General features: G+C 39.2%; 1 long non-coding RNA gene across 2 annotated transcripts; it reads right to left on the bottom strand.

The window, feature by feature from the left end:
* Nucleotides 1–46,104: 46,104 nt before the first annotated feature.
* Nucleotides 46,105–54,030, bottom strand: LOC110597652 (uncharacterized). Of its 2 annotated transcripts, XR_013439474.1 has the most exons (4): nt 51,679–54,030; nt 49,852–49,967; nt 49,209–49,304; nt 46,105–47,878 (listed from the first exon to the last, which is right to left on the bottom strand). It is a non-coding gene; the product is annotated as an uncharacterized LOC110597652 (long non-coding RNA). The 2 variants fall into 2 exon arrangements; XR_013439473.1 differs by having other exon boundaries at nt 49,852–54,026.
* Between the last annotated feature and the right edge of the window lie 18,059 nt (nt 54,031–72,089).

Raw genomic sequence — 72,089 nt, 5'->3', positions numbered from 1 at the left:
ATAACTCAGTGATGGAACACCTGCCTAGCATGCATGAGGCCCTGGGTTCCAACCACAGCCCTGAATAAAAAATGTACATATGTATAAGGTAAAGACAAACTTAAATATAGATATATTTTTTTGCTATTTCTGAGGATCAAACCCAAGACCTTGTGCATGGGAGGCAAGCACTCTACCAACTGAGCTATATCCCCAGACCTAATAAAAAATATTTTAATTAAATGTTTTAAGTGATTCATATAAACACAGAAATTGTACATATCCATAGGTTAGCATGTGATGTTTTGATTTCTGTATAAATGTGTTAAACAATCAATCTCATCAAACATTTATCATGAAAACATTCAAACACCTTTCCTCTATTGTTTTGAGATATATATCACTCTCTGTAGTTACCCTACTGTTTAATAACACACCAGAACTTCTTACTCCTACCTAACTGCAACTTAATACCCATTGATCAACCCAGTTCATCATTAAATGACAACTTTTAATATAAAATATTTTGTAGTGAAATGCCTTATAATTATTTAGCACTTTATCCTTGCATAACCAGGTAATACAACATGAACAAGTTCATGTGATTATTATGTACGGAAACTGGGCCCTAATTGAAAGTTTCTAAAGCTGGAAATAATCAGTTTTTTTTTTTTTCATGAGAATGAGTTCAATGAAGGATGAACTGGGACAGACTCATTTTCAGAAATAGGTAACTCTGGCTTTGAACCCCCATGCCCCATGCTGAGGAAAACCAGTGAGAACTTGGGTGAGGCACTGAAGTTCTCATAGCTTCAGTATCCAGCCTGAGAGGACCAGTCTGTACTCATTTACATTTTCCATGAAGAAAAGATTGGCAAGGAAAGAGGACTTCTTTCTATTTTACAATGGCAGTCAGTCCTTATTTGTCTGGAATCTCAAGAAACAAGACGATCAAGTTATATAGCATCATTTGGCAATGCTGAGATAGAACAAATGATTGTGGAGTAGGTTTGGAATAACAGATGCTGGCCCATGAGCTGGGTTGGCTCATAACCTGTCATGATGCCTTGGGTAACTTCTCTAAGCTTTGATGATCCACATGGTCATTCAGCCTCTACCTTTCTATTGTCTCTTGCAGAAAATGATCCTAGCAGCCCTATCAATGCTGTGCATAACCAGGGAGACTGGTTCTTTTTCTTGGCAGCACCAGTTTTCAAATAGAAGATTGCCACCAAAATAAGAAAATGAAGTTCATTATCTGGCTCACTAGGAAGTTCCTATGCAGTCTTGCATTTGGAATCTCAGAATCTTTACATACGTGAGTTGTCAATATTGTCATGCTATTGTTTCAGTAGTGAGCAGCATGTAGTTCATGGTTAAACATAAACTAAATTTACATTTAGGTGACTCTTAAGAAATCAAGAGCAATTTAATAAAATAAATGTGAGCAAAAAAAATGATTATGAAAGTGGGGGAAATTAGAAATGGCTTTAAGAAAATGTTCATTTATGTAATTAAACTCAGGATCTTATTTAAAATGGAAAGATGTTTAAAGATCTTTATGGTTTGAATGTCGGTGTCTCACCAAAATTCATGTTGAAAATTCCCAATGCAATTAAGAGGTGCATCCTTTGGGGAAGAGATTTTGTCATGAGGGTTCGCTCCTTGAATGGGATTAGTGCCCTTACAAAAGAGCTTCACATCACTGCCTGGCCCTTTTCTCTATCTGCTATGTGGACACACAGCATTGAACACCTCTGGAGAAAGGGCATGTGAGCTCTCACCAGACACTGAATCCTTCAACACCTTAATTTGATACCACTCAGGCTTGAGAATTGAGAGAAATAAATTTCTATTGTTTATAAGTTACCTAATCTGTGGTATGTTGTATAGCATCAAGAATTAAGAGAGATTGATTTAGAAAGTGAGAGAAAAAATTCTCTCATAAACAACATTTTCTTGGTTATGAAAACAGATTCCTTATTGAAAAATGTGACAAAAGTGAAAAAAATATAAAGAATAAAATATTCACAGAACATCATTGACATGTTGTAGCATAAACTCAGTTTTTCATCCTACACTGCTATACTCATGGAGATTCCTTAAGAAATTGAAAATATATTGTAAGTATTATTTAACTTGATTTTTGTCATTTAACGTATGTGAGTATCTCTCCAAAAAATATTATTTGATAATCTAGAGAAAGGGACCTTTTGAAATGTAGTCTCTTCTTCCTCTACATTAAATTTAAAATCTGTTTTCCCTGTTTATAAAGGAGTGAGCATTAATAGGTCAAATTCTAGAAGATGTAGAAGATTAATTTTCAAATAGCATCATTCAGTAATTAGAGCATTTCTTAAAGTATCAAAGAAATTATAATTTTTAGTTTTGCTTTCTTCTGCTTAGTTATTTCCAAGTGTTTTAGGAAATAAGAAATAACACTGTTAAGTCTCTATGTTAGAAATATGTTTCTATGACCAATAAATTGATTGGTACTGTAAGTCATACCTCATGGTGTCACAAGACACTCTCTTATCCACTACATGTACATGTACAGAAATGTATTTGAATCATATAAAATAATACTTTTGATTGACTTTCTGGCTTCTCTTTTTTGGTCAGCCCAGCTGGGCATGCTGTTCATGGGTGAAGGCACTCTTCTCCACAAGATTCCACTGTGCTATGATAAAAAAGAGGCTTGGGCTGGGAATGTGGCTCAAGCGGTAATGTGCTTGCCTGGCATGCGAGGGGCGCTGGGTTCGATCCTCAGCATCACATAAAGATAAAATAAAGATACTGTGTCTGCCAAAAACTGAAAAATAAATATCAAAAAATCCTCTCTCTAAAAAAAAAAAAAAAAGAGGTTTTAGTCTACTGAGCTGGTTAGCAAATGTACATTTTCAAGAGCAGCATGGTAATTCTAAGGCATTTTTCAGGTTTAAATCAATGAATGTATCACAATGTGGCTGGATAATTTTCTCTGTGTAGTCCAGGATGACTGGAATGCAGGCAGAAGTCCATGTAAGAGGTTCACAAGAAAGCATGAAAGGCCCTTCCCACAAATTCTCTCCCTTGGTAACAGTATTACCAGGCACTGTGCTAGGCATTTAAACTTATTCTCTCTAACCCTTTGAACAACTATTCTATGTAGATAGTATTAGCCCCATTTGGTGGATAAGAAAATGAAAACTAGGGACCTGGGAAATCTAATCAAAATACATGTCATCCAAAGAGCAGTAACAATTTGCTGTCTATTCTTCTGGAGTGTTCAAACAGCACCCAAAGATGAAGGAGTCCCTTGCTTAAAGTAACAGAAGAGAGAATGGCACTCTGGAAAGGAGACTCTCTGGTCTTCATGGACAACTTCCATTTAATTGGACTCCAGAATAGACGTGCAATGGAAGGCTTCCGTCCCCACTGGTGCGATGCCTTGGCCTTCACGTGTTAGCTAGTACCTCAGTATTTCACGGCAGTTCAATTGGGTATTCTCTATCTGCTCTGCCCACCCTAAAATTCTAGAAACTCTAAAACATCCCCCCAATATATTTGTCACCAAAAGAAATCTGTTAGCTCTCTGTGTCTGTGACAAAATACCTGAGAAAACCAACTTATAGGAAGAAATATTTATTTGGGCTCATGGTTTTCAGGGCTTCAGTCAATGGCCAATTGCCTTTTTGCCTCTGGGCCTTTGGTGAGGCAGCACATTATGGTAGAAGCGTGTGGTGGAAGAAAACCTTTTTACCACAGGGTGGCCAGGAAACAAACAGGCAGAGGAAAAGCCTGGTGTCCCAGTATCTTCTCCAAGGGCACACTCCTCTGGTGACCTAATTTCCTCCTGGTAGCCTCACCTCCTAAAGGTTCCACAACCTCCTAAGAGTGACAAAACCTTGTAACCAAGCCCTTTGGGTGGGTGGGGGGTATTCCACATTCAAATGATAACAAAGCCTGATGGTCATCTTAACTCCTGGGAGAACTTCATGAATGTGCCACATGCTATTCCAAACACTGGGCTGTCTCTGGAGAAAGCACCATTATACCTCAGCTCATAAGAAAGAAGCAATGTTGTTGAGTCCAATGTTCATTACTCAGGAGAGGAGTTGGTATTATTTCTGAGGTCATATTATTTGTTACAGTATTTCCAGTTCCATTTCACTTGGTTCCACAATCCAAGATAGCAACCCAAAGCCCATTGATTTTGCAAATTTATACACCATGTTCAGAGGGGAGAGAGAGAGAGCAAGAAAAAAAAAAAAAGACTGTTTTATTGCTCAAATGCATGACACAACCTGAAAGATACTCTCCAGAGCTATGAGAGTATAATATTGTTCTTCATTAAGAGTTCCAGACTGCTGATTTTAGTGATTCAAGAATTCCTCTTGAGTTCTTTTCTGTAAACAAGGAAGTAGAAAGGGAGAAATAGAACATAAACTGTAAAGTTTATATGCTTTTCAAATGCTTTTGGTTTTTTTTCACTAACAAAATACTATCTGAATATGTTTTGAACATGAAATATTTATTCACTTTTGAGGTTGAACAATAAACTATTTACAACTATAGTACAACAAAAACCTAACATTAAGAAAATGAAGAATCATCCTAGACTCTTAAACAAATATTGCCACATGAGCATACATATCTTTCACTCACTCCCCCAGCGCAACAAATGCTAGAAAAGGATTTTGTTTCCTCCTACAGAAGCCTATCAGGACAATAAGAATGGATGATAACATTAAAGCAGTAAGACATTTGGATCTGGAAGACTGGTAACTAAAATAGCCCATCTCAAAAGACTGAATCATAAGCCAAGCGTCAGGAAAGCTATGAACCAGTATGTGTTCCATGAAAGATACTGTTTTAATCAGCTTTTACGCTACTGTGACCAAAAGACCTGACAAGAACAATTAGAGGAGAAAACGTTTATTTGGGGATTCATGGTTTCAGAGGTCTCAGTCCATAGACAGCAGGCTCCATCCTGCTGGGGCCCAGGTGAGGCTGAACAACATGGAAGAAGAGTGTGGTGAAGGAAAGCAGTTCACATGATGATCAGAAAGCAGAGAGAGAAAGACTAAGCTCAGCTCATAAACCATATACCCCAAAGGCACCGCCCCAGGGACCCACCTCCTCCAGACACATCCGACTTACCTTCAGTGACCGCTCAGTTAATCCTTCTCAGGGGATTAATTCACTGATTGGGTTACGGTTCTCACAGCCCACTCGCTTTACCTGTTTGCCTTCTTGCTTTGCCTCTCGAATGAACTTTTCGGGGATACCTAATATCTAAAGCATAACACTCTCCAAGTGTACAGACATGGGTGACCCCAGGATGTAAAGGGGATGGTGGATGGGACACTAAAATAAAGAAAATTGATTTAAAACTCTATGATTTAATCTAATTTCCAGATCTTCTCCCTACTTTACTTACATAGACAAGACACATTACAACTTCTTTCTAGAAAGAAATGACTGGAAGGGTCACAGCCCCAACAATTTTCTAGTTTATGGGAAGAGAATGCTCAGAGGATGCAGGTCCAAGGTTTTAAGGCCCAAGCATGGAAGCAGCATACATCACCTCTGTTCCCACTCCATTGTTCACATGGACATATCTACTTGCAAAAGACCCCTGGGAAACAGAGTTCCCTGCTCTATGTGGGCAGCCAAATAACTAACTTGTTTGCCATCAAAGGGGAGATGAACTTTGATCACACTTTGAGACCAATACCAGAAACCATAAATTCTAACAGTGAACTCAAGAATATGACACCAATAAAGGGAACCAGTTGCTCCTTGGATATGCAAATCCACAGCAGAGATTAGGGTGAACACAGTGGATATCATGACAAACTAAGCCCCCTCATCCCCAGTTACCCACAAGATCATCTTAAATACCACCTTGGAAAGGAACAGAAGGAAAGAAGAAAAACCAGAAGACTGTGCATTGTCCCAATAGAGAGAGAATTTCCCAGTTTAACACCCAAAGGTCTATAATGCAATCAAAGAGAGATTGAAAGTTCAAGCCCCACCACCAATGGCCTTACCACCCCTCCCCCAATGGCCTTACCACTCCACCCTTTGATAACTTGGAGCCTTATGAAGACATCAGATCAGGTGCTTGGAAAAAGAAGGTCTGCATTTCCTGGGCACATCTATGGTCAGGATGTATCAAAACCAACCTCCATTGGTGACATCTAGTACGCTTCCAATTTACTGTTGTTTTAAATGATGCCAGGATGGATATCTGCCTGCTTGTGTGTCTGTGTATGTGTTTCAGGGCACTGGTCAGATTTTTACCTGTGGATAACATCCCACTAATGAAACCTCTACACTAAAGAAATGTACTTTGTAAGGCGTAGGATGTTCCTTGCTGATCTCCTCCAGTAGGGCTGCACTGATTTATAATTCTACTACAGTGAACTAGAGAACCAAACCCTCCACAGGCTGAGTATCTGAAACCTCTTATATATTTCCTGGAAATTTCTTATGCTAACATTGTCCAGAAGATAAGTTTTATTTCTGTTACTCGTTGTACATAGGGAACAAGTGTCTGAAGTAAGCTAATGAGTGGGGGATTGTTTAGATCAATAGTAAGTAATAATTCATTTCTAATCACTTCGTAAGAAGTCCTGTTAGGTGCAGTAGAGGAAATACAAAACTGAGACCCAGAAACACTACACTTAACGACTTCTGGCTGCAGAATAGCTGTGTGACATTGACAGATCACTTAACCTCTCTGGGCTTCAAGTTCTTTGTTCTTACAAAAACAGTAGAGTTAAATTTATTAAGTGCTTTTGCCATAAGTATCAGAAACCTTAATGTGTTTCATAATTTTCATTGGCGACAAATATACTACCCTCAAGATTGAGCCATGCGTGATTAAGACAAGCAAAAACTCAAGAGAAGAAATGTTTCATTTTCTTCTGTCACCAAAATAATCTCACTAAAAATCACATTATTAATGATTCCTATACGCAAGATAGCAACGACTGGCTTAAATTCAGATGGATGGCTGAAGCTAATGTAAAATTTTCAGCATCATTTCACTTAAATTCAAAATTCAAATTCAACAAACATTTATTGTGCCAGAAGCTATTCCATGTGGAGCATATAAAACAATGACCCTGCCCTAGAGAAGCTGACAGCACGGGTAAGTCATTTTCTCACAGTAAGTTTTCAATATGGAAGTGTTTCTACTTAAAATAATGGGATATAATTGTAAGAGCAAAAAATGCTAAAATTAAATTACAGAATTCCCAAGCAAGTCCTCTTGAAATCAAGGTTCATTTGTAGGAGCTACTTGCACACTTTTTAAAATATTTAATATATTTTTGTATCATAATAAATCTTAAGGGATTTAAAGTGGATGTGTGCTCTGTGGGTGCGTCTGTATAAAATACACAAAAAGATCTTATTATGAACTATACCAATTTTAGTATAGGTCATGTTAACATTAACTATTTATACATTTTTAATGCTTGAGTCAAATTTTCAAAATTAACAGAAATACGACTGACATCAGAACAGCAACATGTTATAAAATATAATTACTTAATTCTTAAAATTAACTCCCTGTAATTAACTAATACAGTCATAATTAAGCAATATGTAATTAAGTAAGTTATAGTCCCTGCCACTTAGTCATTTAATCATTAAAGTAGAGCGTATTTTTATAAACAAATGAAATAAATATGAAATCTATTAATTCAATATGTGGTTGGAACTAAGAATAAACATTATGAATAGAAATTATCTATTTCCACAAGCTGTGTAATTAGGAAACAGCGTTTATGATGAAGTGCATAGTATTATATGGAACCCTTGTGATCCGGGTTCCTTGGTTTGAAGGCTGGCTTTGCCACTTCTAGCTGTGATGTGCAACTTAACCTCTCCAAGTCAATCCCTTCATTGGTAAAATAAGGATAACAGCAGCCACTTCAGCAGGTTGTTGTAAGAATTAAATATGATGACAGCATTCCCCATAACCCTCGATACCTGGAGAACTCTAAGCACAATTGTTACCCAGTCAATTGGGGAAGTGAATCATTTGATATTAAAATCCTGTGCTATCCTTTAACGAGTCTAGTTCATCTCTGATTGGCAAGGAAACATAATGACAGAAGTAGGAGTATTGTTGTTTTGGTAAACGTCTTAGAGTCCTCTCTTTTCACTAATTACCCCTCTCTGTCCAAAAGGATCAGGATGTGATTTTTCAAAGTTTCTGTCAATCCCCCTTGGCAACTACTTCAGCAAATTAGTTCTGATAGCTGTGAGCTCACACTTCCAAATAGAGAAGTTATATAGATGAGTCCTTCAAGGGGAGACAAAAAAAAAAAAAGACCAAAATTACTCTGGCTAATGTAAAGTGAAGAAAATCTGTTGGCAGAACATTAAGAATACAGGATGGTTTCAGGAAGCCGGAGAATGTGACTTTTATCCCTGTAGAAACAGAAGCAGATCTCTGGGGTGGTCATGGACACGTGAGGATGCCTTCCGGTAGAAATACTTGATCAGAGCCACCTCAAGGGAGGATGGAGTCCCACCTCTTGCCCCATCTGTTTGCAAGGCTTAGGACATGTGCCCACTCCTGTCTGCACAGGGGCAGAGAAAAGAGATTTCTGTCCCATTGGAACACCCACCGTGTTGTGAAGGACACACCTGATATCAATCTGAAAACTCTGCCCAGATGGGTGCTTTGAGAAGAGGAAACAGATTCTGAAGAGTCTCAGAACGTGAGTTCACAGTCAAATCCGAGTGCCATAGTTTAGATCTTTAGTATGACCCAAAAGTTCATGAGTTAGAGGTTTAGTTCCCAACCCATGGTGCTATTGGGAGGCAGTGGAACCTTTAAGATGTGGGGCCCAATGAGAGGTCCTTGGGTCTCTAGAGGTGTGTCCTTGAAAGGGATTGTGGAATCCTGGTCCCAGTCTCTCCCTCTTTCACTTCTGGCCACACGGTGAGCAATTCTGCTCTGCTGCCATGGTATTTCATCTCTCCCAAAGCAAAAGTCAACGGATGGTGGACTGGAACCTCAGAGACTATGAGCCAAAATAAGTCTTTTCTCTTTATAAGGTGATGACCTCAAGTATTTATTTAGTCAGGGAAGTTTAGATATAATTTCACAAATGTCACTGGGGAAAGTAGCAGTATAAGTTCTCTTTTGGAGACTTTTAGCAATCACAGTCCTTCTAGAATTCATCTGAGAAGAGGATCCCAAAATCCAGAAGATGATTATAAGCTAGTAAAACTATGTTAATTTTTTAGAATTAATTAATACCATGTCAATGAAATTGTATTATTTAGGAAGCACAGCATACCTTGGAATGTAACAAGGTACTTCTCACACTTTACACATCTTTAGAAAAAGTAGACACATTTACATGCAATCAATTACAAATATGACATTCTTTCTCCATCCATATTCCCCTCTCTAGCAGCTCTCTTGCCTTTTAACAATATACTATTATAATTGCAGCAAAAGTATTTTAAGTCATTCAAAAGAATGCATACCCTTAGGGTATGCTAAAAACATACACACACACACACACACACACACACACACACACACACATACATCCTATATTATAAAAGTATTTATAAAGTAGTTTCCTTTCAGGTTTAATTGGCAATGTTCAGGTGTTGCAAAGAGAGAGCCTAAGAATAGAAAATTCATTCTAATGAGGCTTGTCTCTGGAGCAGCAATCAAATAGGAATTCGGGGAATCTTCTGATATTAGTGTTAGAAGGACTAGTTTGTTTACATCTGTTAAGTTTACAGTGCTTAACTTTTCAATGCCAAGACTGTCAAATTTCCTGGAACTGTTTTATTCACTCAGTTTCCTTTGTCTGCAAAATGAAGCTATCACTGAAATATTTCCAAGGAAATCCCAATAGAGATCTTTATAGACAGAGAGGTAATTGCATAGATGGAATGAATTGACTCTAAGGCTTTGTACATGTAGAAAGGCAAATAATAGTCCAATGATACTGAAGTCAACATTTCTAGGGGATGAGAGGTAAAAACCACAGAGTAATGTTATGATGAACAGTGAAAAATAAAGCCAAGGAAGTTTTAGGGAGACAAAATTACTTAATTTATATCTTTCCAAAGAAAGATCCAAAAACTAAATATTTGCTAAATATTAGTCTACATGACACTAAAGTTTTTTCAAAGAGAGAAAAAGAAAACTATACTTTTTCTTCTCCATATCTTTTTATATACAGGAGTTTTAAATTTTGAATTATAATTGAATCATTATTTTATATTTATTTTTTAGTTGTAGGTGGATATTTATGTTTTTTATTTTTTTTAAGTAGTGCTGAGGATCTAACCCAGTGTCTCATGTGTGCTAGGTGAGCACTCTACCACTGAGCCACAACCCCAGCCCCAAACTGATCATTTTTATAATTAATTTTTTTAACACCTTTATGTTCTTTCAGAGAAATCTTTACTTGTTCTATGTTCTTAAAGGTGCTTTCCTTTTTGGCTGGGAAAGTACAATTTCGCTTTTATTTTAGGTCCATGATCTGTTGGAATTAAGGTTTGTATATGAGGTAAACTGTATGCCCCATTTTTTATTTGCCACATTTTTATGGGAAAAAAAAATGTTCTCTATGCCATTTAATTGTTTTGTGCCTTTGTTGAAAACTGACCATATATGTGTGGGTCTCTTTCTGGAATCTCTTTGTTTTGTAGGTTCATCTGTGTAGTCTTACCATGTGTAACCATTCTATTTCTATTTTCATAAACATTTTAGAATCAATACACCAATTTCTTTTTTAAAAAATCAGGGCCCATCTACCACATCAGCCATCAAAGATCTAAACCTAGACTTTCCCATTGGGGATAAATGAAATGTGTCTTGGTTAAGCCAGTTTCATTTTGAATCTCTTTTACTAAACACCAACATAAACCTAACTGATAGCATCTCTGATTAGCTCTATTGGGCCAGTTGACAAGTTGTGGACATCTGCCCTGGCCAGGTAAGTATGAGAAGGCAGCTCCAATGAAGCTACAGAACTGAATGTGGGGAAGAGAAAACCCAGGGGGGTGGGGGGTGGAAACAAACAGGAAAAATCAGGGCCACTGGAGTTCAAAGATATTAAAAGGAGGCAGGGTTGGGCTGGGGATATAGCTCAGTTGGTAGAGTGCTTCCCTCCGATGCATAAGGCCCTTGGTTCAATTCCCAGTACAAAAATAAAATAAAATAAAGGATGCAGGGTAGGTAAATTTACACATATCTATCATCTCACCAACATAGCCCCCAAACCAACCAGATTGGAGGTTTCATTTGCTTTGGTTTGTTTTGTGTTGAGTGCTGTTTTTAAAAAAAAAAAAAAAAAAAAAAAAAAAAAAAAAAAAAACTCATTTGGTTTAAAATGTGCTTCTAGCTATCTAGTTACTCTCAGACTCTGAAATACAAGCAATGACACCTGAATAAAAATATATGAAAGGGACAGAATCACACAATAATCTCAGAGATCTCAGAAGATGAAATGGTGAAAAGTTCAGGAAACATCTCAGCTTTCAGAGGAGCCGATCTTTTGAGCCTGAACTCTTCCACCTGTGAAATAAGGAGCTCTCAAAAGGTACTTTGTTTACTTTTTTGCTTGTTTTTATTATATTCCTACTAGTCAAACAACAAGGTTCAACAAAAATAGGAAGAAACACATTTTTGGATTAGGGTTACAAGACTGGGAACTATTGGAAACTTGATTTTAAAAAAGCAAAGGTTGATGGAATGACCTGTGTCAAATGTCTTCTGAAAAATCAGGTGAAGGTATGAAACATAGATGTGACAGATCTGCAAAGCCAGTTTCCCTGATGACTCCACATAAACATTGCAATTGGGATGTGATGTTGAAAGATGACTCAAGAGATCCAGTTGGCAGAAGAACTAAATTCCTTGGAAATGCCTTCCAGCCTGGGTGGAACTCTTTGCTCAGATCTGGTTGGCTGATCTTCACAGTGTGCGGCTATGGAATGAGTAAGAGAATCAGCCCTATCCTGTGAGTCTCACCGCCTCCCTGGAAGCTGTTTGGCTACATGTCAGAAGGATGCTTGGCACTGTGTTCTGAGGATTACCCCTATTCCCCATTTCTCCATCTGATTCCATCACATCACAGTCTGACTAATGCCTTCTAAAGTGCTAGAACCAGAAAGGACCTTAGAGATGGATAGGACATCAACCCCTTGTTTTCAGAGGAGAAAACTTGTATAGTAGGCTCTCTCGACATTTTTAAAGTAGAAGGTAATTTCCTTAATCTTGAGCAAGAAAATGTCTTGTTTTGTGTTTGTCTTTTTTCCTTGCCATGACTCCTTGTCCCTGTCACCCCCATTAGGCAGATGGAATCCAGGGTCTCCTGCAATGCTAAATAGATGCTCTACTATTGAGCTACATCTCCAGCTGCCCATGACTCTTTTTGTCTCATCTATTGAAATCATATATCCTAAACGCCTTTAAAAAAAAAAAAAAAAGAGAGGGAGAGTTTTTTAATTTTTTTTTTTTTTAGTTTTCGGCGGACACAACATCTTTGTTTGGATGTGGTGCTGAGAATCAAACCCATGCCGCACGCATGCCAGGCAAGCAGGCTACCGCTTGAGCCACATCCCCAGCCCCTATCCTAAACGCCTTTTTTACGTTTCAAACAACAGTATCTATTGACTCTAAACAAACTAAATTCGAAGACTATTGAAGAACTTTGAATTTTAAAGTGTATGAAGAACCATGATCTTACATTTGATTTAGAGCAATTAATCTAAAGCACTATCATCAACCAACGGTACTATTTTAATTTAGAGCCTGTTTATAGTGCTATATCAAACAGCACTCTGATGGAATTAAATAAACAAGAACCTTGACTTTAGATTTACAATTCCCTATAGGTTGCTTAGGTCAATAGAAATGTGTGTCCCTAGTTGTCATTCCCTGTCCTTTCTCCACCCCTCAGATGCAGGTGAATCCATGAGCCCCATGGTAACCATCTCAGATAGTCACAAGCCCAAGTAGGGGGGGGGCACCTGGACTAGGAGACCAGGACGGGGCTTATTTGAGAAATGAGTCAGCTTCATTCACTTTTGCTTCCTCTCTACCTTCACCTGGCCCCTATCAACAAGAGATGTAACATAGTGCCCTTATAGCCTGTCTTTTTTTTTTTAAACAAATTTAGTCATACTCCTAACTATTAACAAAAGAATAGGGTTTGTGGAATGCAATTCTGTATTTCATCTTCCTTTCCTTCCTGTTGTATTTATTCCTAATTTATTTTATTCAGCAACATACTTTTCATTTTTATTACTCCCTTTGAATCCTTTATGGAGCAAGGTAGAGTTTATATTGCATATTCTATTTTAATAGCCAATAGGATTAATGCGTATGCATATAAATGGAAGTAGCACAGAAAGAACATAAGCTTTGGAATCAAACCTTCCTTCTTTCAATCTGTTCTGCCTACTCAGTTCCCATGAGATCAAGGATGAGTATTTCACCTCTCAGAGATTCAGTTTCTTCACCCGTGAATTTGGAATGAGACTGTATCTACCTAGGACAAGGCTGTCATCACCTGAGACCAAGTAATCACCTGTGGTATATCATTAGCTATATTTATTTATGAAACAGATTATCTGCAAAGTGTTTAGGGATGATTCTGTCTTCTCAACAGTTTTGAGCATTTCTTCCAGGTTGAATCTCACGATATCAACACTTCACTGCTTCCCTGTTCTAATAGAAAAGTACAGACTATACTCATCCCTTAAAGTGTCACACTGATTCAGGGAGAGAAAGAAAAGAAGAGCAGAGGAGGAGGAGAGACCTCCTGAATGAATTCTTAGGAGGGTACCCAAGAATTGTCAAGCCAAGGTGAGCAGTGCAGTGATCAGCTCCCCACTTGCATGCTCACCAGCCAATCAACTGGGAACTTTTAAAAAAGTGCAAATCAGCATCTTGCTATGCAGCCCAGACACCTATGATCCAACAAACTCTCCAGGTGACTCTATGCACACACAAGTTTGGGAACCACTGCCAGATAGTTTTAATGCCAGAAGATGCCATTAGCCATTATCAGCTCATACAGACAATCAAGCCAATGACCACCGGCCAGATCTAGCCCCCAGTATTAGTCATTTGGAAGTATAAAATGACTTTTTATATATATTTTTTTTTTTGGTTCTGGGAATTGAACCCAGGGGCGTTTTGTCACTGAGCTATCTCCCCAGCCCTTTTTGTTTTTTTTTAATTTGAGACAGGGTCTCCCTGAAGGCCTCACTAAATTGCTAAAGTCGGCCTTGAAATTGCAATCTTCCTGCCTCAGACTCCATGTGCCACCATGCCTGGCATAAAGTGCTTTTTTAAATGGCAGCTTTTACATTTTGAAAAATTAAATATATCTAGATTATCCTATAAAACCAAAGACTATGGGAAAAAAATCTCTACTTCCACAGGGCCATATTTAACAGGAATAGAAAAGTAGTGTCTTTTTTAGAACAGGCCTGTATTCTTCAGTTTGCAGTGGTCCCCACCAGTACCCATTATACCACACCTGGTTCATTATCCATCTCTAATCCCTGTCAGACTGCTATGGGCATTTGGTTTAGCCAGTCCTGATCTAGTTCAACTCCTCCACCCCATTCAGTAAAGTCAACTTAGGATCAGAGAGTTTAAGCAAATTTAGTCAGCAAATTAGAAATGTAAAAATGTATTATATAAATGGTAGTTAGTATTACAATATTGTTTGTATAAAATGAGAACTAATTTGGACCAGAATGTCAGTTTTGTGATACTTTCTTTGCTATAGTTCTGCATCCCCCCGCCCCCACTTATCACTGTCCTTGATGTTTATTTTCATCCTCCCCTGTCAATCAGAATGTTATTTGGAAAAGGGAGACAGTGTGATTTGCTGAGTTTCAAAGGGGACAATCAAAACAACAAACAAACAATTTTACTTTCACTGTGACTAGATCTCATCTTGGTGTTACATAGCCAAGGCGTCTCATTTCTAACAAATATCAGAAATTATACTGGTTAATGGCATGCTTGTGTCTGTGAAAGAAGACATTTCTCAGGTGCTTGTACTACAGATATTTTAAGTTTTCCAGGTGGTTCCATTTTATGTAGCCAGGTTTGGAAAACAATGATTTGTACCACTCTGGTATAACCTAATTATCTATTCTCTGCCACCTCTCACAAATGACATAATCATCTCTCTCAATGTTTTCAAACTGATTGAATTATAAGAAAGTTCTTCCTCGTACTGAGTAGAGATCTACTACTGGCAGTACCTGTCTTCCTTTATTTCCTTTTGAAAGCCTTTTAGGATATTATATTCATCCCCACCCAATTGTCTCTCAATTGTTCTTTAAATGACTTCGTTTCCAAACTGCAGTCCATTATGGTCAGCATCCTCAGGATATAATAATGACATTTGTCCTTTATAAAAGCTGCATTCTGAGCCAAATATAGAACTGAGAACTTCGTTTGTATCTTCAAAAAGACTGAGAAGTGGATTGTTTTTTAAATTAATTAGGACTGAGGTAGTCATGCTAGTAATTCTATGGTGACCAAATCTAGGCACAACATTTTTTTTTAATCAGAAACCTCTGGACTAGACCACCATATTTCCAGGATTGAAGTTAAGAAACAAATCTTAGCTTAATTTGCTTTAGACCCAACTTTGTATCTGGTTTTCTTCCCTTTTTTTAATTCATACATTGTAATTATACTTAACAGTAGGACCAACCTCATATCTGACTGGCTGAAAGATGAATCTTGAAAGGTACCAAATAGCCTGTCAAGGATCAATGCTTGGTCTATCATATGTACCCACTATAAATGTGGGGTGTTGGTAGGTTAACTTGTCAAGCTATCAAACACAAGAGAAGAACTCTAACAGATTGTGATGCATCCGCTGAATATTCACTTGTGAGGAGACTTTGAGAGGAGCTGGGTGAGAAAACTCAAGATGAGTTTGAACTATGAAAACGTGGGCTGTACATGGAAATCTGAGAGAAAGAAAATGGGAAGTTCATGGATTTGGGTTAGGTTGGGTTTTTAATGGCACACAACAATTGTACAAATGTATAGAGAAGAGTGTGATTTATCAACAGTTGAATTCGATTTGAATGGTTTGGAGTGGTTTTTGTTAGTCCATCTTCTCCCTTCTCCTTGGACTCTTCATTCATATTCCATTTCCAAATAATAACAGAAAATTAAATTAGAAAGGAATTTTGGCCTATAATCCTAATACAAATCCCCCAAAATAAAGAATAAGAACTTCAAGGTTTGCTCAAGTAATGTTTGTCTTCTTTTTTGTAACTAATGGTACCCAGAGAGGGGACATTGCATTCTCCCTCCCATGAGCACTTGGGGTGGAGTGTGTCTTTATCAATATAGTTATATAGAGAAAAATATAATTATATGATATATAAATATATTATTTCTAGAAATCCAAGTTGTTAAATCTGTCCATACATAGTCATACATATAGATACATGTTTCTGCAAAGAAATCTGTGAAGATTTTTTTTTTTATGGTACTGTACCTTTTAGTACAATAGTTTTATTTTAAATGAATTTGTAAAATATGACTTTAACACTTTTTAAGAAAATTGAACCAAGTGTGTTCAACATTTACACTATATGGTAGGTACTGCCTGTATCAGCTTCTGTCAAAGGGCTAGCCATTTTACATAATGCTCAAAAGAAAATTAAGTCTGAAGTTCAATTTATGTTTTTATTTTTAAATGGCTGATACTAATTGATTCCATTTTCATTGAAAAGTAGTTTGATTATAAAACCTCAATAACAAAAACAAAATCAGCTTGTAACCATTTGATTTATTTCATGTTTTGCTACCCTGCCAATATTAAATTAATTTATCTCTTAATAAAAATAATTCCTAATGTTGAGAAAATACAGATAAGTAAAGAGAAGCTTTATTAAGATCATCAGTATTAAAAACTAAATCCCCTTTTCTCATTAAAGAAGATACAGTCAATTTAATTAATGCACATTAATCCCTGGTTAACATTAAATTCATCTAAAAATCTACACCCACATAGATTATTAACACCAAGACATAAGAAATGTTTTAAATGATTAATATATAGGAGAAACATTTCTAGAGATTCAAGTGATTATATCTTTAAGTATTCTATAGATGAACTAATCATTGGGGATAATTTCTTTAGTTTATTGAATACTTTTAATTTGGAGGAAAAAAAACTAGAAAAGTATCCTTTCTAGGAAACAAATTAGAAAATTTTACTATGATATTGATTTATAGTTGATATTTCCTTTTAATTAACTTGAAGTCATGACAGCCTGAAAGTTGAGCACCAAAATATCTTTAAGCTTATTGAAATTCTTATTTTAAGAGATGGCTATAATTTGTGAAAATTTCTGATTTTTTCCCCTTAATTTTCCTACAGAATGGAAATTTTAATAAAGAAATATATAGTTGGGGGCTGGGGATGTGGCTCAAGCGGTAGCGCGCTCGCCTAGCATGCGTGCGGCCCGGGTTCGATCCCCAGCAGCACCGCATACCAACAATGATGTTGTGTCCGCCGAGAATTAAGAAAAAATAAATAAATGTTAAAATTCTCTTTCTCTCTCTCTGTGCCCCCCTCTCTCTCACTCTCTCTTTAATAAAAAAAAAAAAAAAAAAAAAAGAAATATATAGTTTGTCCCTAGAATTTTTTAAATCATTCTAGAGTGTAAAGTGGTTTTATTTTAAAATATGTTTGTGCATGAACTTATTGTAATTGGATTTTTAGAACATACTGACCTCAAATTATAAGTATATGCCAGGTGGTATATATTTTTATTCTGGCTTTATTAATCTGTTTTCAGGTTATAGGTCACTTTACAAGAAAATACCATTATGTATTTTTGTACTAATTTCGAATCATATTCTCATTCCAATAAATGCAGATCAGCCTTATAAAAGTTTAACTTCAGTTCATGAGCTTATTTAGAGAAGGTTCAAATCTTCCACTGGGGCCACACGAGCCAAGCAAAACAACTGTCTTTCCAAAGTACACAAGCTTAAAGAACTTACCTTTCACATTAATAACAACAAGAAATAGTCTTGTATTTTATCCTGCTATTCAACTTAGTGATAAGCTCTAGAGCTAATTAATTTAATAGACTACAAAATGCCAATTTTCTTTATTTACCTTTTTTTTGTCTTGATAAACATTAATATGCTTGAATGGACACCTCTATTTTCCTTGGAGTTTTAAAGCTTCCTTTCATGTGTGTGAAAAATGGCTAAATATGTCAAGGTTTATCAAACAGAGCCTTGCTTTTTTGGCTGGTCCTTTTTGCCTTATCTAACAAACACATTACCCTCTCCATCAAAATATGGCAGAGCAAACACTGCAGTGGGCCTGCACACATAACCAGAGCTGCCTGTAAACAGTCTCAAGACTCTTTAAACTCAGCCAGAAAGCTGATTAGGTCCCAGATCTTTGGGCATTATCTTATTTTTGATAGTTGTGCTATGAAAAGGTAATAAAGAAAAAGCTGTCTAATAGAAAGGCAAGTTAAAGTGCCTGCTTACTTTGGGGCTGTACTTGAAAGGAAGGGGGAAGAAAAGAATTGTGTAAACTAGTTTAACTACTTGCTAAATCTCAAAAGGAGCAACGTTTAAAAACTGAATTCATATGTGAGTTAAAGGAGAACCATAATATTTCTTTAAATCTCAGCCATTCAAATTCAGGAAATAACAGGTCACAGTGGTTTATCTGTCTTTCTGGAAATAGTCTAATATCTTTGTTCAGTACCTTTTAGACTACTCTGAAACTATTATTGGCCAGAATAAGAGAAAGTCAAAGATCCATCCCAGGCCTCTAGAGCAATGGTGGAAAGACATAATTGGAAGGTTTGTATATTTCTGGAAAGTTACTTTTAGTCTCATCTAAAAGAGTGAATTAGGGGGAAAGTGAGACAATGTCTAACCCTGAAGCTGAATTTAAATGTCTAAAATCCATTTTTCATATCAAATAGAGAAGCAACTGATGATAATTAGAAGGAAATATCTTATCAGCTTGTGTAAGTCCATGGCTGGTTTGCAGGATCTTAACCTCACACAAAGTCTAGTTTCTCAGGATTTCACCCATTTTTTGGTGTACATGCAGAGTAGAAGCAAACTCTAATGATACCGAGCACCCTAGAAAGAGAAGAAGGGTGTGGTTCAAAGTTCAAGGTTAATAATCACACATGTCAGAAAATACCATCTCCTCTCTGGGCTTGTTTGCATCAGTTAATAGGAGGAGGGACAAAAAAATGAATGAAATTGTGTCATTTGCAGAAAAACAGATGGAATTGTAAGTATTATGTTAAAAAAAATAAGTCAGACTCAGAAAGTCAAAGGTCAAATGTTTTCCCTCACATATGGAAACTAAAGAGAAAAGGAGGGAATAGGAGAGGAGTTCTCATAAAAACAGAAGGGAGATCAGTAGGGCAAGGAAGAAGATTGAGGGAGGGAGAAAGAGAGGGCAAAGGGAGGTACTAGGGAATTAAATTGATTAAATTATGTAAGATGCATGTGCAAATAAGCCATAATGAACCCACTATTCTGTGGAATTATTTTGCACCAATAAATTTTTTTTAAATAAATGAAAACTATTCAGAAGAAATGAAAACTTATTCTACGATCTATCTTTAACAAAAACAAGTCTATGGTGGGTGACTTCAAGAAAAGGACAAGGTACTGTTAGCCACCTTTCAAACACCAGTTTCACTTTAGCTCTGATCTCAAGTCACTGTGGAAAGAGTCAGTAGACCAGCTCAAACACAATAAGAAAGATATTTCAGAGTCAAGGCAACAGTGTTATCATTTTTAATTGAAACTGGTTTTATCTTAATTCCTAAATTCAACATATAGGTCGGGAAATTTTTATTATTTCAATCCATTCATTTTCACATCAAGATTGTAATTTTTAGTAAACATTCTGACATATTATTAGGATGTATGCCTTTGTGTTAGACTTAAACTTCAGTAACCTCATAAAGTATAGTGTGTGGCTCATGTAAAATGCATATCCCAAAAGGGTGCTTTTAAGAAAGAATTTTAAAATATCACTAACATGTGAGGCATCATTAACAGAGGATGTTAAGATGTGCCATGAGGGCCTTGAGTCCTTAGCATTGGGCAAATGTGATGAAGAAGTACGGCTGCATCCTTACTACATCCTTAGCTGGACAGCAAGTGACACAGCTGTTTGAATTGGGGGTGGGGGGTCTTGGTAGAGTTGGCCTGCCATTTGGTATACAGACATTCTAGTAGCATTCGCATCACTTCCTGGAGCTGCATTTTTAGCTCAGTGTTTACATATATGGCTGCTTAATGTAGCTGGGACTTGGTGACACAAGAAGTCCAGTGATCCACTGATCAATCATTTTGCCTCTTGAGAAATGTTGGCACAGTGCGAATTTTCAAGTTTTCAAGTCTGGTCACAGCATTATAGGTGAACAGATTACAAACATTGTTTATCAATAGTGATATTAATAAGACATTAGTGTAAATTGTGCAGTATAAATAATAGCTGGTGAATGACTGGAAATTATTGCATGCCAGGCTCTGCTTTAGACATTTCACATGAGTTAACTCACATAATCTTTACAGCAACCCCTGATGAATGTACTATTGTTATTTCACTAGATGAAGAAACTCAGGGACAGAGAAATTAAGTAACTTGCCCAGGGCTGCACAGCTAGGAAGTAACCACACTTCAAAAAAGTTAATTTATATGTGCACATATGTATGAGCATGCTTTAAATATTTTCAAAGTGTCCCCTTGAAAATAAATAGGATCCCATTCAATTTATTTGACTCCCCAGGAAACGTGAAATTATTTTCTTCATTATTACAGATAATGTACATAGTATTCTATTAAAGAAACCTGGTAGTGGATGGTTTTAGAAGGTTTATTCCCAATGCAAAGCAATGATTTCTAAGACATTTTGGAAAATGACTACAAATTGATTCACAGGGTGTCTCAGAACTTCTTTAGCTTTTGTGATGTTCGCCATGAACAAATTGTCCTCTCCTTCTTCTTGTTTGGTCTGCCTTCGTGCTCCTGGCTGCCATGAGGTCATGGGTAAATATTTCCTTTGCCAGCCTGCCCTTTCTCTTTCTCTCTGGATGCTGTATCCGCACTTACTTCTGTTAATGGCTGTTTTTTCAGCAGAAAGATGCATCTCCTGGAGTTTCTCAAATATTCTTCTTTTTCTCATTGAACATCATATAAAGATAAATAGCAACATCTAGGGATAAAAAGAGTTGCTGAACATGATATTATCAGCAAAGAAGGCACACCACCAGGAGCTCCCAAACCTGCCCCAATTATGAGAAAATCTTCAGCACTATTGCAAATAAGGGATATTTTTAAAGGGATATACTAAGTGGAATGGGTAAAGTGTATCACATTTGGCTGATAACTTTATCATCATTTTAAGGTAAGAAAAATCAAATCAAAAGTTACACTTTGTGAATAATATACAAAAATGAGAAAGAAAATTTTAATATTCAATGTTGCCATTATCTACTATCACTAGGTATATTTAAAAAAAACAACAACAGTAACCTTTCCCCCAATAGTAACCCAAGAATTGAAAGAGGAAAACTGTTTTAGACATATTGACTCAGGTGAGCAATTATGCACTAAGCCATTTTTAATGCTATGAATTCTCACTCTTGACCGTAGCATTATATACCCATGAAAGTAACCATTTTGATATTGACCTTCCCATCTGACTTAAACACAGAACAAAGCTTTGATAGGCAAAGATATTCATATTGGTGCTAAGATGTCCTTTACAGGTTTCAAGAATCTGTAAAAGACAAAAGCAAAAACACCAACCACAGTAAATAGCATTTCTTTTCATGGAAATCAGCATGTTTAAAACTCTGCTTTTGTATGGATGTGCATACACACACACACACACACACACACACACACACACACACAATTACCACCCAGAAGAAGAGTAATCCAAGAAAATGCACAGAAAAATGTGTCCCACTTTTACTTTGACATAAACAATCATTAAATAAAAGCACACTAGTTAGTACATACACACATGCGCACATACATGCACACACACATATGCCTCTTTCTGAGCTGGGGGTGTAGCCCATTGGTAGACTCCATGCCTTGCATGCCTCCAAGTTTGTTCCTCAGCTCTGAAAGAAATAAAGAAAGGTAGGTAGGTAGGAAGGGAGGGAGGGAGAAAGAGGGAGAGAGGGTTGGAGTAGGGAGAAAAGAAGAGAAACTTTTTAAAAATATATAATATAAAATAATTCAGGGATGTACCCATGTAGTGATATAGCTCCTAAAATTTTGTGGTCAGAATTCTTTGATACTGTATGGCTGGCTAGGCACTAGGTAATGCTAATTTCAGGTCACAACTTTTACAGTCCCTAGGATGTGCCCAAACCATTGAGATTATTTACTTGAAAATACATAAATATTGTGAATGTTTACACTGCATACTAAACAGTCACCTATAAAATTAAAGAAAAAACATCCTTCACCCTTGAAGGTAAGTAGTGTGAATAAAAATCTAGATTGCTGCCTAAAGACTTTTGAACTAAACCCACAAAATACACTCAGTAAAGTATCATTAAAAAGTAGCATTTTGTCTGCCTTTCCACTGCTTCCACACCCCAAGCCTGTTACTGAAAGGAACATAGAAGCCCACAGTTTTTGACATTGTCTTCATCATTTCTTCAACTCCAATACCACCCCCTAACTAAGGAAATGTTGATCCAGTCACAGATTTAAAATGAATCATCTTATCACTCTGCTGGGAACTAGGGTGAATAAAGTTTACATGTCCTGTAATTATTAAATATAAAAACTGAACACTTTCCAGAGGCATTTAAAATATTTGGGGATTGCAGGTAGAGAGAGGTTTGTTGGCGCTAGTTGTTCACTGAAATCTCTTACAGGATTTTTTTTTTTTAACCTAGTCTGTGATGCAGAACCCGCTGTGCTAAATTATGAACCAAAGGCTTTGGGGTGGGAACAATCAATCAAAATACCTGGGGTAGTGTGTAATGTGCATGCTCTTGTCAGCATGAACAGGCTGCCCCTGAACACAGTCCCCCAGCAGGTTAAATAAATATGATACTATAGACAAACCGACAGGATCACACGACTGCATCAATCAGCTGTTGATAAAATACAATCTTCCTTTAATACACGCTGAGAAAGTTATTTAACACTTACAAAACCTATATCCATTTCTTGTCCTTTTCCCCCCTCTTAGTCTTATTGGAAAGTGTAACTCTTTTAAAGGGCAAGGTGAAGAAGTTGCAAGATCCTGGAGAGAAAGAAGTGGATTTAATGGCGCCAAAGAAACAGTGAGGCACAACTATTAAACTAGTGGGTGTACCAATGAAAGCGGTTAGGGGTGAGGGAACTGGCCAGAGGGTCGGAGAGAATGCAAATCACACCTAAACATTTCAACGGATCTGGAAAAAAAAAGTGAATGCCTTGTTGAAACAATTCCTGCCGCGAAACCCCTGGTGCATTTCAATTCCGTTTTGATTTCAGTTCATTTCGGCTCTGCTGTTTGCGTGCAGTGGAGCAAATGAGGGAACTACTGTATTCTGGATTAATTTGGAGGGAAAAAAAAATAACTGGGCAGGGAATAATTTAAAAGGGGAGCTCCCTGTGAATTTGAGAGAAAAGTGACCCCGTGGAGTTAGTGGTTAAAGGAAAGTGGTAGATGACTTCACACCAGTGAAACTCGGGAGGTCAGTAGCAGGGAAATGGGGAGAGACTTGCCCTGATGTTAGCGCCTGTGTGCCCTGGAGCTTCAGGAAAGTTCTTCTCGGTGATTAAAAACTCTGCTTTCCCCACTTGCAAACAGGAAAAAAAAAAAAAAAGAAAAGAAAGAAAGAAAGGGATTGGTGCGGGGATCGTCTAGAAGAGCGTGGGCCCAGGCTGGGATCTTATTTAAGTCGATTTTGACTTTAACTTCGGTTCGCGATCGGCGACTCCAACTCTCTCCACCGCTCACCTTGCTCACCTGGGGCTCCCCGCCTCTGCCGAACGCGGACCAGCAACACCCGGCGCCCAGACCAGGTGGGCAGCGCTGGACTCCAAGGGAGGGCCTCGGACGTCGAGAGTGGGAAAGCCCCTGGTAAATGTTGACAGCCTGTCTCTTAACAAGTTAAGATTAATGTCCCATCTAAAACTAAGTTCTCCTAAGTGCCGTCAGTACAACATAAATACTGGGAGTGAGGAAAGGCGTCGCCTGCCACTCAAATACCGATCTCTCCCAGCCTGTTGAAATAACTCGTCGGGGCAGCTAGGTGCTGACGGCCACGTTTGTCAGCACGCCTCGCCTCCCAGGACCCTCCTTGGCGGCGACTTCAGCTCAGCACCCACCCCATCTGGGCGCCCGTGGCCCCAGTTAGCGCTGTTCCTTCCAGAGCCGACGCACACCCTCCCCTGGGGTTCCCAGGAGATTCACGCCAGGGCAAAGGCTGAGCTGGAGGTCCAGGGTCTAGGGTCCCAATGTCCACAGATCCCTGCAAATAAGCTGTCCCCCAGCGTCTCCAGCTTCCTCGACAGGCCGGTTTCGGTGGGGGCAGTTTGCAACTCCGCATAGCACGGGGATCGGGGATTGGGGAAGGTGGTGGCAGCTGGCGCCAAATCCCAGTCCAAACAGTCCCCTGTCCCCTCCCACAAGCCTTACCCAGCCCGACACCCAATTCTGAGGTGGATCCTTTGGGCAGAAGGTGGGAAGGGATCGAGGTGCGGGTGGGAGGTTGGAATCTGGCTTTCCTAATAGTGTTTTCAAACCCAGAAATCCCGCCCAGGGTGGTTGGTACGCGTGTTGGGGGTTCTTCCCTCCCCCACCCCGATACGAACCCCTCCTACTGTAGCCGGGGACCCAAGCTGCGGAGACTTGGGGAGGCCCAGGGAACCCTTGCAACCTTTATGGAGACTTTGCCCTTTCAAGAGCTCTTTACCTGAAACTGACACCCGCAAGCACTCTCTGGGGGCCTGTTGGGCAGATGGAGTGGCAGGGCCAGGCGGGGCCTGTTGGCGAGACACGGGGACATTTGTCATGGGTGACCCGGCACCTCGGCTTCAGAGCCCACGCCGGCGCGGGGAGGCCCGTGCTAATGTAATAAAGCGAGAGCGACAAGAGGAAAGGCCTCTCTCGCCCCGGGGCCGCCACATGCTCACTCCGTTTTACTGTCAGGGCTGGTCGAGGCTGTGGCTTCATTTCATATTCCATTAATATTTACAGCAGCTATTGAATTTCCCATTACAAAGTTCACCATACACACTGCTAATATGAAATTTTAATAGTATTGTGCACATTATGAAAAGTCCCGCCATTAAAAGGGGAGGAGGGAGGATCCTAGGGAGAAGTTGCCCTGGGAAGTTACTTGCCACTGAACATTTGAAAGGCCCCCAAGTCGAAAAATGTATTCATTTGCAACTATTATCATAAAGATGTGAAACAGTGGGCATTTTATCAATATTGAAATCAAAACAGAGGGAGGGAATGGAGTGGTTTAAAGGAGGCTGACTAAATGAGTTTTTCAAGTTGTGTGTGATGCTTTTCCCTCGCTAATAGGAAATGTTTCTCTTCCTCCACGGCTAATGTGAGGAGTAAGGATCCGGAAAGAAATTTCCAGGTTGTATTGAGTTCTGGCTGAGGATAGTCATGGGTGGAGGGGGCTCCTGGGGCTGCAAGAGGGCAGATGTGTGGCAATGGGAAAGCCCCTTCCCTCCTCTAGCCAGCTCTTCACTCATCTCCAGCATTGATGCCCCAGAAGTTCCCTAAACTGAAAACCCAAGAGTGACCCCAAAGGATTGAACTTACCCAAGAACTGTGAAAATCAAATTTCTCTGTCCGTGATGTTCAGCTTTTCAGGATTGGCACATTGTAGGCAAGTGGTTTGCGTAGGGGAAAGGTGATTCTGGGGAATTTGGTTCTTATTTTGTGTGATGTACAACCCAGTAGAGAAGCACCAACGATAACCTGGAGTGGAATGGAGGGAGAGAGAGAGAGAGAGAGAGAGAGAGAGAGAGAGAGAGAGAGAGAGAACTTGGCCTGGACACTTGGAAGTACTTCTGCCCAAAGCCCAAGCCCAAAAGTACTCCAGAAGGCGACACATTCAGTATCACGGAGTGGGGCCATTCTGAGTGATTGGATCCAGTTTCTCTCCTCAAACCTCTCAAGGCTACTCTGTGAAGCCCAGGGGTCAGATGTGTCAGCTCCACTTCTAAGTTCACCTTCCAACATTAATGCACAGCCAAGAGCAGTGCAGGCAAGAGGGTACACATGCATACCCATTTTCTTATCCTGTCTGAGGCTGACCAGAGACCCTTCCACAGCAGGTGCTCAAGTGCCACTAGCTCACTGAAGTGTATTTGACCTTCCTGTTTTAACTGTGAGAACATTCAATTTCATGGGAGAACCAACTTTCCCACGCTTCTATGTTTTTGCACTTAACCTTGTCCTAGAGTGGGTAGGTAAGAGTTAGAGGAAAGACATCCTTCATTTTGTTTGGGGGACAGGATATACTGTGATTTCTGTTGTCTGCACCAAGCTTTCTTGTCCCCTTCCCAACCACCCTCATACCATCCCCTCCTCACACTCCTCAGGGTGTAAATTAATGATGGTACTTTGAGCATCACTGCAGTATCTTAATAAGCTTCTATTTCTGCAATGAGAGGGCAATTTCTGAATCTTTAGGTTACTTTTCAGCTAAAGGAAAATGACAGTGCCAGAAGGTAAAGATGGGTGACATTTCCACAGGAAGATCTAGTGTTGATTTTTTTCCCCCTGAGTTTTAAAAATTATTACTATTATTACTACTCCCCCCATTTTCTTTGTGTGGTATTTTTTTTCGTCAAAGCTCCTAAATGTGTCATGCTTTGTCACATCCTCTGTGTGTGTTTTTAGAGAACATTTGAATAAAAGGCTCGATGCCAGGTATTGGTGACACAGGGGGTGGAATTTTCAGCCGTTCCACAAAGAGTTGGCCGCCTCTATTTGCATAAGGTCAGAGTAGTGCTTCTGATAGAACTTTACCAGCATCTCTGTCTCTTAGCAACACTCTTGCACTCTTGGTCCCTGCATTAAATTGACTGGTCCCTTCCTTTTCTTCCTTTCATTGGGAGGCTTACAATAAAATGTCACCCTTCCAACCTGTGCCTGTCACCCAGTAGGTCATCTGTATCTCCCCCTCCTCCCTCCCCTTCCTCTATCCACCTCCTCCCCTTTCTGTCCAGCTCCAATTAGACGATGAGATTATTCACTTGGTGGATTCCCAAAACTGTTTCATTTTATGGTGTTAATTAATATTAATACCATTTCTCCCTTTGTTATTAATAAAAAGCCCTCGTAAACAGAGGCAAGATAAGGAGCAAATTGCCAGCACCTGCCAAACAATGGGCCTGGAGAGGGGAAATAAGGCGAGTGGAGATAGAGGGGGAAGGGTTTAGGTCAGTCTCTCCACCCATTTAGTTGATGTGGGGTTGAGCACAGCATGGAAGCCCTCGAAGCGCTTAGAATATGCCACGCAGCCCTCTTGGCTCTGGGATGGGAACTGGTGACAGGATCCAGATGCTGATAGGTAGTGTTAATGGAGGGTCACGTTTGGACAATAGTATCCATCACTTGCCTCCTGGCTCTTCTGTCAGATGGAGTCATTTCTGACTACTCCATCACTCAGATTTAGGATAGATTCAATTATTACCTTCACCTTGGCAACAGGATATACAAATCTACACCCAAGGGACTAAACAATAATAATAGTTCTTACTATTATTTTATTGTGCCTTTCTTTCTTGTTCATTTTAAAAGAAGAAACCCCCTAAGCTTTCAATGCATTCCTTCCTGTTTTATTCTATCAACAGCTGCCCAGTTACTCAACCCCATCAACCCGACTGGATAATGGCCGCTTAATTAGCACCAAAAACTTTTGTCTGAATGCCTGAATGATTATTGCTGATTTTTATAATCTTATCAGTTGTGCAAATTAAGTAGTCTTTGGATATTCTCTAAAGTTTTGCAAAAGCCTAACTTAGGAAGGGTCTGTGGGCTTGCTATCAGGGTATACATAGGATATTTCTGCCCTTTTGAGAAGTTTTTGCAACCGAGCAAAGGCAGGAGTTGTATCAAAAAGGAAGGAGGGGGGAGGAGAAGAATTCTTTATAGGATTCTTGTTCATACAGTTAAGAATTGATTTAAGTCATGTTAAAGAAATTTAAAATCCTAACTAGCTCTGTCTGAAAGGAGTAGGCATCAGGAATAGTGCTCAATATCCTTTTAATCTATTTCTTCTTTCTTCTTGGATAGAGAAACTGACCCCCTTCTTATAGGAGTGGTTTGTTAGAAATATAACTGGGTCCCTTGAGTGTCACAGATAGTAAGGTAATGCTTTATCCTGTTTTTCCCTGATATTTTCACAAATTCCTAACTCTGCTTTCTCCTCTTTTCTTCCTAGATTGCACACCCTATAATTCTTTCAGTGTATTGTCAGATGAATTTGCAGGTAATGGGGTCTGAGAAAAGCAACCAGGGTTAAAAGTCAACTAGCTCCTCTTTAATAATTCACGTGTCATATTTCTTCCACTATGTCAAGTTTGCTAAAGAAGATGGACAGGGGCTGACAGGCAGCCACTTGAGTTTATTATTCCAAGCCTCAGAAAGGAGGAAAACCATAAAAAGGGATGCCCCTACTCTTCTCCCAAAGGGGCTACAGCAGCCCACACCTTCCTCAGCGTGCCTGGTTCCCTCTATCTTGGATTGTCCTCAAGCACAACTCCAAGCTGCCTAGAAAATTTGAAGATTGGGGTGCAAAAAATAAAACCATTCCTAGGGACTTTTCCTATTTCCATTTGCTCCTCCTTACAAATTTGTTTACTTTTCTCTCTACCATTATCTTTTTTCTTAAACCTTTCCAGAAGTGGCGGTTCTGTTCATATTTTTGTCACAATACAGAACACCTAGCCCGAGCAATTCACTTACAGGTGATAGTTTTTATTTTAATTTTCTTATAGATGACCTTTCTTCTGTGTGCAACTGTTTTTCAATGGCATAGCTGCTGACACCTTCGAATATCTTTAACATAAATCTCTATAGTCTTTCTTTTTGGAAGGGTGTGGGGGAATGTTTGAGATGTGTGACTTCTTTTATCTTTCAACAGTTTGCTGTTTCCAGGAAGAGATAGAAACCGTGTGTAGAAAGGACAAAATAATGAAAAAAAAAAAAAAACAAGGAAAGTTCAAGCATATTTGTTTCTCCAGTATGAATTAATGTATTACCAGATTCCAGAGAGGGAGAGAGAAGAAAAAAGAGAAATAGAGTTTCACCTGTGAAGACTTTGCCCAAATATAGAAATAAGCATTATCCTTAAACTGGTCAGCATTTTTCTATTGCTTGTGTCACCCCTCAGATTTTTAAGGCTCCCAGTTCATACGGACCAAGCTCAGGGAGTAATTTCGTTTACAATTTCTTATTCCAAATCTTTAAGAACAAAATATTAAAGGAAGATTTTCTATCATGAAGGTTAATTTTTCTATGTACTACTTACTTAATGAAAATTAATCTACAGTTTAGCAAACTTTTTTCCTAATTAATGGCAGGAGGAGAGTCATTTGAGGAACAACTATTTTGCATTTATTTAATTCTGAAATATTTAAAGCAAAAAAAAACCACGTACAAATAGATTGATCTTTTGGGAAACAGTTTTATCTTCAAGGTACAATTATCACTAGCAGCATATCACGACAGAAAAAAAATCTCCCATTCCATTCATTTTGTGACTTCAATGTTATAGAATTTTTTTTCTCTTTTCTGAGGATCTTTTCCACTCACTTAGTTTTAAGGCTTTTTAATTTTCAGTTTTTGAAGCAGTTGCTCTGCATACAATCAGTACTCTGGATATGTTTTTCAGGCTAAGTTGTTGTAACATGAACTTTCTTCAACTTCTGTCACAAATAGGAGATGGAGTTCTGTTTATGTGTCTGATGTAAATTGTTGTGAGGAGATGTAACTGAGGGGGAACAAATGATTAAGGTTTATAAAGATCAAGCACACTGACAGGAGGAGAATAAATAGTTCTGAGAAAATTACAATTAAAAATTAGGTCAGTTTGAGAAAACAAAGTAGGGGGCACCAGTTGATTATGCAGTGGAGAGGAGGGCAAATAGTGTGTCCAAGATTCTCACTCCAAGAAATAGCCTATCTGAAACCAATATTTTATTTTTTTTAAAGTTGTTGCATTTAATTCGGTTAGACCACTACACAGAGCTTGTGCAACTATTCAAATACCTGTGAGAACCCCAGCCCTCCCTCAGTAAATGAGAAAACAAATATAGACAACAAGACTGTTCACATTTTATTTGCATTTTTTTAAGGCAGGTGGGGGAAGAATCTGGAGTTTATTTTTCAGCATTTTCAAAGTGCTTTAAGTATTACTGGCAGAAAAGTTTCCAGTTTGGGGCTTGTATTAAGCTAAAAAACCTTCAAGAAAACGAAGTAGAGAGGCCTGCTTGGCCAACTGTCTTCTCATGTTTTGGGTTATAGGAATGGAATTGGGATAAACATATATCACCTTTTACAATAAAAAGTTGCTCCCACATCCTTTTCACCAGCATTTCTCCGGTTGACTGCCCTGTCCAACTAAGCTGGCATCCTCTGGTCAACCCAAAACAAGCAAGTTCCACTTATAGTTGGGATGCTGATTTTGTGTTCTGTACAGGATTGGCCACCCCAGTCTGTTAAGGGCAGGACAAGGCTCTGCAGGTCTGGGCATTCAGGTATATATCTCCACTGGTGATAGGTGATGAAAAGCATTTGAAAAACTGCCAGAGGAGAAGGAGGACATATCCCCCACCTAAAATCAGTTGGTCGGTGCCACAACTAAGACTGTAGTGCTAACTTAGCAGATCGTGCAAAAGAAGAACCTTACTAAAAAATGTCTCTGGAGTAATTGTATTTTTCTTCTGTTTTCTTCTGTTTTAAGTAGGTGACCGGAGGAAACCTCAGGGCGCGGGGTGGGGCGGGGGTGGGGAAGCAAAACTCTTCAGTCTAGTGGAAATCTGTATTAGGCAGGAGTTGATTACAGTGTGTGCGCTCTTATTCTTACAGAGGACCTCAAAGAAACAGAGCCTGGGAAGTACAAGTGTAGAGGTCCTGCAGACACAAATGTAGCAAATTTGAGCGGATGCATTGGGCCAGAATTTTCTGGGATGATCGGTTGCAATAGTGGCTTCTGACTTTCGGAAGAGGCAGAAGGGTCCTCTGCCGCCCTCGGATGGTGCACACAGCTCCCCACCCCGGCGGCTGGCTACCTCCCGGCCTGCGCGCGCGCGCGCGCAGAAATGCCGCGCGGCTCCCTCCCGGCCCCAGTCCGCAGATTGTATCTCGAGTCCTGCTAACACCTATCATTTGAAGCCATCTTCGTTCTGTCTTCCAAACATCTCGAGCATTTTTGATTCCACTCGCAGCTCCTTCTTATTGAGTTCTCCGTGTCTCTCTGCAACTTGTCATAACCTGTAATAAAATGCCCTTTCTGTCGGGAGTTAAAGTCCAGAGGGCAGCGGTTCTATTTTCAACTGACAGCCGAGAAAAGGAGCCGCGGCGGCCTCCCTTTTGTCTGCCTCGGGTTTAACTCCTGCGGGGCCGACTGGGGAGATCGTGCCCCCGCGCGGGTCGCCTCCCTCCGCAAGGCTCCGAGGTCGCAGGTGCTGGGAGCTCACCACCCGCCAAAACACCCGCAGCTGAGCCGCCGCCGCCGCCGCCGATTTCGGGCTCAGCCCCGCGGGGATCGCAGCCGGCAGGGCCGCGGCTGTGGGAGAAAGTTCTGGGCCTCCGGAGCTAGGAACACCTGCAACTAAGGCAGGATCCTCCACAGGAGAGAAGCCCATTCATTCGCAAATTCGCGATTTTGGGGCCATGGCGGGGGAGGGGCGAGGTTGGGGTGAGAAGGGGAAGGCCTTGACCAAGAACAGAAAGGGTCACTTCGGTCAACACCCGGGAGCCTTTCACAGGGTTAATATTAAGCTGTTTCAAACTATGTCCTTAATTAGTCAAACCCATCCTGTAATTCTTTCCATAAGCCTGGAATCACAACTGGAAGATTTATTTGCTATTTTCTATCCAACACATTAACTGCTAATGCGAATGGTGCCTTCCTCTCACCTGGGTGGGGAGGGAGAAACTGTTGGGATCGTTATCCCCAGAAAGGAGCCAGGAGTTAGTTGGGGTGTCCCGCAAGCCTTCTGGCCCAGGTGCCCTCCTAAGCTGGACTTCGGACTTCACATCTTCCTCTCTCGCTTAATTCTATGTATGTTGAAGGAGGACCCTCCCACATCTCCACTTTCTTCTTACCTGACCATCCCCCACCCCCAGAAGTCACTTTAGAAAGCCCTAAGTTTGTTGATGGGTGCCAGCCAATCTCCCGTGTTTTTTTTTTTTTTCAGCAGTTTATGACAGAAAGGAAGAGTCATGGTTGTGATGTCACCTGATGGAGGAGGGGAATTAGGAAGACTGATAAGGGAGGGCAGGTAGCAGGAAAGGAGAAGCACTGACCCTGCCTTCTAGGCATCCTGTTTATTTTAAAAAGAAGGCAGTGCAGCCCCTTGTGGAGTACCTGTCTGGGAGTCTGCTCCCTGACCCCTAGGTCTCCAAATTTAATTCCAGACTCTTCTTCCTGATTCACAAAATGTTAAAGGGGGATATGATTTTGTTCTCATTCAGCTATGGAAACAGAAACAGCCTGTCCATTCCTGGCTCCCTAGCCGGCCATCCTGCCTTCTCAGGAGTAGACTCCAGAGAGATGCATACTGTCTGTGGACAGAGTTTCTGATTCCTTCCTCCTGAGCCTCCATCCTCCCTTGCTTGTTTCTCTCAATTCACACACTCTGCTAATTTCTTTCTGCAGTGGGGAAACTAGTGAAAACTTAATACTTTCAAAACCTAAGCCGCATTCTATTCTCTAAAGGAAACCTGGAGAAATTGCCCAGATGAACTCTGCAGATGATTTCCTTCTGCGTGGTGGGAAAACACTGTCATAAACTGTGATAAGAAAGGGAAAGTAGAAAGAGGCAATTTGAGAGTAGGGCTTATTTGATATTCCTCTACAAAGAAGGATGCTGTGCTCAGGTTTTTTTTTTTAAGGCATTTTTGTCTTCTGCATCAAAAGACTCTAGTGGGATGCAATAGGGAGATGTTTAATATCTAGGAAGACTTACAAAGCAGAGACTTTTTATCCCCCAAAGGAAAAAACAGGGAAGAAATTAGAAGAAATATAGACAAATAAACTTGTGTTTGAGCAGTTGGTCTAGGAATCCTCTATTGCATTGTTCATTGTTGCCCTATTCCTCTTTTTGCTTTATTTTTCAAGGTTGATCAGTGGGTCTCAAGCAAGGTTGTTGATGTGAACAAAAGTGGTGTTTGCCACCAGTTCTTCGGGTGCTGCTGATTTTATAAAGGTGATTATTTCTGTTCCCTTTAATCTCTGGAAAAAGCCAGAGTCTTTGTCCCCTGTGAGTCCTACTTTCATAGAAACCATGTTCATTTAAAACACTGGTCAGAAATAGTCAGGACATATTTGAGGATGCTGCTGATGATAGTCTTATTCTCCCCAGTTGGCTCACAGATTCTATTCAAAATGAAGCTATTTGGAGACATGTAAAAGCCAGTAAATTTCCTTGTGCACAAAAGAAAATGGTGCATTATGCCCACTGCCTATTTCCACTCAAAAGTGAATAATGCCCCAGTTACCACCAGGCCTGACTTGATTTATCTTGGTTAATAGGATTAACATGTCAGCCTCTCTCAAGAATTTCCAAATGCATATCCGGAGTGTCACTGACTCACTGGTGTCTTTTTTCTTCTCTGATGGGCATAATGACGCACCTACAAGCAGAGGGCCTTTGTCCAGTGGGAGCAGGCAGATTATCTGTCTCCAGTGAAATAAGGCGTGTTGCAGCCACCTTTGCCAAGATTCAAAGCCAGAACCCAGTCACTATAAAATAATTGTGTCACTACCTCACAGTGCACTGTCCATGTTTCATTTATATTTTGACTGTAATTGAATGGTTGAAAAGCAAAAATGTAGACAAATTCCAGCTGTATTGAGATCTGTTTCTTCCTCCACTACCTCGGGCCCATCATTAGATACTTTCCCTCTCTGCGCAGGAGGTCAGAGTGTATAAATATAAATTGCATTTTGCATTACTTCTAGATGAGTGAAGCTGTCAAAGCAATAATATGAGCTTTCAGTCCCACATTCTACCACTTCTTTCCCATTTTTTGGCCAGGAGGTCATGTGCAAATTGAACGTGACAACCCAGAAGACATGTCCAACAGACTCGTATTGTTACTCAGCTCAGCTGCCTGGCTCGTAACAACATTAAACCCACATTAGTCCCCAGCCTCCGCCAGGCAGGAGCTCCTAAACACAGGACCCAGGCTTCTCAGAAAGTTCACTTCAATAGTAACATTTCATCTGGAAGTAGTAAGCAACACTGACCTAAAATATTTTTCACCCAAAATTTATGAGGAGATCATGTCACAAGACCAGGGCAGTATATGAAAAGACAAAGAACAAGAAACAAGATAGAGTGTCAAAGAATCTTCCAATACACACAAAGACACACACACTCACACACACTAGATGGGGTGTACTGGCTTCTGTGTGAAAATGTGCATATTTTCTATCAGTGATGTGCTTGGAAATAAATTTTCATTGTTATTCCAACAATGAAGATGTCATTCAGGAAACCACCTGAAAATATGGGTTGACCTTGTACTCTTATTAGCACTTTCTTCATAGCATTGTTTTGGAACTCTAATTCCATAACAAAAAATAAAGCTTTAGCAGCTTATTATCGCCATCATTAAATGGTGACCTTCATCAAACTACATTGTGGTGAAAAGATCAGAAACTTTCATCAATTTTAAGGAAGCTGAATGGCTTGGAGGAGCGGTAATTGTCTATGTGACCCATTCACGTCTTGCCCAGATTGCAGTTAACAGAGACCTGTTGTTCACTGACAGGGTGTTTGATGATTTCTAGGAATTGAGTGGCTGTTTTCATTCCTGTTCCAAATGGACAGGTGTCTACATCAGAATTGGCAACCTGGTTGGCAGACTCAGAGTAGCCAACCAGCAAATTGTTTATGGAGAGTAAACTTGCCTCCCTCCCATGATGAGTGTGCATAAGTGTGAGGGCTGGCAGTGAGGAGGGAGGAGAAATGGAGATGCTGGAGGCAGAAAGATTGATACAGGTTCATGAAGCATAAAGGGGATGGAGCCCTTTGGTTCCAAATGGCGCCATATGCAACTCCGCCTCTCTTGGAGCTCATCTTGTATTTAACCACCTTGTGTTCTAAGTGTACAAATAAAAGTCCATGAAAGTCACTTAATCTTTGTTAGGATGTTCATAGCAATCTCAACAAATAAAATAAATCAAGTCAAAAGTTTTTACATTTTGTTAAAATAGCAGTATTTCCATACACTTTTACTTTCTCAAAAAATGGGTCCTAATTGTCCTACCCTCGAGTGAATTGAAGGAGCTTAAATAGTGAATGTGAAGAAGTGGTAACTACAAGAATCACACCTGGGAGTACCTAATTCAAAGTAGGAAGTATACCTCTTGTTCTCTCTGGCTAATGTCACATTTTTAATACATAACATCTAAGAGTCACCATCAGATACATAAAAATTTTTCTCTCTCCTTTCACTTTTATATATGATCTTTACAATACAATTATTCATGCTGAATTTTACTGCCTCAATGTTAGTATTAAGCAACTTATGTGCATATGCTTAAGAAAAAAAAACAATTGTTATAAAAGGATCTAATATCATTTTTATTATCTAACCTTTGCTTTCATAAGGATTAAAGTTGTTTTAAAGTTTTGGAAATGACAATAATAATAGTAATAATAATGAAACTGAGGCAGTGACTGTTATGAACACTGGGACAATTTACACTTGATTTTGGACAACTTTATCTGGATGTCTGCAGTTATTAAAATTTTTTAAGTTATATGCATCTCTGAACATATCACAATGAATTCCACATTAATGGTTAACTATAATGCTCCAATTAAAATAAATAATTTTTTAAATAGTAAAAAAGGATAAAGTATGTTAAGTGTTAAATTTTTAAGCTTCCAATCACAGGGAAGTTTTGTCCTTTCTTTGTCTTTCTCATCTCATCTTTTTTTTTCTTTTTTTTTTTTTTTCTTTTTCTTGTGGTGGGGATTACTGCAGACTGAACTCAGGGGCACTGGACTACTGAACTGAGCCACATCCCCAGCCCTATTTTACAGGGTCTTACTGAGTTGCTTAGCACCTTGCCATTTCCAAGGCTGGCTTTGAACTCAAGATCCTCCTGTCTCAGCCTCCTAAACTGCTGGGATTACAGGTGAGCACCACGGCGTCCAGCATCATCTCATCTTAATAAAATAATATGTGCACACCTGACACTTTTTAGTTTACTTTTATTCCACTACATTACCAGAAATTGTAACAACGAAGATCAGAGGCTTTAGAATCAGACTAACTGCTCCACCTTTGCATGATGTATTTAGACCTTGGAGAGATAATTTAACTCTAGGCCTCAGTTTCTTTATCTGTGGGATGGGAATATTAAATGTCCTTACTTTAAAGACTTGTTTGAGGATTCTTGAAATAGCATACTTTCCATGTTTCAGGAACTAGGTAGCTTCTCAGAGTTAAGAATCATTATTGCTGCTGCTGCTGCTGACAATGATGATGATGGTCTAACATCTGTAAGGGTTACTGTCTTCATTTTTCCTCTGTGAGACAAAAAAAAATACACAAAAGGTTGTAGAAAATGTTGAAGTTAGGTAAAGTGTATAAAGCATTTGGCATAGTAGCTGAACCAAGGAAGTCTTCAGTAAATGAGAAGTGAATTTTTGGAAAGGAGTGAAATAAATATTCACTTTGGGAAGAAAATTTATTCTTCAAGCATCCAACTTGGTGTAGTTCATCATGTTTGGATCTAAAGACTTAGTTGATAGAAGATGGCATGCATAAAGCCAAAGTTGAAAAATGATGCCCAGTTTGCTTCCTTAGTACTAGGAACACAACTCATTCCTTGCCTGATCTGAATTCATACCACTGAATATGAGTGAGAAACCTTAATAATAGTGGGTGGGACTGGGGATGTGGCTCAAGCAGTAGGGCGCTGGCCTGGCATGCGTGCGGCCCGGGTTCGATCCTCAGCACCACATACAAACAAAGATGTTGTGTCCGCCAAAAAATAAAAATATTAAAAAAAATAATAATAATAGTGGGTGGGGGTGGGCAGCCCAAGTTCACTACTACCCTTGAATAAAATACATAAAATAGAAATCAGCATTTGCATTACACTGTTCCAAAGATGTGTCATGGAATCTGAAAGAGATATTGGAAGTATATTGTATTGGAAGTAGGTAGTTGGAGTATATTATTATTCCTGACATTGTTATTTTTCTTCTAGAAACAGGATCAAACTTTCTGGAGTCTGCATTTAACCGTAAGCTGTGGCACCATTTAAATGAAGGATTCCTGAAGCTAGGAGTCTCCCACCTGCACAAAGAGTCATGCACATCTATGAAAGCTTACTCTACCTGAGAGGGGCCCAACAGACAAGGTTCCTTGAGAACTTTACAATGAACCAATAATTCAATTTTACCAGGGTCTTTAGGGGTTATACATATATTCCAAATAAATTTTTCAGGTTGAAAATAATAGTTGGGTGGTAAATTAACTTGTATATCAGAATTTATGTTTATAATCTTCTATAATTTGGATAAGTGTCCTTCAAAGATCTGTTTGCTAAAGACTTGCTTACTAGCCTGTGGTGCTCTTGAAAGATGGTGGAAACTTTAAGAAGTGGAGCCTAATGGAAGGAAATTATATCATTGGGGACATGTTCTTGAAGACTATATTAGGATCCCAGCCCTCTTCCTGCCTCCCCACACCCTCCTTCCTAGCTATCATGAGGTATATAGCACTTTTCCATCACACTGTCCCCATGATGTGCTGCCTCTTCAAAGCCCCTAAGTAATAGGGCAAAGTGACCATGGACTGAAATGTCTGAAACCATGAGCCAAAACAAAATAAATCTTTCCTCTTTTTAAGATGATCATCTCAGATATTCTTTATAGCAGCAGGAAGCTAACTAATATATAAACTCCATATTGGGAAAGGAAAAAAAAAAGAAGAACTTGGGTAACACACTAAGATTCTTGTCCTAGCTGATTCTTTTCTTTTTAATATTTTTGTTTTAGTTGTTGATGGACCTTTATTTTATTCATTTGTATGTGGTGCTGAGAATCGAACCCAGTGCCTCATCCATGCTAGGCAAGAACTCCATCACTGAGTCACAACCCAGCCCTGATTCTTTGATTCTTCATTTTAAAAATCAAACCTTCATTAACTGATTAAATAGAAAAACAAGTTGGTCAGATAGCTCCCTATTGCTTCAAATTTGGTGCATATGTGTTTCAACTGAATCAACACTGCCCAGTGATATTTAAAATCTCTAATGTCTTCAGTTCAGCTACAAAGCCAAAAGGAATTGGGTTTGCTCCATTCTTTCTAAACCTAACTATCTCATTCTGTAAGAGTAAATTGGATTATGTGAAAATTAAAATCTAAGCAAAACGAAGCAACTCCTCTACCCAGTCACCATTGAAGAACCACACAGCCAAGTGCTTGGCATTTGCCTGTCATCTGCTTTTCTGGCCATAGGGAGCAGCCCAAATGACAGGCACACAGATGGATGCCTGGTATGATTAATGGTGTCTACCAGCCCTGGTGGTAGGATGCAGGAAGTGGTGACAGATATGGGCTAGGCCCTTTTTGGCTTAGTGTTCCTTCCAAGACTTGAAGTAGAGAAGAATCAGAGAGAAATCCGGTCCTATTCTTTGCTAGAAAATCTGAACTTCTTCTTCTTCTTTTTTTTTTTTTTTTTTTTTGAGAATCCCTTCCCAAGACCAAACCTTTAATAGGAAGCCAAACAGGCCTCCTAACTGGCCCATCAAAATTACATCTGCTCTCTCTTCCCTTCCCTTCTCCTCTTCCTTTCTTCCCTTATTCTTTCCTCTCTCCCTTCTTTGTTCTTTTATGGGTCCTTATCTTCTTTTTTCCCCTTCTCCCAACACTGTCTCACCTTGATGATATCAGAATATAAACTGGACCACCAGAATGAACTCTCTGCAGAGTCCCTGAGGAGCAAATTAAAGCACATGATGTTGGGAAAGGCAGCAGGGAGACTTGTAAGAAACCCAATTCTAAGGCTGGGGATGTGGCTCCAGCGGTAGCATGCTCGCCTGGCATGCGTGGGGCGCTGGGTTAGGTCCTCAGCACCACATAAAAATAAAATAAAGATGTTGTGTCCACTGAAAACTAACAAATAAATATTTAAAAAATTCTCTCTCTCTCTCTCTCTCTCTCTCTCTCTCTCTCTCTCTCTCTCTCTCTCTTAAAAAAAAAACTCTTTGAATATGTCCCACCTCTTCCTAATCAAGGGTGTCATTTTTGAGTATCGTGCTATTATGCATCAGGGACAAGGGAGACCAAGGTTTCATCATTAAATATGCGTCAAATATGAGATCATAGCTTCAGGATCAAATCCAAAGTTGACCATTATTTCTTTTGTGGCTTCTTGCTTTGTTTTGGTGCTGGGGATGTAATCCAGTGTTTCACAGCTGCTAAGCACATGCTCCACTACTGAGCTACAACCCCACCCTGATGGCTTCTAAATTTTTAATTAATTTTGAATATGTAATAAAGATATTTAAATGTTTTTTTAATTAATTTGTTTCTAATAAGTAGTAGAAACATGCATAATGGAGAAAGAAATAAAAAACATTCTTTTCATCTCACCTCCTAGGAGCCCTTCCTACCCAAGTTTACCCTTTTTGGAAAATTAGTTAGGATTGGGGATACAGCTCAGTGGTAGAACATATACTTAGCGTGTGCAAATTATATTGAGTTCAATCCTCAGTGCAGTAATAAATAAGTAATAATTTAAAAATTAATTAATATTTTCTGAGCAGTTTTAGGTTGATAGAATGCTTAAGAGGTAATTACAGAGAGTTCGCATGTATTCTCCTACTAGTTTTCCCTCCAATGAACTCTTTGCACTGGTGTAATATACTTATTACAATTGATGGGCCAATATTGATACATTATTATTATTTAAAGTAGATAGTTCACCTTAAGATTTTGACAAAGTCAGGCTGGGGATATGGCTCAAGTAGTAGCGCGTTCGCCTGGCATGAGTAAGGTACTGGGTTCGATCCTCAGCACCACATAAAAATAAAATATTGTGTCCACCTAAAGCTAAAAAATAAATATTAAAAAAAAAGATTTTGACAAAGGTGCTGGGCCCAGTGACACACTCCTATAATCCCAGTGGCTCAGGTGGATGAGATAGGAGGATCCTGTGTGTGTTCAAAGCCAGCCACAGCAAAAGCGAGGTGCTAGACAACTCAGTGAGACCCTGACTCTAAATAAAATACAAAATAAGCCTGGAGATATGGCTCAGTAGTTGAGTGCCCCTGAGTTCAATCCCTGGTACCCCAAAAAGAGAAATGAAAAGATTTTGACAAAGGTATGATGACAATTGTCTCCTACTACACTATTATCATAGGGAATACTTCTACCTTGCTAAAAATCCTCTATGCTGTGCCCATTTATTTATCCTTCTATCCTTCAAAACAATGGAAAACACTATCTTTTTACCATTCCTGTAGTTTGAGAATGTCATAACTGGGATAGAAAACTTTTTTAGACTAGCTTCTTTCACTTAGCAATACGTGCTTAAAATTCTTTTTATTTGTGAATAATATTCCATTGTCTCAAAGTATTACAGTTTGTTTATTCACTAACCCACTGAAGAACATCTTGGTTGCTTCCAAGTTTGGACAGTTATGAATAAAACGGCTGAAAACATCCACATACAGGTTTTTTTGTGGACATAAGTTTTCACCTCATTCAACCAGAGACCATGATTGCTGGTCTACCAGAGTATGTTTAGTTGGTTTTTTGTTTGTTTCTTTGTTTTGTTTTGTTTTGTTTTTGTTTTGTTTTAACTTCCAAACTGTCTTCCAACCCCTTTTTGTGGTTTTAATGAACATATTAGTACAAATAGTTACTTAACATTGATGGAGACACAGGCCCACCAATGGCTTCTGGTGAACAGCAAGGCAAGAGCAAAATGTAGTACCACCAAGTCACCTAAGAGGATAGATCTAATCAGCCGCAGGGGTTCTTTCGTAGCCTTGCAATTTACTTGCTCTGTGACCTCTGGCAAATTACTCAACCTCTCCATGATTCAGTTTCCTCAACTACAATGAAGTTTGGTAATACCCAGACACTAGAGTTCCAAGAATTAACTGAGATATCCCACACACATCTTGACAGAACTCTTGGTACAAGTAAGTTGTACCATTTTTATATCTTATTGCACAAACTAGCATCTTTTCCCCCAAAATACCTATTACATTCTTTAGGGATGAATTGGTATTACAGTGCATTCAGAAGTACCAAAGACAATGAGAATTTTATACACTGTGAAATCTATTGAGAAAAAAATCCTATCAGCTAAAATAAAAATAAAACAAAAGGAAAGAAACCTTACAAAGTAGAAATGCTTCCTTCTCCAAGGTCTTGGTCCATGAAATAAAATTCCTCCCTCTGCATTCAAACCTGAGTTCTTATTAGTGTCTTGTTGGCTCAGAATCCTCTGGGGTAAGTCCTGAATTATGAAATACCCTCTCTCTGGCAGCCTGCCAAAGCCTGTTCTGCAAGCACCCAGGCTAACTGGCATCCTCACATGTGAGCAGACTCTTCACCCCAAGGGCCTGACGAATGCTCATGTTTTTTCCTTTTCTCAAACAACTCCACAGGCAGGTGGGAGGAGGGCCATATTAAGCAATCCATGTGGTAATATTTGTAAAATTTCCTTGGGTAGTTCTTGCATGATAACATAATGATATATGCTGACAATGAAAAATAAATGCACTGTAGCTAAACTTCTATGTATTGGGTCTGTTTGGAAATGAATAAACAACAACAAAATTCTCTCCTGTGCATTCTTAATTAATAAGCTATGGCTCCCCACAACATCAACATATCAGTGGGGATGGAAACACTTGAGTATTTCTAACAGCTGATTTGCCTTTGTGATATCAGATAACGAGTTTTCTGTTTTAGCTGCATTTGCAGGGTTTAAGTGTCATGAGGTCAGAGCATATGGAATTTTTTTTCAAACTAAGAGTAAACAATGAAACCTGATAACTTATTCAGGGCAAATGGCTGCAAGGCAGTCACTCACTAATATGAGTTGTACCCACATTAATAAAGCATGACACCAAAGGCATATTTAGATCAAAATATTTCTGAATAACTGGAAATCTAAAATGCAGGCTGGGGATGTAAATCAGTGGTAGAATGTTTGCCTAGCATGTGCAAGATTCTGGTTTGATTCCTAGCACCACAAAAATATTTCAAAATTAAAAAAAAAAGCTGAGTACAATAGTGTATGTCTGTAATCACCACAATGTGGGAGATTGAGGCAGAGGATTTCAAGTTTGAGCAACCTAATGAGACTCTATCTCAAAATAAAATGTAAAAAGAACTTGGGATGTATCTCAGTCATAAAGTGCCCTTGGGTTTGATTCCCAACACCAGAATAATAATAATGATGATTTAAAATATTGCAGCAGAGATCATAATCCTGCTAGGAATTATAGACAAGGTGGGTTTAAATTTTGAACCAGAAGATATCTGGTTCTGCTGGAGTCCCCCAAACAGATGGCCAAAGCCAAGTTTTAGGATTGTTCAATCCATCAGTACTGAAGGAAGGAGACTAGGTAGAGGGCAGAAAATCAGAAGTGGCCAGAGTCTTTCTTACATATGTTCTTCACAATATCTCAACAGTTTTTGATACAGTTTAATGAAGAGTTGTGGGAAAAAAATGAAAGGAAGAACAAAGGAGACAAGAGTTAATCCAAATAATTTCCCCACAAAATTTGCTTTGCATGCTTTAGGGCCTAAAGAAATCTTTCTGCTTTTTTAGAACTTTTTGTGCTATAGTATCCAGCCTGGTGAATGTAATGATTAAAAGCACAGAATCCAAAACCAGACATTCAATTTAGAGTCCTGGGTCTGCCTCTTAACTCTATAACTCTTCCTAAGTGTAAAATAGAAATAATGATAAAAACATATCCCTTTGAAAGTTTATGTAAAATAATAGTGCCTAGCGCAGTCTCTTGTACACAGTGGCTACTCAGTCTAGGTCTTTATTGCATTATTCTTGTCATCATTGCTATTCTGAGTCGACTACTCCCTTAATGGAATATTTTTCTATCTGAAATTGGAAAGGGTTAATAGCAGGGTTCAGGCATAGACACTAGAGGTGGATATTTCAGCATCCTCTGATGACACCAGCTGTGCTGGGTCAGCCATTTAATTCAGTTCTGAGGAACTTCTCTGCAGGAGACTCAGTGGTGAGTTCTGGGGAGTGTGTAAGAATAGAGAGGATCACGTTGTTACCCATGCCTGACAAGCACCTTCCCTGCACAGGAAGATTCCACAAACATAGATGTCTAGTTAAAATTGCTACCATAGAAAGTGCCCTTCAAATTAAATATAGCTCAAAATATTATTTGAACCTTGTTCTTTTCAAAACATATATGATAGTTTTAATAAAAATAATTTTGGTTTAATTTTTTAAAAAATATTATCTGAAAGCTAGGTTTAAAATATGCCAAAGTGGAGCACTATTGTCCTGTATACACCTTGAATAAAAGACTGCTTCAAATGTGTAAGCTACATGTCTGACCCAAGGATGAGACATGTGTATTGTTTGTTCCTCTGCATCCAAAATATTTGTGAGCCACCATATAGACATGATTGAGACAAGACTATGTGATAACATACATCTGCTTTAATCTTTTTCTTCCTTCCTTCCTTTCTTTCTTCTTTCTTTCTTTCTTTTTTTTTTTTTTTTTTTTTTGTTAATAAAAAAGTGTTACAAGGTTAGGGATGTAATCCAAAGATAGAATACTTACCTAGCATATGTGAGGTCCTGGACTTGATGCACACCACCACAAAACAAATTAAAAAGTATTAAAGTAAAAAGATTTGTGGTAGTCTGGGACTACATTGACTTCCCCAACCAAGCTTCAGAATATATTCTTACATTTGCAAAAGAGAATCCATATCTTCAATGTGTCTCACCTAACCCTTTGCTTTTGATAGGCAAAACAAAATAACAAAATAGTAGCAGCTCAATTAAAATATATAGACCTATGAACAAATAAATGTACTAAATTGGGAAGTAGAATGAATTTAGCAAGATTTAGAGAGATTTGAGAGATGGGTGTGGTCCGAGACTGCTTTCTTTGGACAGTCAGGCAGAGGTATGCCCAGTTCTGCAGAGTCCTTTTCCAGAGAATTTTCTTTCTTTTTTTCTGAAAGCCAAATGTCCTGTGGTCTGCTTTCAATCTTGAAGATATAGTAGAGAATAAGTGGGAGTATCGAGGCTTTTATTTCCAAGTACAATATGAGCACCTTGAATAAAAGCCATGTAATTATCTTTCTGCACCAATAGGATAGAAACAGAGCGACTATTACCCCCACCTTTAATTTCTTCTCCTTGTTAACAGTGACTGTACCCCTGAGTGGGAAATTCAAAATTTTTTAATTTTTATAACTTTCTTGGATTTGACTATGAAAAAAAAGAAAGTCTGTTTTGAGAGCTAGTTCTAAAGGAATTAAATACCCAAAAAAGTATTTTGAGTGGTATTTCTAAATTAATACTCAAATGCTGAGAACAGAACCCTTAAAGAGAAATCTCTCTGCACCTATGGGATGAGCATCTTTTTGCCAGTTCACAAACACAGTCCCCTCCCCAGCACCCAGCTAGCCTCCCTGGATTGCCTATGTCATGAATTCAGGTCCCTGACTAGGAAAGAGGAGACAGGATGTACATATTTCATATATTCTTGAAATTCTAGCATCTTCTTCTTTAATATTCTATAGCTACTTCAAAAGATAACAATGCCAACTCTACCTAATTGTTACATTTAATAAAAAAAATAATGCATTCTTTGTGCCAAACAGGTCTTTTTTTGCCTTATTTTTCTTTTTTTTTTTTTTTTCTTGCAGTTTTAGGGATAGAACCCAGGGCCTTGCACATGCTAGACAAGTACTGTACCACTGAGCTACACTCCCAGCCTACCTAAAGTGCTAAGTATTCTCATTAGTTTTATTTTTAAAGAAAAAAACATGGATATAGATCCTTCAAGCCATGATGACCATGCAAGAGGAATTTCTCCCTAGATCATTGTCTCCAGCACTACTGGGCTTCCTTCAGCTCCTCCACTATGAGTTCCTTGTGCTTTGGGAATGACTTTTCTTCTCCTGATTCCCCTGGCCCACATATAAGCATCCTTTATTTGTTAGTTTCAATAGCATCTCTCCTTCTCAAATAGGATGAGTCCTCCCACTCTGGGCTCCCATGATCCTCTAGGATGACTCCTAGTGCAATTGCTTTTCATCTGCCTCACCCTGCTCTGTGAGTTTAAGGCCAGGTTTGCCTTTGTCACTGCATCTGGTACCTAGCATGAAACATACATATAGTATGTGCTCAGTGATCTTTGATGAAAGTAGAAGAGAAGGTAGAGAGGAAAGGAGAGAAGAAGGCAGAAAGTGAAATGAAAAGGAAGGGCAGAAAGAAGGAAGTAAGGACAGAAAAAGAGATCACTGCAGAGTCATGGCCTCTTTGTCACACCCCTGCTCATGGCCACACTCTTCCTTTTCTTTCTTCCTTCACCATTTTTCTTCTCTTTATAGAAACTCCAAAATTAAAATAATATTAAAACCATCCTTGCCTCAGTATATACTTTCAATTTGATCTGCTTTTTCTTTTCTTTCCTTTTTTTTTTTTTAATTAAATTTTGGTTTGCTTGTTTGTTGTTTGGTATGTGTGTGTATGTGTATGTTGTGTGTGTGTGTGTGTGTGTGATTCTCCACCGTCACTCTACAAATTCAAATATATTTCAAAGCCCAATTTACTCAACAAGCATGAAATACTAGGTCTCTCTCACACATATCTCAATAAACAAATGTGTTTTATTAAAATTCAATTTTTATTTGTTTTGAATCTTATAAGAGGTGTTTGTAAGCCATCAAACAAGTTCATCTTGATACTGACATTGTAAAACCAATGAAAAAGGAAGACAGTAAAAATGAGAATATTGGGGAGTAAAGCAAGAAGAGACATATTTGGGGAAAATCTAAAGAAAATGTGGTCTTTGGATAGCTACATATTCTATTTTTATTTTTGTTTGATTAATAACTAATGGTTGATTTAATAAAATTAATGTCTAATCTGCTTAATTTTTAAAGAGAGCTTTATTCCCCTCCCCCACGGAATGTAGAAATCAGAACAAAGACATGCCCAAGCTCCTTTAGGGCTTATTGTCATTGAATAAAACTCTCCTAAGCAGGGGTTGAAAATGTAGTTCAGTGATAGCCTGACCATCAGGCATGTACTAAGTCCTGGGATTGATCCCCAGCAAAAACACACATACACACACACACACCCCACACACACAAATAAAATTCTAAGGTGTATAATACTGTTGCACTGAATAAGAACTAGATTAAAAATCCTTCAAAGGAAATTTTCATAGTATTCAATGAATTTCCCTTTTTTTGCACAGAGAAATCAAAAGAATAAAAAAAAATAAGAGAAAGCTGAGTACAATATAGTGTTATGGGGAGAATATATGGTCATTTAGATTACTGTTTTCATCTTTCACTTTCTCACCTTAAGAAAATTTAGTGCAGGGATGACTGAGTTCCAGAGTAGGGAAAGAAGTGAGTCCCATCTAGATTTGTTCATGATGGGATATTTCAAAAGTTAAAATTACTAACTCAAGTCTGGAAAATAAGAGAGATTTACTTAGGCATTAAAGATAGGTACTAGGCAGTAAAACTGATAGATCCTTATTCCATTGTCCTATAAGAGGCTGGACCACTCAGAGAAGTTAATTCTAAGGAAATTTAGAGCAAGTTATAGGAAATACTTCTTCACCTGCTAGAATTCATGCTGAGGAATTTGCTGCCACAAGCAGTCATAAAATCAATCACTGAGTTGGATTTTTCCAAGGGGCAGGATAATGTATGACCCACTCTTCTGACTAGTTGGGGAGGAGAGAGGCAATCAATTCGCCTGCTTCTAGGAGATCACAATTGATTACAAGTGGGGTCAGCAAAAGGATGTCCCCCACACTTGATCGGGATAATTAAAAAGTGTTTGCCCATGCTCATAGGTCCAGCAAGGACAGTGAAAATAGGCTATCGAGATAAAATGACTTGATCCAATATAAAAAAAATTTCTTTGATAGGAAAAAACAATTAAAAACACAAAATGTCAATTCCAGGAACAAATATATGGTACACCTTAAATACTTTTATAGGAATAAAATTTCCCTTTCAATATGAATACAACATAATGTTTTGCATTTTTAATCTAATTCTCTAATCAGTATTCTTGGAGTATGTCTGACAAATTTGAAAACAGATAACATGCATGGCAACTTTTTTTCTAAAGAAGAGTAGAGTATAGTTGAAAAATTGTGAGTGCATTGCAAACATTAATAAAGCAGTGTTAAGTTTGAGGTTGTCATGTTGAATGTCAGTAACGAAGTCCTTTGATACAGTTGTCACAGTTTAAATTATTTTTTAAGCTATCGTCTTCCCCCACCTCTTTAACTTTTCTTTCTTTCTTGAAAATGTGATGTAGTTTCCAAGACTTCACTTTATGCTACTTCAGATACATCAAAAGCAATATTGCATCGTTGGCACTCTAATTTATGAGCTTCTGAAAGAGAGACCAAAAAAAAAAAAAAAAAAAAACAGCATGTCAGACATGGTTAGAGCCTGCGTTTTTATTTGGGGACAAAAGAGTGTCACATGATTTATTAAAAAGAAAATACTTTAAAAAATTATAAGACAATATAAAATCCCAAGTAAGTCATGATAAAACCTTATCTTCAAATTAAAAAAAAAAAAACTATACCTTCCTAAAAATGTAAAGAAAATGCATTGTCATCACCTCTGGAGAAACAAGAAATATTACTAACTTTAAGAGACAATAACCTAATTTCATTATCCATGCTAAGAGAAAGTAAAAATATAAGATGTCTAAAAGCTCCTTCATGGCAAATCACTATAATTTACAATAGTCATTGTAACTTTGGAGCTTAACAACAACTTTATTTTTATAAGTATGTTTTATTTAAACATTGCCCTGACCTTCCCCCCAAAAAATAAGTACATAAGTTGATGCCTTAAATCTGACGTCAGGGGGTCTTCTAGAGTTGACAGGGTACTGTGTCGAAAGCTCTGTAAGACTTTGCACAATCAGCTCATACCTGCTACAAACTGCCGTGGACATGCAACCTCTGGAGCCAGTCCTAGCTCTGTCTCTCATCAGCCAGGTTTCCCTGGGGAACTCATATCACTTCTTGTAAAGCAAGTTGCCAGTGTATCACAAATATCAGTAAGACAGTGTTAATTTTGAGGTTATCTCGCTGAATGTCAGTAATAAAGTCCTTTGATAAAGTCATCACAATTTAAATTTGGACTTTTAAAATCTATTATTTTATTGCCTAGATATGATGGCTTTAAGTTTAAATCAACATAAAGTTACTTTAAAAACAATGACAACACTGTGCCGTGATATCGTTAGTGCTCAGTCATTGCTTCCCTCCCCGCTTCAGTCTCCAGAAAGCCTGGATGTTTCTGAGCGCACCTCTCCCTGGGAAGAGAGAGGGACAGTGGAAGTCAATTCTGCTTTCACAGATTTGAGGGTAGGATTGGGGGAAGTTTTCATTATTACATATGCTCCTTATTCTGGCCCCTACCCTTTGTTGTATCCCTCTCTGATGGGATTTCTCCCTGACCTCTGCACTCCGCAAAGTCAGTTAAGCATGCTCCCTGCTGCAGATCTTCCATTTCTTCTTCCTTAGACTCAAATGATTGTCTCTTCCCTTCTCCCACCAAACCCTAACTTGTCTAAACTCACACTGACAGGTTGGTCCTTGGCTTACATGTCGCCATCTCTGAGAAGAACTATCAAAGTCTGAGTTCCGTGCTCCTTGTATGTAGCCCCACTGTACTTTCACCACCATTTTTCATTGTTTATTTACCTGTAGCCACCATTAGACTTCAAGCTCTGCATGGCAAGAATTTGGTCTTGTTCTTTCAAAGAACTCCATTTCTGATAGACTCACTTTTCAATGGTTCTGAATAGATTTAAAAAAATAAAATAAAATCTCTAGAAAAGGCTGTTCTTGTTGCTCAAGGCCTTTGGTTTTACTCTACAAAACCACCCTCTAATCAGAGTTTGCCCAAATGAAACTGATATTTCCCCATTGTATTCAAAGCCAGTGTTCCAGAAGAACTTGTGTTGGAGTTGTGGGGAAGTGGGTGATCTTTCATGAAACTAATACTGGGAAATCTAGAATGCAGTATAAATTGGGGAAAGTTGGGGGGAAAATGGAGACATAATTTCCTTGGGTTTATTTAGCCTATAATGGAAGATTCAGATGAGTTATGTTTTTTTTTACATAAGTCTAAATTTAATTGTTAAATCCAATTGCAGTTTACACATATCTCAGAATAGCAGAATTGTCTTAAACTTAAAATCATGTCAGTACATATGGCACATATACTTGGTTTGGTGGTGGATAGTCAGAAACGGGGCAGAGGGGTGGCTACAAAGCAATTGGAAAGCCAGTATAGTATAGTGAGTTAAGCAGACTATTGAAGCAATTTGCCCTCCCATTTTACCTGAAAGATGTAGTTAGGGGGCGGGGGATGTGGCTCAAGCGCTCGCCTAGCATGCCTGCGGCCCCGGTTCGATCCTCAGCACCACATACAAACTAAGATGTTGTGTCCGCCAAATACTAAAAAATAAATATTAAAATTCTCTCTCTCTCTCCCACTCTTTCCCTCTCTCTCACTCTTTCTTTAAAAAAAAAAAGATGTAGTTAGTAGAAGCAGAAACATGTTATAATGCTTATGAATGATTCAGTTCTTTGTTTCTCTTTGGAAATGCAGGTGGAATCTGCATTTTGAGATATCTGATGACAACAATAACAATAACTGGCATATTTAAGCAAGAGCAAGATTCAGAGCCCCTGCTAAGGACTGTTCAGGTATTGTTTCATTAAATCATTACAAGATCCCTAAGAGGTGTGGAATTATTTAACAAGACAGAAGAGTAATACTTGAGGCTAAGTGATTAAGAAATTTGCCCAGGGTCACACAACTAACAATCAGCAGAGCTAGGCTTCAAGCCTTTGGTCATTCAATTCCAGAGTTTTTCCTGTTAGCTTCTAGCTAACACTGCTGCCCTCGCCCAAACTCAGATAATGAGATGTAGTGAGAGAAACCTGAGGTCTAGATCTGAAGCGTGGCATTAATTACTGCTCACATCAGCTTGAGCAGGTCACCCCATCTCTCCAGTTATCTATTTCATCATCTATGATATGAGAATAATAATATTATTATATGCCTTTCCTGCCTTAGGAAAGTTAGGAAACAGGAAAGTACTACACAATTATCAGCTGATAAAAGTTTATTTAAAAACAGTATAGTTGTGAAATTGCTTGAATTTAGTTGTTATTTAGGGAGTATTTTATGTGTGACAGTTGAAAATTAGTTCTATCCAACCCAAATAACATAGATAGATGTAAATGATGCTTTGCTCACATAAACAAATGGGTGTGGCTTGAAGGAAAAAGTGACTGTACCATAACCATGCATTCCAACCTTGAGTAAACAATAATTGGCATCTACAGAAAAATAAGACATGAAGAGAAAGTCTTCATTCTGAACACACTTGTGCTTATACCATCTCTGTTACAGAGCAGGAAATTTTGAGTAATAGGGATTTCCTGAGAATTAAAAAGTGGTTTTCTCTTGGGTTGCAGTGATGCATGCCTATAATACCAGCAGCTCTAGAGGCTGAGACAGAAGGATCACGAGTTCAAAGCCAGCCTCAACAACTTAAGGAGACCCTGTCTCAAAATAAAACAAACAAACAAACAAACAAAAAGGGCGAGAATGTGATTCAGTGGTTAAGTGCCCCTGAGTTCAATTCCCAGTACACCCCCCCCCCAAAAAAAAGTGGTTTTCTCTGAAGAGTAGGCCAGAATCTCCATATTTACTTATTTAGAGAGGACTGATCACTTACATGATTATAAAATTTTGTTTTACAGCCTATATACCCCCTCCTAAAATATTTTTCTATTAAGAATGAAAATGCAAAAGGTATTATCAACTTCTATTGCATGTACACGTCTATGGAAAATGTAATATTAAACAGAATATAACTTGAACAAATTAGAATCATCAAATTTTTCCACCTAACCTTAGCGCTGTGGCCTCCTCGATTTTAGTGAAAAATAACATCATTGACTAAAATACTTTATTTTTTTCTCCTACATTTGTTTTGTTCCTGAGCATAGAGTCAAATACTAGAAAACATGCATAAAATTTTTCTCTGCCAAATATTCATTCCCCTTTGGAATAATGCCTTAATTTTCCTTTAGGATACCATCCTCTTTTTTGATTCTCAGTCTTTAAGGTTTAAATGGGGCTAATTATACTCACTGTCTGCAGTAGTCTGCAAGTGACTTAAGTCTTGGCCAATCAAAATGACAGTGGTTTTTTTTCAGGTTTGGACATGTCACCCAAAGAAGACCTGTGGACATCCATCCTGGCCTGTTTGGTGCAATTATAGGAAGAAAAAAAAAAACTAAACAAGTAAGATCCAACTTTTGGTATCTTTGCTGCCACTTTGAAGAGAATATATTTGAGAATAAAGCCAAAGGAAAGGAGAGCCACTAAATAAAACAATAGTTTCCTAGTGGTTTCTTTTGCACACCTCTCTCTCTTCCCCTGATTCTTTCCATTATGTTAGTTAGCACATCCTCTTTTTGTTATACCAGTCCCTTGTGAGCTTCTGTCAAGTTTAAGCTGAAGTCAAGCTTACTAACCCAAAGAGATTTAGTTGTGCAAAGTTTCTATGGATCACATTATGTAATCTATCAGGACCCCTGCAGCCTTTGGGGAATAGGAAGTAGAAAGAAAATCTAAGAAGTCAAATTTACTCCTTTTCATTTTCCTTCTCTGTTATCCAAGAAATGTTAAGTATTAGTAACAGCAAATATACATGGAGTGACTATAATCTGACAAGCACTATTCTAATCCCATATTGTTGGTAAAAAAAATTATTAATACCTCTTACCAGGTAAGGACACCAATAGGACAGAATTTTTTGTAGTGTTTCAAAAGTTATCCCAACACAGAAAGATAAAAGTTAAGCCTCAATGGAATACCTTCCAAATATCAACATGTATTATAGTTTTATCAGCATAACAATCTAGAAAAATCTGAGTACAGTGACTCACATCTGTAATCCCACCAATTCAGGAGGACTGCAAGTTCTAAGCCAGCCTCAGCAATGTAGCAAGACTCTCAGCAACTTAGCAAGACCCTGTCTCAAAATTAAAAAAAAAAAAAAAAGAACTGGGGATGTATGTGGCTCAGTGGTAAAGTGCCATTGTGTTCAATCCCCAATACAAAAAAAAAATTAAGAGCATTCTAAATTAGGACTCAAATTATGCTTCAAATTATTCCTTTCCCATAGGAAATCTGTAATCCCAAAAAAGAGAAAGGAAAAAATAATTGGTTTTTGCTCTACCATTAGGGTTGAAAATCAAGTTCGAATTATAATCCCAATGTCATCCTTAACTGACTTTTTGAGTATGGGTACTGCATAACCCTGTGTGTCCATAAAGTTATCAGTGAAAGCAAATCTGCTTATTTTACCTAAATTATGCATGGAGCAAATGAGAAATATATTTGGAAAAGCCTTGAGAAGTTCAAGGTTCTAGGTATATGCAAAATATTGTTATTACTACAATTACTAATAGTAGTAGTAGTAGTAGTAGTAGTAGTAATAGTAAGTGTCAAAAATTCATATTTGTCTGATTAAGAGAGAAGACTTCCCTCTTCATTATATCAGAGGAAATCACACAACCTGAAAATCACAATAAGGTCGTAATTCCCAGTTTATGCTTAATGCCTTATTCTACATGTTTTCAATTCCCATATAGGAAAGAGCAACAATAGAAATAATACTGGTATCAAAAGAGCTGGTTCTAGACCTGACTCTGCCACTAGCTTACTTTGTGACCTAGGATACCAACTTCCTCTAGCCTTCAGTTTTCTTATCTACAAAATGAAGGGATTAAATTATGTAATGTGGTGGCCATCACTGGTGCTCACCTATACCTGGCTGCCCTCTTCTAGGCACACACACAAGACTATCTCAGATCACTCCTATTTATTCTTGAACAGGTGACTAATTCCAGTCATACGGATATAAACAGCAAAGATCTGTGTTACTTCTGGATATTTCTTTGCCCAGTGGAGATTCTCCAATGTTCTCTTGCATTGTTGGAGCCACAGAGGACACTGCTAATATGAGATAGTCCATATTATTATTCATAATAGAGTCTCTTTCTTCTTGGGGCCTTGAGTGGGTATGTAAAACAGAATTCTCCAATAATCCACAGTTGGTAAGTAGTGGGAATGAGAAATGAGCCATTGTTGTGGTAAGCCTCAAATATATTAGTGCTATTTTTTCATAGCAACATAACCTGGCTATTCTAATTAATACAGTTAATTTGGGGGGAGATTTGTGAGTACCAAGGATTAAAGCCAGAGGTACTTAACCACAGAGCCACATTTTCAGTCCTTTTTTTTCCCTTTTGAGACAGTGTCTCATTAAGTTGTTTAGTTCCTTGCTAAGTTGCTAAGGCTCTCTTTGAACTTGTGATCCTCCTGCCTCAGCCTCTTGAGCCGCTGAAATTACAGGTGTTCCTCATCATGCCCAGTTAATACAGGTAATTTATGTAATTATTCTCAACTTTCTACTTTTATTCTCAACATACTACAATTGCTATATATATATATATATATATATATATATATATATATATATGTTTTTATACTTAAAAATAGATTTAGAGCAAAAAGATGCTATAAAACCTATAGATCTGCTAGAAAATTTTTCTTTATATCATATAGGGAAAGATGGGCTAAGGAGAGGCCCTATGGAGTTTCCCTACTCCCAAGAGAGGACATTCTATAAGATCTCTTTGAACATGAGTTTTTCCTCCAATCAAGACCTTAAAAAATAAATATAAGGGGCTGGGGATGTGGCTCAAGCGGTACCGCACTTGCCTGGCATGCGTGCGACCCGGGTTCGATCCTCAGCACCACATACCAACAAAGATGTTGTGTCCACCGAGAACTAAAAAATAAATATTAAAAATTCTCTCTCTCTCTCTCTCTCTCTCTCTCTCTCTCTCTCTCTCTCTCTCTCTCCTCTCTCTCTCTCAGAACTAAAAATAAATATTAAAAAAATTCTCTCTCTCTCCTCTCTCACTCTCTCTTTAAAATAAATAAATAAATAAATAAATATAAAGGAGTAATTTATCTTACCAGAAAAATAGATATCAAACTAGAAAGACACATGGGCTAAATAAACATATACAAAACATAAATGTCAATTTAATAGAATCAGATATTGCATTTAATTTATTGGTTGTGTTCATTTGAAGATGTGGCCCAGATGGCTTGCATAATAAGCACGTTTTAATTAATTTAATAAATAACATCATATTTCATCATATCTTTATTCTATTAACCGAGGAGTATAAGGTTAATTTTATATAGTTGCATTTTTGGACCAGAAAACCTGTTCAAGGAAAATATCAAATGGATGAAAATCGGAATAATAGTTATTCATAGTCAAGGAGAAAACCAAATTGGAATAACATTTTGTGTACTATATCAAAGTCTTACTTGCATTTTATTGACATCCACATGAGTCCTTGACTTCTACATAAAATATTAATGGGACCACATAAAAATAAATTCATATGCTTGGCAAATTTCTAATGCTTTTTTTGGGAAGTGGGTATTGGACACTGGACCCAGGGGCACTCTATCACTGAGCTATATCCCTGGCCTTTTTTTATTTTTATTTTTTATTTCGAGACAGGGTCTCACTAAGTTGCTTAGGTCCTAAGTTGCTGAGACTGGCTTCAAACTTGTGATCCTCCTGCCTCAGCCTCCAAAGTCACTGGAATTACAGGTATGCAACCCCATGCCTGACCCAAATCCAACTTCAGCCATACTGCACATCACAGGGAGAGTGAGTGAGCTACACTTCTCCCAAATTGTTCCTGTGACTGTTGAGTACCTTGAGTTAGTCATATACCTTAGGTCAATGATAGATCTTGTGCTCACCTTTGATGATCTTCAGTATGTCAATAACAGCAGTGACTTCTGTCTTCTTATTTATACTTTATCTTTCTTGGTCAGCCTCATATATCTAGCCCAGTATCTGGGTTTTCTCCTTTATGGACAGAGAGTTTTGCAGTGAGATTCAATAGATACTTTGTAAAAGCTTGGCAGATGCTCAATTGGGCTCACAAATATTTCATAGTTGAAGAGAATGAGTGGTTCACTGACAAATAGCAACAGCCATAAGTGTTTATTGAATGACTGAACTTTTAATAATTAAAGAGATCTGTACCATAAAACTCTTCTGTGACACTGCTTTAAAAGAGACTACATGAATAGAGAAAGGTATAGAAGGATATAAATCAAACTTTCCATTTGTGCATCTTAATTCATGGGTTCAACAAACAGTTATTGAGTGCCTTCTGTAGTCAATACTGAACACTATATTAGTTCCTTCAATGAGTTGTACTAGCAATCTACTGCTGTATAACAAAATATCTCAAAAATGGCACATTAAAACAAGAAACATTTATTATGTCACAGTTTCTGAAGGTCAGATATATGAAAATGACTTTTCTAAATGGCTTCATTTATGGTCTTTCATGAGGTTGTAGAAAGATGTTGGGTGGAGCTAAAATCATCTTTAGGCTGAGGGGCCTGGCACCCAGCTCACTGATACAGTCAGCAGGCCTCCCTCAGACCCTCGCTGGCCCTACAGAGACTTCAGGTCCTGGCCACATGGACCTTCTTGTAAACTTCCCAGAGTTTGTGATCCAAGTGAGAGAAGCCCAAAAGCATGTTCCAAAGTCAGAGGACACAAGTATCACATGTGTCCTTTTACTTCAAAGTATCATGGTGTCACCTCCAAGAATTTGACTTCACTTCTTGAAGAGAGGAATGTTAGAGAATTCATGAATAATGTTTAAAAAAATATGAAGGAGGATGATTAGAAAGAAAAGTGGTTAAATTTTACTTCATATACATTTTGATATTCTGACTTATTACTATTGACATCTGTTACTCTGTAACTTAATTTTTTGTTAATAGACAATTTACAAATGGTCACTTGCTGGGAATAGGAAGAGAGAGACAGGGACTTAAATCAGGGGCAATCCTCTCCCTTTCTCAGCCTCTTCATAAGACACTAAGAAAGCATTAATTTTCCATGAAGATATTTGGTATCTTTAGATGATAACAAATATTTTCAGTCACATATCAAGGTATTGCATAGACAAAAAATTCTAGTCAGGCTGGGTACCTTGTATCTCAAAGAAGGTGAAGGAAACTTGAGATGACACAGAACTTTAAGATCATGAGGAAACTTAGAAACTGCCACATAAATGTGTTTCCCAATGAATGATAATGTTCCAATTTATTTAACTTTTAATGGTCTGACTGTATTTTTGACCTGTTGAACTGTTTCACAGATTCAAATTTTCACCATTGTCCTTCACATCATATAATGAATTCTGAAGCAGAATTTCCATCTGTCAGTTTAGAGAATGCAGCATCTCATCTCTGCATTGAAATCAAGTTCCCCTCACCTTTCAACAGCCCAAGTACCACTTCATCATCAGCAATGTGGAAAGCCACAAATCAATTAAACTTACCTTGCATTTATGAGTGCCCATGAATTGCACTTACAATGGTTTTACAAAAAGGGATGGCAGTGCAGGGTTCTCAACAAAGACATGCAAGTCAGGTAATAGCACATTTGGGGTCAGTGACACTTTTCCTCTTTGTCCTGTCTGTGACTTATGCAGAGTTCTTCATTTCCCACCCCCCTCAGGCTCACTGCCACATCAACATCGCAATATTCCTTGTTGCTTTATTTGAATCTAAGAAGAAAACCACATGCAGGTTTCTGAAGAGCTGCATGTGGCTAAGACAGCCTCAGGTTGGAATGCAGCCCTGTAATCCCCTCACAGGGGTGGAGAGGGAACAACTCCAGAGAGGGTTCCAAATGCACACCAATGCCCCTTCAAGCTAAATTTTGCATTTCGTTTTCTGCTTTAAAATCTCTATTGGCTGCACATCTGAGAAGGCTTAAGAACATAATTTATTCCATATAAGGTTTCCAGTAATTTATGCTCACTAAATTGGCAACATAGGAAGAATTTTTTCATTGACTACCATGGAAGATTATTAAAGGCCATCTTGCACCAGTAAAGACTGCTCAAGCAGTCCTACTATATATCTGAGGAAATTTCCAAGCATCCTGAATTTTAAAAGAAAACAATGTTCATCTTTTGAATTTGTACATTAATAATGTTAGTTTTTAGATAATTGTCCTTCCATACAAAATCCTTCTCTGGAGAATCTAACTCAGGGATAGACTTCATCTTTTTTTTTTTTTTATTATTATTTTTTAGTCCCTCTTTCCCAAACTAGGTAAATACAGGAAAATCTTATTTCTATAATTCACTTTACTTCTGTATTTTTTTTTCCAATTTCAGGTTTATGCCAAGATAACAGCTCACTGCCCTGAAATGCTTGATTTCTTGACAGGTAAATATTAACTATTTGTTTTCAGCTTTAGCTTTCTCAGCAAGAGACAGAATTAGAACCAGCTCCTTCATTGTTTTTTCTTTGGATGTAAAACAGACAGGATCTATATGCACAAGGCCAAACCTATGGTTACAAAGTAGAAACTGTGTTCCATTATTTAAATAGAAAGTCTGATATTTATATCTAGATATTTATAGTTTCTATTCAATTATTAATGATTTTTTTCATTTTCTTTCCAGTTTGTTTTTGCATCCAGTAAATGTAATCATGGATTGAAGCATATTATTTGTAATTATTTCATAATGAAGTCATAGATCTTCCTTCCTTATTATTTCTTAAAAATTTTGTTTGTGCTGAAAATACTAATCTGATACATTTGTTATGATAACTATTTATATTTCTAGGTTTAGCCATTTGTGTATGAACATAATTCCCTGAGGTGATAGAGGGAACTATATTGGCTTCTGTATTCATCAACTTTTTTTGTCACTATAACAAATGCCTGAGATATTCAATTTATAACAAGAAAAGTTTTATTTTGGCTAACAATTTTGGAGTTCATCATCAGTTGGCCCTGTTACTTTGGGCCTGGATTGCTTCAGCACATCATGGCAGGAGTGTATGGTAGAGCCAAACCTCATGGTAGGAAAACAAAAGAGAACCAGAAGGGACCTGAGGGTTACCTAAAGACTAAGCCCTACCTCTTAAATTTTCTACTACCTCTCAGTAGAGCCACCCCCGGGGCCAACCCAAGAGTAGCTAAAATGTAAGGTATAATTCCAGAGGGAGCTGATCATGTTTTTATTTCATTTAGTCCTGTAATACCTGGGCATTTGGGAGACATTCAAGATACAAACTATAGCAAGTTTACCTCAAACTCCCTAAAGTTGGTCTATATTTTTATAGTCTGCACAGGGTCAGCAGAATGCCAAAGACTTGGCAATTGACTCAACTCTAGATTTTCTATCTTTTTCATTTATGTCACCCAATATCATGTGAATCTCTTGTAATGGGCTCTCTGGAATCACATTATAGTATTGATAAAAGAATTTGATTATATCCTTATCAAAGGAGGCTCACAGTCTTCGAAAAAATGTTCCTGTCTTTGAATCATGTGCTGATGACTGGATATTTGACCAGTAATTCAACTGCCTGGATTCTAAGACACAGGCTGGTGTTTCCAAGATGATTATCAAGGCTAACGTGGCCTTTTCAACTCAAAGCAAACAAAAGCTATAAACTTCTTTACTGAAAATTCTGAATGCTCCCTAGAGCTGTGAACACCAGTAAACATGCTCAAAAAATGTATTCTATTTCACCTTTAAAGTCCTTCACAATATGAATTCTTAAAAGAGAATTCACAAGAGAGATAAGGTGGTATGAGGAATATTTTTTTTAACAGGAAGAATATATTTAGAAAAGAAGAATGAGAAGATGTCTTGCTACTAAGCCAGTGGGAATTTGAAATTTCTCCAAGCCAGGGAGCCAGTAGAGTAGCTAAAACATAAGGTATAATTCAGAGGGAGCTGATCATGTTTTGATTTCATTTAATGCTTTTCTTCATGCTTGTTTCCAAGATCTAATTGGTGCCTATGTTGGAAAATGTTAGCACAAAGCAGTGTTATAACAAGGGCATCACAACATCTGAGGTGAACCCCTCCTCCTGAACGGATCTCACCCTCTCCCTGGGAAAGTGATTGTAAAACCCTAGGTTTTAAGAGTCCAGGGTATTGACATCTCACAAAGACATCCAACAGTTATATGGAAGCCATGGGCCAAAGAAGATATTATCATCTTCATGCACTCCTTAGCCCGACTAAGAAAGTATCTTGGCAAATGCCCAGGCTTTACATAAAATTACATATATATATATATATATATATTGCTAGGCATGGGGGTGCATGCCTATAATTGTAGCAGCTCACGGGGCTGAGGCAGGAAGATAACAAGTTCAATGCCAGCCTCAGCAATTAAGGGAGGCCCTAAGCAACTTGGTTGAGACCCTGTCTCAAAATAAAATATAAAAAGGACTGGGAGTGTGGCTCAGTGATTAAGCACCCCTGAGTTCAATCCCTGGTACAAAAAAAAAAAATGTATGCACAAAGTTAAGTTTTTAACCCTGTGAGATTTTACCATGGCTCTGAATGGTTGAAAGGCCAATATAAAGAGTATGGTTGAGTCATGCTGAGGAGACAAGCTAAGCAGTGATTAGGGAAAAAAACAAAACAAAAACAAAAACTAAGCAGCATTAACTTGAAGCCTGTTGGATAGTATTTTTCATATTTGGCACTTTTGAATTTCTCAGAAGTGACTATCCAAGGTCTGGGCTTGAATCCACGGTTTAATAACTTGTATTTGGGCTCTTTAGTTGGTAGGTAGGTCCCACCATAAACAAGAACCACTTGAAAATGACTACTTGATTATAATTAAAAACCTCAAATAATAAGCATAAAATGATATTTAGATGTTCCAATATCATTAACACAAATTAAAAATCTATATGTCTTATAATAACTATTAAAATGTATTAATTATACAAATTAATGGGTTTCACCATAGTATTTTCATAATACACATAAAACTTGTATTCTTAAACTTGCATCATTCATTCATTCATTCAAAATGCTCTGAGCTTTAATTATGAGCCTGGCACAGGGCCAGGGGCTGGGAACATAAGTGAATCAGTCAGAGTCTCAGCCTCCAAGGATCTTCCAGCCCTGAGGGAGAGAGAGACCCATAGAGAACTAACCAAAACAGTGTGCTTCATCTGTTCTGGTAGAGGCATAAGCCCTGAAGAGGAAGCCAAAGGTACAGATACTTTTGGCATACGTGCATAGTTAGCAATTCATTCTGGCTCGAGTACTTTTTGGCCACCATTCTCCATGTACTAATCTCTTCTGATAGTGCCACAGTCTTGTCTTCTTTAATGTGTGTGTCTCTCTGCCTCCAACCTTCAGGTAAATGTCCAGGACATGATGAGCTGAATTTATTCACTATAGAAAGAAGTATAAATATAACTTAAAAAAAAACACATAAAACCAACCTCATCTTGGAAATCATTGCAAATCCACTCTTCTCCCCACCCTCCAACCCCTAAAAATGAAAGAGAGGAAAAGACAAACTCTAATTAAGAACAATGTGGGACTCTATAGCTTCTTTATACAAACTCTAGCAATTTAAGGAACAATGACCCCCCAGAGGAAAAAGGGACCTCCTCTACCTTTGCTCTGTATTTCGGCACCAAATTCTCTTACCTCTCCCTCTCCCTCTCCCTCTCCCTCTCCCTCTCCCTCTCTCTCTCCCTCTCCCTCTCCCTCCTCACCCCCATTCCTGATCTTATTCTGCCTCTATCTCACAACTTCTGAATCCCAGGGCAGAATCACCCCTACTATGAAGTCTTTCTCAGGCAGTTTTTCATTGGCAGAAAGGACCGTTTACTCTATCAAGTTTCCAAAGCTCTTGGTATCAGTTATCAGAGTGTATTGTATTGTCATGTTTTCCTACCTCTCCGTCACTAACCTAAAAACCTTTCAAGGGCAGAGACTCCAACATTCATATTCACAAGTGCCTTGTCCTACGCTGGACACTCCTATCTACTCAATAAGTACATGTGAATAAATACACAAATGATAAGTTTCTATGGGAAGTAAGAAAGTAATTGCTCTTACTCTCCTATGGGATGTCTGCATTCTCCTTGCTACACACTTAGACCAACAGCTCCAATCACATTCCCACTCTTCCAAATATCCCATGACTCATTTACCAGGAGGGGAAAGTCTAAATTTAGAATAGGTCTAAAGTATAATCAGGTAGGCACAGCTGACCTTGACTTTTAATATTCCTGTAGGACAGGTTGGTCTAGGTTGACCATATTCAGCCAAACGTGTAGTCCACATGGTGACTCCTCCCTACAAGTTAAAGATTTCAATACTATTTCTCATTTTGTTGTTTTGAATTAATAAAATAACAACTAGGTGCACTGATTATTCTTTCACAATGGCCTTAGAAATATTAGATGCTCAGCTTCATGGAAAGATAACATTACCATGTATCCAGCCACAAAATTTAATCCTAAATCAACAGTTTACTTTAGATTCTCCCCTGTGTTTAGTTGAACATGTACTTTCAGTTTGCTTGCAGTGACCCCACTGATCAGTCAAAGACCATGAGCACAGAAAGGTGTCCAATGTGGTGAACCAAGATGTAAAATCTTGGTTTGAATCAATGGGCCTGGTAAAACCAGCCTGAGCTGGCTTCTCAGAGAAAAGAGATTGACTCCTTAGCATATGGACATCCACATAGGTCCTATTGATCAAGGAATCTTTCCCAGCATGGTCTGTGTGTGCAGTAGCGCCTTTCCTGTGAAGGATAGGCAAAGACCCCTCTCACAGAGCAGAAAATGACTCTAAGCAGGTAGTAAAAACAGAAAACAAACCCAGGCACTCTTCTAAATATTTGTGAAGACCTACGCTGTGACTTGTGGCATTATAGCCAAGATGAGAAAAACATATGGACTCTTAAGAAAGTGGTGATTTTGAAGACAAAGTTATAAAAATGGGTAATTGTTATAATTGGGCTGGGAGTGGGAATACAACTATCTTTAATTTCTCACCTTCAAGTCACCTATTTCCATGAAAAAGAATATATTTTACAACAAGAAATGTTTTTAAATATAGTCTTCCAATATACCTTACCAAAATGGCACACTTTGTGATGCTGATTTTATGATTTATGTGGTCAGATGACCTTGGTTCAAAACTTGCCTCTACCACTGACCAGCTACATTATACTTCAGGCCTCTGTGCCCACATCAATAAAATGGGAATAATGCAATAAATTGTCATGTGCTATTCCAAGAGTGAAGTTAAAATGACAATTAAATGAAGTAGGAACATGCCTGGATCACATAGCTAAGTGGTTGTTCAAATAACAGATAATAAATTATGGTATAGGTCTTAATCTTAGAAACCATGAGATAAAGATGAAATTATTCTCCTATACTTCACTTACTTTATATTGCTTTTCCTGGGTCTACACAATCCCATAGGCTATGTTTTTTATTTGATTTATATCTATTGAAGGATGATATAGATATATAGATATAGATATAGATATAGATATTAAGTTCACTGAACATGGACCTGCATCGCTTAAGAAAGCATGAAAAAAGCTGAAGAAAGAAAGGAAAGAAAAAAATATGTAGGTGAAACACTCTTCACACCAATTTGATGGAATAATTAATGGTTTCTGTCATTGTTACTTATTTATTCTGCATACTCAGTTGCAGCTACCTTTAAGGTATTATCTGCTTTTCTAGCTTAAAAAAAAAGTCAGTTTAAAAGTCTTTAATTCCTCCTGAAACTACTGTGAAAAGAGAGTGAAAGTAGATTAAAAGGGAAAAATGGGAAGATGCCCTCTTTGCCATTTGTCCCTCTATTAATACTTGCAGACAAGCACCTCTGATAACATAAATGAATAGTTTTGTGTCCCCAACTGAAAACATTTTTTTTCTGGGGCCCCATGCAGATATTGGGATTAGTTAGGACAAGAGAAATTTTCCTGTATGTGTTTAGATTAGTGTCTCTCTCTATAACTGGAAGCTTGAAATGTGACCATTTGTTTTGATGTTGCAAATTGGGTTGTTTACTATACCCTAATCTGCATCCATCTCCCAGGAATAATACACACCAGAGTTGCCCCATATTGTAAATGCTTTTCTTTATTTTTCCTTCTTCTCCTCTTATAAATACAAGTGCTCTCTTAATAGGTTCTCAAAAAGAAATAGTAATCCTGCATTTCTTTAGCAAAGATACAGAGCTCAAGAAGCACCCCTGGTTCATCTCTAAAATATGGAAAGAACAGGGTCACACTGACCCCTCTCTGAAAGCTGCAGACTGTGCCATGGAAGGGGATTCCTTGCCCTCCTTCCTGCAGCCTCCGGAGCCCAGTAGTCAAGACGCTAGAGACAGCCAGGAATCCCCTGGCTGGCTCCCTGCAGGCTAGGGCAGCTCCCAAGGGATTGAAAAGCTAACCAATTTCTCTCCTGAGTCTAGTCTGGGACAGAAGCTGGCTGCCAAGAGAACCATCCTGGTTTCTTCCAGACCTGGCTTGTTCCTAACTGGTTGGGTTTGGGAGGTCTCTTTGCCTCCTTGAGCCTGTGTACCCGCAGCAAAAAGGAGACAACAGTAGTAACTGATGTCGGGTGTTGTAAGACTGTAAAGAGAAAATGCAGGTAGCTTCCTGCAGGTCTCTTGGCTCATGTCTGTTTCCCTTGTTTCTATTTTTCTTGTTTCTATTTTGGAGAAGTCCAAAATAATGTTTGTACATTGGAAATCAACTTTGTTTGTGAAGATTAATACACTGAAAAAATCGCTGCAGAGCCAAATCTAGAAATTAAAAAGTCACATAGGCAAGGGCGTAGATTTCGTTTGGGGCGGGTGGGCAAAAGTAGAGCAACGCAGTGAGGCAAGAGCAGGGCTGGGAAGCCCAAGTCCAGCCTTGGCTATGGTTTGGGGTGCTAGGTGGGAGTTGTCTCAGATTAGTAGGACCCGTCGTAGTCCTGCTGTTGACTTAGGACAGCGGAGAATGAGGTTTTGCACAGGACTCCTTCTCAAGTTCTGAATTCTTTTCTACCTCGGGTGCCTCCTTGCACTGGCCAAGATACCAGGAGAGGCAAGCTAGGGCCTGTCCAGTCTGGGGATAAAGAGGTGCAAATCAAATATTCTAGGGTTCCCTGCAGAGAAAACTGGGTGCAGATGCAGGACCTGCTTTTCTTCTGTCCTCAGCAGAACCTTAAAGCAATCTACCCCTACCAACCGCTTTTTGTCAAGCTGACCGGATTTTCCTAGTACTGCAGTTGTTGCCTCCTCTCCAACTCCACCTCCAACTAGTTATCTGCCACAGGAGACTTCTTGGGGATTAGTAGGCAATCCTTCCCCACTCCATTTCCCCCCCCCCAGCACTTAAGAATGAAATTAAACTTTAAATAGACGCGACTGTGGAAGGGTGCAGCATGAGCCCCAACTCTCAGAACCAAAGAGAACACATTTGCGTCGATGCCTCCAAGATAAATGGGCTTTTTGCTTTCTAAAGACCTTATACTTAGTAAAAGCATCCAAGCAAGTCAAAGTTCTCCCAGGAAAAGAGTTGACTGCGGTGGTGCCAGAACCTCCCCCCCTGCCTAAGTTCCTATTCTTTTTTTTTTTTTTATCTGTTCCCACGAGGATAAGCGCACGCATGTGCGCATGTACACGCGTTTGGTAAACCCCAAATGACAGTCATAAAGTTTCCAGACCTGACAGCGATAGACCAAACCTCACACTGGTTCCTTTTCTGCAAAACTACTTGCTCCTCCCCTGTTCTGCCCTTTGGTATCAGTACCAAACATCCTGGAGACTGCTTTCCAACCACCTTTATTTCTGCCGCCCCTCTAATCCGACTCTGTTTCAAATTCTCTCGGTTAATCTGAGGGGAAAAAAAAAAAAAACCAAAAAACTGAGGATGCCCCAGTCAGGGTGTATCCATTGGGTTCAGATACTATAGCCTCAACTAGTTACCTTTCCCTTGGAGCCTCTTTAAATTAGCTAAAAGAATCCTGTTGGGGCAGTGAGGTGGAGAGATAACCCCTTCCTTCTGCTACCCAGACACTTCTTTTAATGTGCTGAACTTCTGGTGACTGTGCCAAAACAGTGCTGACCGTTGGGAAACTGAGGCTGTCCTGAAGGTCATCTGAGTCTCTATCCCTCTATCCCTAGAAAACTCTGTGGAAGCTTCACGAGAACAACAAGGAGTAAGAAATGGCAAAGAAAAGATGTCAAGCTATGGGCATTGCTGGGGGACAAGAGAGACTGGAGAAAGGGTGCAAAAGTTGAGCAAGCGGTTTGAGAAGCCCTTGACAGAGACCAGAAGTTGTGACTGGGAAACTGTGGTGGTAGATCCTAGTTGTCTCTGATGTTCTTCCTCCGCAGGCAACATGGAAACCTCAGGCTGGGGAGGTGGATCGGAGTGATGTGGGCAGGGTGAGTGCACGTGAAGGGTCAACTCAGTACCATGCCCAAACCTCTGGCTCCTAGTGCTAGGATAGGAAATTTTCTCATTTCCTGAGGTGAATAAATTTCCTAAGGGTTGCCAACGTTGGCGAAAGGAGGAGGACAAGGTGGTGCTGTACCACGGCAGGGGCAGCTCTAGAAATCAATCAAATGGAAAGCGAAGGCAAAAGGCATTGGTGGCGACGGATTTACTTCCTATCAAAACGTGGATTTACCCCATCCGTGCAATTCCAGGCCCTTCCCCCGTCCTTCTTTCAAGTTCATTCACTTGGTGTTCTGGCTCATGGGGTTCTCAGCATCCCCAGAGTATCAGCAAAACCAGGGACATTCATTCCCAGCATGAATTCACCTGGGACCAGGTTTCTGGGGCTCTACCTGGGGCCTACCGAGCAGTGTCCCCATCCCCCCTTGGGGCAGCTGTGCCTGGCGGGTGGCGGGCGACTCCAGGAGGAGCACAAGCAGTGGAAAGCTGCTTCGAGAACAACTTTTTTTGAAACGCATTGCTGTCCCCCTGAAAGGTGTTATAACAGCAATTCAATTACAGTAAATGGCGCGCAACGTCTTCGCAGCTGGAAAGTCGGTAACTAACTGTGACGGACCGATGTAAAGGAATCCGGCTAGACTTGAATTACTTTCATTTTCCTCCCTCCTTCTGATTCCCTTTTTCTGTTTTTTTTTTTCTCTCTCTGTATTAATTGTAGGTGGACCACGGGTTAATTAACTCCAAAGAGCTTAGTCTATCTAGACAGAAACACACTGAGAAATTGGCAAGAGATCCTAAAAATTGGATGTGGCGTCAAAAAGATCGCCCGAAGTTTCTCGCGTTCCATTTCTTGCCTCCAAGAAACAGAGGCAAAGTTGTGCGAGGTGGTCATCTGGCTGTGCGTGTGTCCAACTCCCCATTTCTGTATTTAAGACTATGAAGCCTCGTAGCAGGAGATGGTGCCCACTAGATCCCACGTGGCCTGGTCTGCAGGCATCCAAGGAAAAGATCAGGTGCTCCTGACATTGTTCCACTCCGAGGTCATTGGAGATACCTGACACATTTGACACTTGAGTCACGGCTCATACATTTCATGCTCAACTTTAAATTAGCTTCCACGGAATTAGCATCAACAAAAAACAAAGCAAAGTATGGGAGGAGGGGAGCTGCTTACTTTTCAGAGCACTTGATAGCTTAAAATCCACAGGGAGGGCTGAAGAAGGTGAGATTCGCTCACACTTTGGCAGTCATTTAAATAAAGGTAAAATTAATATTCGTTCCTTTGAAGTTAGAATGATGATGGCTTGAAAGAGGATTTTATTTAGTAGATGTCATAGCAAAAGGCGAAGAAAGGCATTGCCTCGCCTGGAGTTTTTAGTTTCATGATATTTTTTAAAACATAATTTTAGAAAAGGCCAAGACGGTCACGCGGGTGTCCTAACATGTTTTCGCCTCTCTGCAGGACAAATCCCTTCCTATAGTGGCAGGAGGTTTCCAAACATTGGAAACGTTCAATTTTTTTGCTCTAGGAGTAATGGAGCTGGAAGATGCTTTGGGAGGTTTCTTTCTCATCCAGCATTCAACTAGGCCCCTGAATGGTTTTGGTGTTTGACTCCTGGAGAGGGCAGCGGTTGGATGGGGCCTGGCCCCTGCTGCCAAGCCTCCAGCCGGCTAGTTCCCCACCTGAGCTCAGTATTTTCCCGGCTACACGAGGCGCCCCGCCCCCCGCAGTCAGCTTGTTGCAAGGCGATGAGCAGATACTACAGGAGTGGACTCCCGGTTTCCTGATTCCCGGTCACCAAGCAAAAGGGTGAGGGGGCCAGGTTGGCGTTTGGCCCCTGATAGGAAGGGAGTGCGGTGCTTTGTTAAGGGCGTGCTCCGCCTCAAACGCACCGAGGGAGCTCCAGCCCTTGCCCGACCAGAGGCGTTTGGGTTCTTTTCAGCTTTGTTTGCTTTAAAATCTAGAAATTTAGAGGCGCCGTTTCATCTCAAGCTCTAAGACTCTGACCTCCTGTTTGCAATCCTTTGCTGAATCCTGACTCACCGCCCCCCATTCCGCCCCTTGGACAGGCGAGAATGGGATGGCGAGAGCAATGTTGCTCTTGTGTCCTCCTAAGGCTGACCACGGTTAGGAACCGAAAACCTGCAACTATCACCGAAGGTCTCCTGCAGCCTGAGATGTAGGTTTGCTGCCCTTTCCCCCCGCCCCTGGAGTTCCTTGTTAAAAATTCGCCGAGCGGACATCCTGCACAGTCCCTGGAGTGTACAAGTTGCATAGGTGTCACCTCTTTGGCGGGAGAAAACTCCTCTTTTATGGGCAAAGTGGGCAACCCCTCAAGACTGCTTCATTGAGTTGTGTGTTTGTTTTAATGGAGCCTCCTGCCGTGTTTGTTTTAATGGAGCCTCCTGCCCGCTCTGCATTCAGCTCTGCATCCATACCCTTAGACCTTCCTCCTGTCAACGGAGGAGGTTTGAATCTCTGGCCTGGATCTGGTACACTCGGCCAGCCCTAACGTGCGCCTAACCTGGATCTCGGCGCAAACCAAGCTGGTTGCTTAGTCTCCCCATGGGGTTAGGTCGCTTCTCCGGCTCAGAGGCGACAGACACAGACCGCATTCGGCCAAAGATCGTCAAAATTTCCCCACTCTCTTACTTTTTCGCGCCTGATTTTTTCTCTTCCTGGACGCCAGGACCGGCCCCATCATATTTCACTGCACAAAACCTCTCTTTTAAAGCCCAGTTGGGGGCCTCGACCCTTCTTAGACTACTAAGAAAGAGCACGATTTGAGAGCCCTGTAGGTGGCCCTTCTCCAAAGTCTCCCCTTCATTTGCTTCTCTGCTCAAGTGTTTTAAAGTTACACTTCGGATTGCTCTGAATGCCTTTAACTGTGGATATGGAGAGGAAAAAAAAAATTTTTTTTTGAGAAGCCGGATCTAGGGGGAAGCTACAGCCCTGAAAACATCTAAACCCTGACTCCAAAACTTCCAGGGTGAGAAGTTCCCTGGGTAGAATTGGCAACTTGAGTGCCTAGGAAGGTTCTGGATGTGGGACTTGTGGGGCACTCACACTCCACTTTCCTCCACCTCTCTATTCATCATACCCAGGGGCCCAGTTTTCCTCTGCATAGAAGCTGCATCTGGGGGGCTGTCCAGCCTGCCAGGCACCTATGGTTTGCCTTTTCACCCCTATCCTGGGGGTGGTCCCAGAGTCTGCCCATAAAGCCAGAGCCACCAAAACTTTGAACTTATAAAACCAGTCTGAGCAATTCTTATACTTCTTGATTTCTGCCCACCTGTAAAGTAATATACATTAATAATGAGTTAAGTCAATTAAAAAGGGGAAATTTTTTGTATAAGTCTTCTTTTCCTTCTCTGGGGTTCCCTCTTAGAGATCTCTGAGTATATGCTCTCAAGGGAAGTTCTCAGAAATTCAACTTCTGTCATCTTGGCTATAGAGCCAATGAAACTAAATAATTCAAATTATTCCCAAAAATATCTTATTCCTTTGTTTAAGATAGTAAAAAAAAAATAAAACTGGAAGAGTAACGTTAAATTAGTTCTTTTCCTCCTGCTCTTCCTAAAGTTTGATGAACCAATTGCAATTAATTTTAGATGAGACCGGATTTAGCATATTTGCCATTACTCTGGTTGTTCCCAAGATTGGCTCTGTTTTATCCCCCTGGCTGTCAAGCCAGCTTCTTCACACTCCTAAGTCTGGCCCCACTTCAGAGTTCCTTAGTTTGATCTATTCTCATAGTAACCCTCTCCTCAGCTCCTTTAATTCTCCCCCATGGCTCAATCAGAAAATTTACTTTTATTTTATTATTATTATTATTATTATTTTGTCTTTTGTTTGAACCAGAAAGTGCTGACTTGTTGAACAAGGGGAACAAATATATAAGTGAGCATTTACTCCCATGGAATGAGTCAGGTTTAGGGGTTAAATATATGTCATGTGCACAAAATATACATAGTCACATGAAAATTTTTATACAGCCAAATATTCATACAATTTACGTGGCAAGAAATTGTCTGGGACGAATTTTCAATGTAATACCAGACTATAAACTGAATTTTAAAAAAATCTTAATCTGGATAAATGAAGAGGAGAGCCAAACCTAACTGTCTAGGAATAGTTTATTAACTACAAAATCCAAAACTCTTCAAGCTTCCTATGCTTGCTAGAAATGAATTGTCTTCTCCCCCCCTTTTATTGGAAATAAGATCCTAAATTCCTTTGGACTGAAAGGAAGTTATGAGACAAGATGCAATTTTCTCTTTCTTTTCTGACAACTCTGTCATCCAAAGGATCACAGCCATGTCGGGGTATCTGTCTGGGGTGGAGGGAGGGAGAAACACTAGTGAGAGAAGCCCTGCAGCCTATGGCCATCTTTGCATCAAAATTTTCCAGACCTCTATTTTTGATTGTGATCCCACTGATCTGAGTTTGAAATGCGAGCGCAGTGAAGCCCCTAAGCCTTCAATCGTGTGAAATTTTCAAAAGATCTCTAGAAGCAATCTCAGGCTGCCTGACCCCTGACAGGCACCGATCTCTTTATTCCTCTCTCTGCCAGCACTTCATTTGTTGGAATATCTTTCAGATTTGCACCTCCGGATGACAAACCCGAGTGTTTATTATGTGTACATGAATCGGAAATCTTCAAGCCCGCACAAAAGCACCATCTTAAACATAATATTTAATTTCCCAGCCTAAGTGCCTGCTTCTTTATTTGCTTTTCATTAGCTTAAATATTTTTTCCAGGTCTCCCCTGTGTCACTTTGATATTTAGATGATTCTCTCTTTTAATCATCATTTCCCCCTTGAAAAATCCCCTGTTGCCATCGTCTGCGGGGCTCACACAGCAACGTCACTGTGCTGCGGTCAGTGAGGACTCATAGCCCAACACATAGCAGCTCAGTCTGGGGAGGGCAAGTCTCCAGGCATGGTGGGGACCAGTGGGGTGCCAGAAAATAGACTCGCTTTTTAGCTAGCAGCCAGCTCTGAGTGCGGACCAGTGACGACCTCCCATGTCATTCCACATTTTTTCCTCCAGGCATTTTTAATTTCTTTTATTATTTGTTAAAAACAAAACCAAATCTCAGGTGGCTTGCGAAGGTGTTGCTGTAGCTTTAGCTGCTTGGAGTGTGCTCCGCCCACCGCTGGCTTGTAGGAGCGTAGGCGTCGGGTTTAGCCTTTCAATCCAAATCAGTCCCTGCGAGCTTGAGGGCATTAGAGGAAAGGGGAATGGGGGCATTTCTTGGGAGAAGGCCGCTTCGTTAAAAATTCCCTCTACCAAGTAATTCATTCAAGACATTAGAGTAAAGACGTTGCCCAAACCCTTTCCCAAACTCAGCTCCTGGCAGGTAATTTAGAGCCTAGTGGGACACCCAGGTGGGCTGAGTTGAGGCAGAGACACCCTACTCCACTCCTGAAAACCCCAGAGGTGAATTGTTACTCTCAGGCACAGTCCCAGGTCGGGAGGTGTTAGGTTGAAGCCTGAACCCCACCCCCACAATGTTTGGTAGGGCCGTGTTGCTATGATTAACTTATTAAACCCCCTCGTAATTATTTTAATTTGACTGGAAAAATACTTTGGGTGGCGTTGGGATGTGTTTGTATTTACCCCCCCCACCACCATAAAACCTGTGTTAAAACAAATGTTACTTTTCTCTCTGCGTACATAGACCCTCCCTTTTTGAAATAGACCGCAGGGACTGCCATTAGATCGAATGGCAAGTCTTTATGGAAAGTGTTTTGCATAATTACATACCAAAGCCAGAACAGTCACCTCCACATTTTATGGGTCACAAACCATCAACAATTGCCACATTATTGTCCACGAAACCTTAGTCCCTTCATTGATGGAGCGGACTCTACCGCCTAATCTAGAACGGGAGAGGATGGAAATTTCTTCTAATAAGAACCCGAGAAGATTATGTCCCCACTGACAACGTGTTTACATATAGTTATAAAGTTCAGAGGACCGACAGGGAGAGGAAAGGAAATCGGACTAGGCCTGATTAAGCGCGTTCATCGGTCTAATATAGATAGTGCATCAAAAGGAGCTGGCTGAATACCTCTCCCCTTTTCAGATTCGACCCCTTTTCTACCTTTGTGATGCAGTAATTAAGATATTCTTATTTAGACAGACAGCTCCTCTGGT

The sequence above is a fragment of the Ictidomys tridecemlineatus genome, chromosome 5 (assembly GCF_052094955.1).
Source record: "Ictidomys tridecemlineatus isolate mIctTri1 chromosome 5, mIctTri1.hap1, whole genome shotgun sequence".
Lineage (NCBI taxonomy): Eukaryota > Metazoa > Chordata > Mammalia > Rodentia > Sciuridae > Ictidomys > Ictidomys tridecemlineatus.
The sequence above is the reverse complement of the archived record's forward strand: the minus strand, read 5'-3'. Positions and strand labels throughout refer to the sequence as shown.